Here is a 71,742-nt window from a genome sequence, read left to right as displayed (position 1 = left end):
CAACTATTCTTTGGACCATTATAAACACGTAAAATGTGTGTTGAGATAACCCCTAAAAATCAAATGTTCATGTATGTATCGTCACTGCATTATTTGAACTATTGCTCACTTGTTGCAAGTGTCATTCTTGCCTAATAAACCGATCGGCAGTGGCATGAATTTTCTCCAAACAAGTATTGTTTGAGCAGGTGCTACTAAAATATAAGACTGTGCCTTGGAAAGTTAAGTCTCATGAAATTAAGGAAAAACAAATGTGGGTCACGACTCACAAGCAAGCAGACCTCTGATCATCACAAGATAACATTACGCCAAAAATATGCAACAGGCATATGGTCATCACAAGAAAACATTATGCCAAACAAAAATATGCGATGCATGTCGGCTGGTGTCAAGTGTTTCAAAGGATCATTACATCATTAAAGTGCCAAAAAATGGGGATAACTATTACCTTTCTCAAATATTCCACCAGCGAGCATCTCTATCAGCATGCAAACTGTCAAATTCATGCAAACAATAATGTAGAGATATCAAAACAGATGCAATTTTATAACATAAAAGGGGATTGCAAATAGTGTGGATTGGGGGCGAGACTCACCGGATGGTTTGTGAAGATCGGAGGATCTCAAGACACTGCGAGTGCGGATGGCAAGCGCGGGATGCGGAGCGCATTTGGAGCGGGCGGTGTGATGGAGGCAGAACACAATACCTTCTTAAACAATGTAATAAAAATGGATGAAACAATAGATTCAACTGCTAGAAACAGACCAGCTATCTACACAGGTGTTGTGTCATAAGTGTGGCAGGGGAAACAAGAATCTCACATTCATGATGATTTCATAAACATCTTCCACGACCAGAGGGGCCATTAGCCCAGATCTCTCGTTGAAAACTTGTTGAAGTGCATGTACATGTCCTTAATCATGCGTCCACACCAGCCACACCCCAACTCACAACCCAATTCGATGAATCCATGCCTCTATGAATGAATATAATAAAACCAAAGCTAGACATTACTTACGTCTTCGAGAATGGCCTCTTTGTGTTCTTATGCAGGTTCAACACAACAATCCTGCTTGATATATATATATATATATATATATATATATATATATATATCAGTTGAAGCTTCTCTAAAACAAAAAACTTCTCTACCGAAGCAATTCTTAAACACTGCATGGTAACACTTGACATGAGACCCTCTCCACCAGCTTTCTGAATGGCACAAACATCCCCATTTGAGTTAACTATAGCAGTCATCCTCTCTCCCATTACTGCTTCTTCCTTGTATGTGGGATCAAGAACCTACACAAAAGGCCAGTTACTCAGATGAGGATGATAATGCTTTGATGATAATCAAAAGCACTTCAATCTCAAATATTTGGACATACCACGATGTTACCTTCACCAAAATATGCAAATGTTACAGCTATGGGCATATGGTGTATCGTAAGAGGAAGTGGATCCCTAACCTGTAAAATACATCAAATCAAAACACAAGATAGTTGCAGTGGTTAACAAAGCAGGACAAAAGGCGAGCATTAGGCCCATACTGCAGTTTCACACTAAGAAAATTATGGGAGTCAGACGAATGTGCTCTTAAGGACATACTACCTTCATCCCAAGAAGGATGCAATTCTAGGTCTGATCAAAATCAAGCTACCTTAAGTTTGACTAAATTTATAGAAAATAGTATCAACATGTATGACTTCAAATAAGTATACTGTAAATATATGTTTCATGGGCTCATGACAAATCTAATGGTACCTATTTAGTACAATAAACATTAATTATTAACATATTTATATAAACTCGATCAAGCTTGACATACTTTAGTGTATCACTATTCTATAATTGCATCCTTTTCAGGATGCAGGGAGTATAATTAATGAATCTAATGCTATAAGGGAGCATGACCTTTGAGGGATATATTGGCAAAACCATAAACAATAGAGCACATTGGGAGTGTACGTCTACCTCAGGATCATGCACTGTAACTTGCTGACCATTGTCCCCACCAACCGTGCATTCAGGCCTCCAGAAAGTAGATAAAGCTGCCAATGCAGTGATATTAGCTGCATCAATGGGATTCCTATAAAGGCAATGGAGAAGCTTAGAACTTTAACATGCAAATGTTCACAAATTAATTACATCTGCAAACAATTTATAACTATTTAACCCATACCCTCCGTTATCCAATATGTGAAGGTCCACACGCACAGACCAGACATGCTTCCCGGCAAAAACACACAAGAACTCCATGTCAACAGCTCGACTCTCCCTGACAAAAAAAATATATACAAACACACAGAAAATCCACATCATCAGCCTCCATGCTTAAACCCTTTCTGGTAAATTACAGAAAGAATAATTAGGAGACCTGAGGCCACGGTCAATAACTCGGCATTTCCACAAGCACTTGCGCGCATGTCACTGAGCATATGTACCTTGGATGTCGGCAAGCATCATGGGGCGGGCGGGCGTCATGGGGCACTTGCGCGCATGTCACTTACCCGGGGTGGTTGAGGAGGGGAGCACTGGGAGCTCGAGGCCTCCTGCACGAGCAGCGGCAGCGGGATTCGAGGCAAGAGTGTGGGCGAGGACCGAGATCTTCGGGGCTGCTTGGAAGCCGACCTACCCAAGCGTCCTCGCTGCGCTCCGGAAAGCCTGTAGAAGACCGATATCCGGGGCGAGGACCGAGATCCGGGGCTCGCGGAGCAGAGGGAGAGGAGGGTGGGGGATCCGCGGCAATGGTAGGAATGGGAACCACTTACCCGGGGTGGTTGAGGAGGGGAGCACTGGGAGCTCGAGGCCTCCTGCACGAGCAGCGGCGGCGAGATTCGGAGTCAACCGCAAAAACCCCAAACAGCAGCGGCGGCGTCGCGGGTAGGACGGGGGGCCATGCGACGGATCTGGCTTGGAGGAGGGGGCAGCGGGGAGGACGGGGGCCATGCGGCGGATCTTGGGTGTCGGACAAAGCAAATGTGGTCATCTATGTGACCAGCCTGCATCGCGCCATGGAGCGGAGGTGGAGGGGGAGCGGTGCATGGAGCAGAAGGTTCGCGACGCACCAGCCTGCATCGCGCCATGGATCGTGTCGGATCTGGTGGGGGCGAGAGGATTGAGCAGTGGGGGACGACGCATTGCTGGCGCGGCGGATTCGGGGACTGCGGGCGCGGTGGCTTCGCGGCCGTTGCAGCTTTGCGGGCGCGGCGGGGACTGCGGGGGCGCGGCGGATTCAGGGACAGCGGGCGCGAGGACGGCGGCGGGGACTGCGGGCGCAGGGAATCGCGGGCGCGGCAGAACATCGCGAGCTTGCGGCAGAACATAGCAAATGTGGACGCCTACACTAAGGGCATAAGGAGTAGTAGAGATTATGTCATATATTTTAACATGTCTTTAACCGTTCTGTGGGTCTGTGGCTAGACGTGTGCTAGCTGTTTGAAACATGCATGGTCTCGTGTTTGATTTAGATTGTGCAATACTGGTTTTAGACTAGGAATACAGTACCATGTTGAATTTAGATCAAAAATGCGTGGATGAGAAGGGTGAAATGTGAGGCTATCTCCAGTACCAGATCCACTATCACATCCACTATGTCAAACTTCAGTCTGCAAATAGTGTTAAATAGTGTCATTTACATCTATGCATCCCTTATTTTACACTACCCGCTAGAGACCGATGGGTGTGACGGTCAAAAAAGTTGGAGAGAAATTTTCTTCTCTTAATGTTACTATTACCTCCGTTCTCAAATAATTGCCGTCCGTTAGTTTGTTTTTGATCTAAAACGTGATAAATAAAAAAACGGAGCGAGCAGTGTATATAGACATAGATTATGAAGATATGGCTGATGGGGTTCTGAGTATTATGGCAATAAAACACCACCCTATGCCCACGAAAAAACATCTGGATAAATAATGTGGCATGCACACGTCACTTATGAGTGAAGCTGACGACTCATCCGAAAATAGTAGCAAGATCGTTTCCTGGAACCTGGAAAGGTCATATACATCATTGCTATCACTCGCTCGATCGGACTGGTAGGCTCAACGGTCAGTAGTTGGAGTGGATGTAGCAAAGCACTGCTCTCTTATGATCAGATCAGGTGGTGCAGGGATGACGTACTTCCACTGAGCTGACGGACGAAACAAGGGAAACAACAGAACGTACAGGTGCAAACGTATGGTGCCTGCAGCAGTGGCGAAATTTTCAGTGAAACTTTGGGGCGTAGCATGCAACTCATCGCAAACGTCCAAGTCAGTGCCAGAAGTATCATACAGTGCTATCTGGGTGCCCAAGATGCTCCTCCTGTCCCTTATGGAGCCATGCATTAACGTGCTCCATGACAGTTCGAACCAACTCGATTGGAATGGGACACCTAGCTCATGTCTTAGGCCTTGTTCGTTTGTGTCGGATTGGTGGGTCGGAACGATTCCGAGCCGGATTGCTTCTCTAATTTATATAAACTTTGATTAACCGGAACGATTCCGGGTGCAATCCGATGTAACCGAACAAGGCCTTAATTTCTTCGCGCCCAGATTTGGATCCATCGGTTCAGAATTGGTTACTCAAGTTTATTAGCGCTTTTAAATAACTATAATTAAGTACAGTACCACACATGAGAAGCAAACACACTGTTTTGTTGTCTGGCCAGCGGAGGTGATCGATTGTATCTCCTGCCTATCAGAGACGAAACTCGACGTCCTATACTATGGTGTTATTATTCCGCAAAGATTCAAACGGTTTCCTATTAGTGCTGATTTGGTGATCAGAGAAATGTAGGGGTCCATGTGGGAAATCTACTTCCTATTCAAATTTTGAATAGGAAGGGAATCTCCTACATTTCCATGTTTACCAAATCAGCACTTAATCAAAAAAAGTCCCCTTACCCCTTAATCTTACTCAGGGCTGTTCCTGCCTTTTTAGGGACCCAGGGCGAAATCCAATATATAGCCGATAATAAGTCTGCTGGAGAAATTCTCAGATTGTTTCGCTTGGGATTACATAGAAATGCCTGGGCTCAATAGAAGCATTGTCGAACATCGGCTCCCGCTCAAGAAAGGATTTTGCCCTTTCCAACAACGAGCACGATTGATGAAAGACGAAGTCCTACAAGAGGTCAAGAAAGAGGTAGAGAAGATGTTGGAAGCAGGGTTCATCGGGCCATGCAGGTACGCTGGATGGATTTCTAGTGTAATACATGTTCAAAAGAAGGATGGTCGGTGGCGGGTCTGCGTGGATTTAAGAGACCTCAATAGAGCCACACAAAAGGATGAGTACCCCATGCCCGTCGCAGAAGTATTTGTCAATGCAGATGCTGGCCACAAGATCTTTTGCTTCATGGACAGAAATGCTAGGTGCAACCAGATTTTCATGGCCCCAGAAGACGTGCACAAGACCGCATTCAAGGTACCTGGCTCAATGGGTTTGTTCAAGTATTTGGTCATGACCTTTGGACTGAAGAACGCCGGATCTACGTACCAACGTGCCATGAATTACATCTTCAACGACCTGATTAGAAACTTGGTGGAGATCTACATTAACGATGTCATAGTCAAATCGCCATCCACTAGGGGCACATATGAGATTTGCGTCAGATCCTAGAACGAACGAGGAAGTTTGTGCTCAAAATGAACCCAAAGAAGTGCACCTTCAGGGTGACAGTAGATCGACCTGAAGAGCCAAGAGGCAGTCAAGACAATGACACGCCTACCACGAAGAAGGAGCTCCGACAACTGATCGGCAAGATCAATTTTGTCAAAAGGTTTATTTCCAACCTATTCAGGCAGATTGAGTCGTTCATGGGTTTAGTAAAAATCAAAAGTGTTAGCGAGTTCCGTTGGGGACCAGATCAATAGAGGGCGTTCGAAGAAATTATGGAATACCTGTTGAAACCTCCGGTATTGGCTCCACCATGGCTGAACGAACGATTCTGCGTGTACGTAGGCGACACCACCATCACCTCCATGTTGGTGCAAGTATTAACTAACTATGAGAAATGAGGTGGTGATAGATCAACTCATTCCATTCCACAGACCAAACAAAAAAGTGAGGAGTGAGAAGATGATGGACTAGCTCAATCCTCAAACCAAACACCCTATAAGGTAGTGTGTATGTAGTATAGGCTTTTGAGGTACTCTTGCATTCCTACTGATATATATATATATATATATATATATATATGTATATATATGTATGTATGTCAAGATATAATTTATGGCACTTTCTCTGAGAACCAAATATTTGTCCTGTTAATCTATTAGGGCATGTACAATGAGTGTCTTGAGCTGTGTCTTCGAGTGTGTCTAAGGGGTACATGTAAAAAACTCAAGACACGTATCTTGACGAAGATACTGTGTCTTGGCTCTATGCTCAAGACATGGGACTAGCTAATTGGTTAATTTAATTTATTGAATGCTCTGATTGGTGCAATGAATATAGTAAGACACTGGTTTTAGACACATTCACTGTATTATATTGTGAGTTGTGTCTTATACTTAGAGTACCGTACAATAGTGTCAGGGTTGTACATGCCCTTATTGATTTCTCTAGTTTTAGTTGAGGAGTAACTTGGTATCATTTATGATGTCAATCCAAGCAACAAGCATGGAATCTTATTGGAGGGTGTGACATAAGTTTATAGGGTGTTTGGTTCGAGGAATAAGTCAGTACATCATCTTGTCAATCCTCATTTTTTTTGTTTGGTTTGTGGAATGGATTGAATTGATCCATCACCACCCAATTCCTCATAGTCAGTTAATTAGTACTAATATGAGGAATGTACCAAATTTTAGGAATAAATCCATGATGCATCATCTCATCTTGATGGAATGATTTTTCAAACCAAACACCCTATTAATGATTGGGAGAAGGAAATTTGGAAAAAGAAGATGATGAATGAACTAAAGGAGGTCGAAATGAGATGCTGGAGAGATGGTGGATGAACTAAAGGAGATCGAAATGAGATGTTGGGGTAGATAGTGATCCGACGTAAATGAAAGGAAAAGAAAGCCTTTTGCCCTGTAAGGAAACCTAATAGGACCTCACATCACAAGGCATTGGCGTGGCTTCCCTCAAGGCACCAACTATGAGCAGCAGCCGTTCAAAGCAGACGCCATTAACAGACAAAGTTTAAAGCAAACAGCAGTGGAGCAGTGCAGACCCTCTCAGGTTATCTAGCTCCTATTGGATAGGGTCTATGACTCAAACAGTGAAACAAACAAACCGAGGAACAGAAGATTCTTATCTCCTCTCTTCGACCTCTCCAATGTGAACCCATTGACTCACTCTCACCCAAAAGAGTTTATCTTAATACATAAGTTGTTTCTGTGGAAGAGACAAGAATGCATAGAAGGTAGAACAAATTTATATAACGTCCAAATAATAGTGAAAATGGGCATCAAAATCAGACCGCAAGAGTACCTCGTTCGCAAAAAGAAAAAAAAACATAGCATTATTTGACACAAATGTGACCGGTGTGAGTTGAACTCGGCAGCTTTTGTCTCATCTTTGACCCACATCTTTTGTCACTTGTTATGTGGCTGTGCAGCAAGCCACCAACTTATATATCCTCTTGCTAGATGCTCCTGTAATATATAGATGCCGTATTGGTTGTATCAATTAAACATGTCCTTAAATTGTTGTCCTTTAAAATTACGATTAAATATGAAAAATATGTTTATAGGTTGCATCAGAACATATAATTTATTGCATAGTTATATAAATGACTTGTAACTAGAAGATTTATGTAATGACCATGACCATATTATCTATTTTCAGAGGTGGTGGATCAAGCACCAAATTGGCTGGGGCTTGAGCCCGCTACATGTTTATAATTACTAAACTTTACAAGAAAAAGCTAAATATATAAAATAAGGAAGAGAAATCACTTCTAATATATGTTTCAAGATCTGTCACCGTCTATTTCAATATGTTTTGAAAGCGGACTACGAACTATGGCTAGATATAAGAGTATCTGTGACATATACAAATGCTATATAATTTAAAAATATGTATATTTTATAGAATATAGGGCACCAACAAAACATCTCTCTCCAACAATAGTCTCACATCTAGATTATAGGGCAGCCCAATATGAGATGTAGTATATTTGAGTCACATGTGATGTTGTCCTATAATTTTTAACCAAATTTTATAAGATAAACATTGTTGGGTAGGTTTTCCTGTATAGAGTCTCATAATTTAATTTAAAGCACCAGTGTGAGACATTATTGAGATGCTCTAAGTATAGATCATTAGTAGAATATGATACGATGAACAATAGAATCGACTTTAGTTTTAGAGGATGTTTGGTGTCTTCATCTTTCTAAACTTTAGGAATTAAATTTTAGTACCTACAATTTCAATTTCTATTTGAGGTCTTATTTAGTCGTACCGTTTGAAAATTTAGAGACTAAAAGTGACTAAATTTTAGTCACTAAAGTTTAGAAGGTAGAAATCAAACACCTCTTTAATAATACTATCTCTATTGTTCGTTCGCTAGTCTATTTTTAAACTAAAACATGATAAATAAAAAAACGGACGGGTATCAGATAGTAGGTATTAAATGGTAGATTGCACGCTTACGTGGCGAGACGGTGCATGCATCATATCATCCCTAGGGATGAAAACGGTTTCGGATTTTTCGGTATTTCGGAAACCGATTTCGAAATTTTCGATCGGATTAACTAGTAACGGTATTTTTCGAAAACGGAATCGGTTATCGGAATTTTCTATCGGAATCGGCGTGGTGTTTTACCGACCGTTTCCTTCGGTTACTGGTTTTGTCGGAAATTACCGGATTTGTGTCTTGGATTTTTCTGAAATTGTGTCTCGGAATTTTTCGTAATTGCGTCTTATATTTTTCGGAATTTTCCGGCATGTGATTTTTCGCATCGCCTGTACGTCTCTAGATAAGGATTACTTATTTTTGTGTTTTTTGGACGCCTTAAGATTTTTTTGATAGATGGTGTTGGAAGGCAGTTGGGATTAACGATTTGGTCTCTCGAACGAATCCAACCTTTTCTATGCACATGTTATGTATTAGTAATACATAATGATAAAGAGCCGACAGTCTGTCTTTTCCACACACTAGGTTTTAAGGTTTTTCTGTGAGGCCGTGAAAAAACTCTTTATGTGAAAGAAAAAATATATCATAAGTAAGCATGTTATGTCAGCTAGATTGAGTGGATATTGTGAATTATGAACTTTGAATCCGTGAATTTGTGATCTTTATGAACTTGTTATACTGTGAATTTGTTATATTATGAACTTGTGATCTTTGTAAACTTTTTATATTATAAATTTGTGATCCTTGTGAAGTTGTTATATCATGAATTGTGAACTTGTTGCATTTGTGATCTTTTGTCAACTTTGTTGTATTGTGAAGTTTGATATGTTTACCGATCGTATTTTAGATTTCGATCGTTACCGGTGTATTTTCCGCACCAAACTTTTGTTTCCGATGTTTTCGAAATACCGATATCGTTTCCGTTTCTATAGTTACCCTTTTCAATTTTATTTCCGATTAAAAATATGAAAACGGTAATGGTTTTAGTGTTTATCGACCGTTTTCATCTCTAATCATCCCTGCCGGTGAAGTTTAATTTTTCCCTTGGCTAAAGAGATGCAAGCTGCTGTAAAATACGTTAAAACAGGCAAGGCAGCCCCAGCAGCCAGCATCGCGTGCCCGTCTATGTACATCAGTGGATACGTAGCATCTCTAGTGAGTAATATAACGATTGCATTTGGCTGGAGGACGTATGTTATATAAGTATGTCATTTACCAGTTGCATTAGTATCTTCCCTAACTCCTATAATAACTCTCTTCGTGGAATGGACGTAGACGTATGCTATATAAGTATTAAAAAATAGTTTTTTAAGCTGGTGTCCTCAATTTTGCTATTGTTCTCGTTTTTATCTTTAGTTGTGTCACAAATTTAATCCGTACAACAAATCAAAAATACCATACCCTTCTTATATTAATTTTCTAACATAACATTTGTTTAGATATTTTCAGTCGTGAAAATACAATTCTAATTCTAACGTCGTAGTATCAAATCAAACCATCCAGAATTTGACCAAGCTTAATTATAAAAAATATAAAATTTATGATACTGAATAGATAGCATTAGATTTGTTATATAATATATTTTTATAAAATACCATTTTTATGGTATAAATATTGGTACTCCTTTACTTTAAACTATAGATAGTTTTGACTAAGGATGCAACTAGAATTGCATCCTCTTTTCACTGCACCTTCATTAGTTTTAATATTTATTTAGATGGGCCCTTGCAAACTGTAGATATCATCTCTTGCAACATTCTTTCTATAGCACCACGAAAATGTATTGCGGCTTTGAAATTATAATTGAATTAGTTGTATCATTTCTTTCACCGATGCGTTAAATTCAAAATTAAGTGTTATATTTCTTCATAATTTGTTAAATATATAGACCCTATAATCCACCATTATTTACTATAATAGCATACATTAACATTGGTTTTAGCCTACACTACGACACTCGAGGCATTGAATTTTCCTCTATCAAAGAATTATATGTGTAGTAGTATTGTTCTTGACAAAAAGGGGGATTAAAATTAAACTACCAATATTGATACTTATCTTATCACATCCATGAATACAATCAACACTCTTACAAAAGATAAGATACAAGATTAAAAAGTACCATGATAATACATTAAGATTATTAGCAATGCATTAAATTAAATAAATGTGCAAGTGAATCATGATTTTAGTTTTATCTATTTTACTTTTAAAATATGATATTCTCTGACTACTTCTAAGCATAAATGTGATTCTAAGTCATGACCGATCGTGCTTATTCAGAAAAATGAAGGAGACACAGATTTCTATAAAAAAAGGTTGTCATGGGACTATTGGGTCAACCATCTTATTCATTTGGGAAAATAAGTTTAGAACACATCAACCCATTTTAGATGTTGAGTTTGGCCCTAATGGTCCATTGACCTTACTTTTGTGGGTTGACATAGACCATCTATCCCAAGTTATTGTTGTGTCACATTCCCTGATATCATGAATCTATATTTTAGCTTTCCGTTTTCATATTTTTAGTCGTTACATATTTTTTATCCGCGTACTAGATTAAAACTCTAGTTGTTGCAATACATTTTGTTCATTTTTTTCTATTTCTTCTTTACTAACAACATATTCTAGTTCCTAGCTACATTCTTAAGTACCATAGTGCTATAAACATTTTTTATCCTACATTATTCCACTTAAGAAATTGAATTTTCTGCATAAAAAAATTATATGTCCAGTAGTGTTGTCTTATAAAAGCATAAAGTGATTAAAATTAAAACCATTATTGATATCTTATTTTTCAAAAAAAAATATAAGCTTATAGAAAGTGAATTAATTTCATGGTAAATTAATATAGTTTAAATTGAATTATTAGTGTTATTACTATGTTTATTATCAATGAAACATTTTTCATGGTTGATATAACTTAGTGTTACTTATTTTAGTATTTTTTATATAATTCTAGTTAACTTTTAGTTTTTGATTTAAAAAAACGAGAATTGTGTCCTTTTGTGGAGTGAGTATAAAGAAAGTAATATCTGTTCATCATAATTTGGTTTTTTAAGGTACGTGAAACTTGCTTTATATTTGGACTCAAGCTATGTCTAAATACATAGTAAAAAAGCAATATTTCTAGAAAAGACAAAACATCTTATAATTTAGAATCAAGGAAATATATAGATTTTATGTGCAGTGAGAAGCCATTTACAATGGAACGTTCAACGTTGGGCCAATAGATATTTTGCGATATGATGATGGGCATATTTTTGCATGGTTGTCCCTCCACTAGCTATAGTTTGATGATACGATACGCTGCACACACCATTGGGTTGTACCATGTTAGTGTAGCAACAGTAGAAACCCAATTGTGGCCGTGAACCATGATAATACTAGGTAGAGTGCTAGCTAGAGGTTTCAGGCTATTGATGCGTGAATTAAACTTTCTGTTGTGTTGCGAGGAAACGAGTATTGTGAAATATTTGAAACGGTTTTTTTTGTGAAAGATTTGAAACGGTATTTTTGTTGTGAAATAAAGATCAAGGCTAAATAAATTCAAACTAATAAAACATATTAATTGACGGCCTGAAGCCCCCGCCCCCATGGCCCCATGCCATAGCATCAGGTCCCACATGACATGAGGCCGCGCCTCCCTCTATGTTGGCTCCCTGCCTTCGCCGTTGTCGTCGCTCCCGAACTCCCTCTCCTCCCCTGTTACAAATACCCCCACCCGCCCGGACAGCTTCCCTGCACACTCGCAGCTCGCACATCTCATGGTGTCCTAAGAACGGCAAGAGCCAGCTCTGCCTAGCAGCAGCGCACAGCCACATCCATGGACGCCAGCCCGACCCCACCGCTCCCCCTCCGCGCCCCAACTCCCAGCATTGACCTCCCCGCTGGCAAGGACAGGGCCGACGCGGCGGCTAACAAGGCCGCGGCTGTGTTCGACCTGCGCCGGGAGCCCAAGATCCCGGAGCCATTCCTGTGGCCGCACGAAGAGGCGCGGCCGACCTCGGCCGCGGAGCTGGAGGTGCCGGTGGTGGACGTGGGCGTGCTGCGCAATGGCGACGGCGCGGGGCTCCGCCGCGCCGCGGCGCAAGTGGCGGCGGCGTGCGCGACGCACGGGTTCTTCCAGGTGTGCGGGCACGGCGTGGACGCGGCGCTGGGGCGCGCCGCGCTGGACGGCGCCAGCGACTTCTTCCGGCTGCCGCTGGCTGAGAAGCAGCGGGCCCGGCGCGTCCCCGGCACCGTGTCCGGGTACACGAGCGCGCACGCCGACCGGTTCGCGTCCAAGCTCCCCTGGAAGGAGACCCTGTCCTTCGGCTTCCACGACGGCGCCGCGGCGCCCGTCGTCGTGGACTACTTCACCGGCACCCTCGGCCAAGATTTCGAGCCAGTGGGGTGAGTAAAGAAGAAGATGGCGCCGAATTTACATTTATAAGTAGGACCAGCAGAAGCCCCTGCCCCTGGGGGCCTTAGCATTGCATTCGACTGATGAATACGCATGGCAGGCGGGTGTACCAGAGGTACTGCGAGGAGATGAAGGAGCTGTCGCTGACGATCATGGAGCTGCTGGAGCTGAGCCTGGGCGTGGAGCGCGGCTACTACCGGGAGTTCTTCGAGGACAGCCGCTCCATCATGCGGTGCAACTACTACCCGCCGTGCCCGGTGCCGGAGCGCACGCTGGGCACGGGCCCGCACTGCGACCCCACGGCGCTGACCATCCTCCTGCAGGACGACGTCGGCGGGCTGGAGGTCCTGGTGGACGGCGAGTGGCGCCCCGTCCGGCCCGTCCCAGGCGCCATGGTCATCAACATCGGCGACACCTTCATGGTAACGAACGAAAGCGCCGGCTCCTCTGCTTTTCTTGGCCTCTTTGTCCCTGCCCTGTGCTGCTGTGCATATTCATTCATTCAGTTCTCTGTGGGGTTTTTTTTTTGTTTAATTTTTTTTTGGGATCGTATCCAGTGCACAAGGGCCACGCCGTGCACAAATGCACAAAACGAAATCTGGCCGTCCATTTTCCATCCAACGACATGACGGCGCGGGGGGTTTTTCACAAAACAGACTCGGCAAGCTACGGAGGTTGCGGGAGGGTTCATCTGCATATTTACGACGGCCGTTGGATGGAAAATGGACGGCCAGATTTCGTTTTGTGTATTTGTGCACGGCGTGGCCCTTGTGCACTGGATACGATCCCATTTTTTTTTTTGCCCCGAATCCTAGTGGACCTAACTGGACAGATTACAGCACGCACACGTAGGCATGTCATGTAGCAGCACTGCAGTCGGGTGCAGTCCAGTCCAGTCCTGTCCAGCCGCGACACTGTAGTACATAGCGATGCAACGGAGACACGCGTTGGAGTTGGTTCCATCTCTTCTCGGCGGCCGTGCCGAGGCTTCCGCGGGGAAGCTGCGACAACAGAACGGACCGCCGGGGGTGGGCAGGCAGCAAGCTCCCTGTTGGCTTGTGCCGTTGCGCAGCGGCGGGTACCGGACAACGCTTTCGGCGGCGCGCGGCCTCGTCGGCTTCCCCTGTTTTTGATGCCGCCTCTCGGTGTCCGGGGACCGGGAGGATCGATGGGGCCCGTGCCGTCTGATCCGCCACGCGAGCGGTCCTATGCGATGCGCCGCACGAGCGCGGGGGGGCCGTGGAACAGTACACAGCTGGGTCACTCACTCACTCATCCCGCTGGTTGTGGCTGCTTGGTTGCAACTTGGCTCGGCTGTCTGTCTGTTGCCCCCGCCGCGTTTTCTAGCCGTTTCCGCTTTGCTCGCGGTTTCGCTGGCGATCCGGCACGCGGCGCCCACACCCGGGGCTGGCCCCTTGGCCGAGTGGGTGGCAGGCACTTGCATGCATCCGGCCGGTTTCCCGCGACCAAGCTGGCCCGCCGCAACAATGAGAGTGAGACGAGACTTTGTGTCAGTGTGTGTATGTACATGTATGTCTGCGCGACAGCCCTACCGTCCGACACGATGATTCTTGTGCACTGTACTGTACTGTACTAACTCCCCCCACCCCCTCCGGTATGTAACGCATGCCATATGCAGGCGCTGTCCAACGGGCGGTACAAGAGCTGCCTGCACCGCGCGGTGGTGAACCGGCGGCAGGAGCGGCAATCGCTGGCCTTCTTCCTGTGCCCGCGCGAGGACCGGGTGGTGCGCCCGCCGGCCAGCGCCGCGCCGCGGCAGTACCCGGACTTCACCTGGGCCGACCTCATGCGCTTCACGCAGCGCCACTACCGCGCCGACACCCGCACGCTGGACGCCTTCACCCGCTGGCTCTCCCACGGCCCGGCGGCGGCGGCTCCCTGCACCTAACGAGCCGGCCGTCTCTTTCGCCGGGGCCCGCGCGGGGTTCGCCCACGTGGTGATCAGGTGGCAGACATGTGGCCCACGGGCCCCGCGCCGCCTTCCCCATTTTTGGACGACCCTACTGCTACTACTACTAGTGTACATATGCAAAAAAATACATATATATATAGGTACTTTCTCTAATATTTTTATATATAAGCAAGGCGGCCTGGTGTTCTTTTCTTTGTTTTGTCGACAACTGTTTGATCCCATCCTATGGACGATGGATAGTTCAATGTTTGTACGTACGTAACTACTCTCTATAGACTAGAATGGGCTCATGAAACTGGACCGATCGACACGGACGTCACGTGCGTCTGGTACCGGTAGTGCAACGGGTGCCGAATGTTTGCTGGGCCCGGACGAGAATCGCTTCTCCTCGTCCTCGGTCCTCACCCTGAACGAACGAATAAGGAAAATGCTGCACCGAAAGCTCCAGACGTTTCCGAATTCCAAATTCCAAAACCCCAAATCTTCTTGCTTCACATCAGTCTTACCCGGTTCATCTGTGACAAAAAAAAAATAGTGCTAGTTTAGGAACTCAGGTCGAGATTGAAGGCAATTGTGGAGGAATTTACCCTATAATCCTTATGAGAATTTGAGTTCCCAAACTAACTGAGTTGGAGCATTCAACATTTCCCTAAATTTTGTGCACATGTTTCTTTGCTATTTATCTTTGGACATGGGACGATGGGAGACGCAGATTTAGGGGACCCTTCAATTCAGAACTTCAGGTGCACAAACCGAGGTTGGCTTGCCTGCATTCTTGTTTCGGACATGCCCAACTAGGCCACTACTCACTACCTTCATCTGAGATACCAATTGCTGACCTAAATGACAAGTATACACTTACATTTCAGTGATAGCTGCAACAAAAAAAAAAATCTTACCGCATTTTATCTCTGCATTCTGCATGCCGCATCCTGAACATTACGTATCTTTCCCGGTGCTCTGTTGCGTTCTCACGCAGTTGATGGCATGCAGTCTTGCGCCACCGAATCCAGTGTACTGGTCGTGGTGACTTGTCGCACAGACAGCAGCCCGGCAGCACCAAGCGTGTCACTGTAAACTGTTGGGCGTTAAACAACAACTTGCACAACAGCTCAAATATGGCATATGCTATCCGACAAACTGAACAAGGTGCCCAATTGATCTGAATGTACCTGTGATTTCCAGCACTATCGTACAGCAACGTTGTCAAAACAAGTGGGGTGGGGTTGGGGACAGATTTTTTCGATAAAGAAGCTTTTATAAAAAATAACAATGATACAAATCCTGGGTTATAGATGTACAGAAAGCACGAAGCACGAAAGTCCAGTCCAAAGCACGTTTTTTTGCCTGGTACTAGCCCGATCCGGCCGGCACGAATAAGCGGGTCGAGCTCGGACGGGAAGCTAAGCACGACGGACTAGCCCGACACGACCCGTTTACCTCTAATCCCGTTAAACCCGCTTTTTTGCACTAAACCGTGCTTACCGAACCGTTTAGCCCGTTTTTTGGCCTGATTTTTCGTGCTTAACGGGCCAGGCTCGGACAAGGAAACAAGCCCGCGGGCTTAGACGATCCGGCCTGGTTTTTTAACCGTGCCTAGCGGGTCGAGCCCAAAATAGGTCGGGCTTCACTGGGCCCGAGCCGGGCGACCCGTTTGGCCATCTCTAACCTGAGTACAACTTCCGACTTCTGCAAAATACATACAGCCAAATAAAAGAAAAGTAAAAAGATCTAAAAAATCTCAGCTAGAAACAATCAATCCGAAGACTAGATCGCCTCCCATAAGTCTGGAAAAAAGAGACCATGGCCACTTGCACCAAGATGTGTGCATTATTCTACGGTTACACCAAAGATTTTTGTTCTTTAAGGGCTAGTTTGGGAACCATAATTTTCAAAGGGATTTCTATTTTCCTAAGGAAAATTAGTTCATTTTTCCATAAGAAATTAGAAATCCATTGGAAAATTGTGGTTCTCAAACTAGCCCTAAGCGTCGAAAAGAACCATATGCATATCTAGAGACAAAATTCCTCTAATTTCTATTCAGGCTTCAGCACATATACTTCACGTGCTTGCGTCAAGTTCCTTGGGCCGCCACATGGACTTATGGACTTCTCGACGCAGCGAAAGCCGTCGTTGCCCTTGGTGTAGCTAGGTCATCCGCACCTCCCACTGGCCAGTGGCCACTGCAGGGACTTGGCCATGGGCTTGTTTGGTTCAGCTTTTTTCTGACCAGCTTTTCTGAAAATCTGGCTGTGTGAAGAATCTGGCTGTGAGAGAATCTGAGTATCATTACGATTACGTGTGGATGAAGATAAAGTTGTTCATAGGGCTCAGGATCTAGAAAGTGACGGATTCCTACTATTACAATGACTCAACCGATTATGTGTTTATGTTGATTTTGGATGATTTTTGCCCCAACAAATTTTATAGAAGCTGGCTGAAAAGCTGAGCGTTTGGCAGTCCACAACAGTTTTTGGTGGCCAGAAGCTGCCAGAAGCCGATACAAACAGGGTCCATGCTTTCCATTTCGTTTACCGTGTACGCGGTGTCCCTCACAATCAATCAGTTTACCTTGTGGCTCCAACACACATCAACCTCGGCACAACAACACTGTGAATCATTTTCGGCGGTCCATATTATTTTCGACGGTTCATCCCTGGCCGCCGAAAATTGTCTGTTATTTTCGGCGGCTTGACCTAGCCGTCGAAAATAGGCTGCTATTTTCGGCGGCCAAATCCGAGCCGCCGAAAATAAGGCTTTTAAAAACCGTCGGCTCCTTCTTCTTCTCTGTTCTTTCTCTCCTCTCCCAAAGCCCGCCGCCGCTCACCCGCCGCTCGCTCGCCGGGCTGCCCGCCACTCCGCCGTCGTCGTCGAGCCACCGCATCGAGAGGTAAATTTTTTTTGCGTGTTTTATTCCTTATTTTCGGCGGTTGATATTTAGGCGCCGCCAAAATTAGTGTATATTTGTAATTGTGTTTGTTTAATTACTATTTGTAATTAGTATTATTGTTTAATTCGATTTCATTAATGTATTAGTGGTATATGTGATTTAGGGATTAGGGGCATATTGTATTTAGGCATTAATTTCATATTAATATGTGGTATTATTATATTATTGGTTTTAATAGTACATTATATTGGTACGTAGAATAGTTGCATTATTAGTGTTTGTGGTACTTAGTTTGACTTGATTAATATTATATCATTCTTTGTTTTATATATAAGTAATGTTGTTTAGTGGCAGCGAGGTTATGCTGCCGAATTCTTTTGGGTCCTGCTAGCTTGCTGTGGGTTTAGAACCTATCCTTGCCTATATATATAGGACCGAAACCCTTGACTAAGTTGAATAATGTTTTCACGGTATGGTTCGGTTTAACAGTCTCAGACATGACTGAAGATCGTGCATGGATGTATAATGGCTGGAGTAGAAATGAACGTCATTCTGATGATTGGGTAGTCAAGACCAAAGATTTTGTGGACCACATATTCTCCTTGTCATTAACCGGCACTGTCAGATGTCCTTGTTGGCGGCACGAAAATAGTATATTTCTTAATAAGGAAAGAGTTAGCCTAGATCTTTGTCAGTTTGGATTTATGCCCGGATATGAGGTGTGGGAACATCATGGTGAGGTAGTACCCAACCGAAATGTAGAAGAGGAGGAGAACAATGATTGGGCTGGCGACGATGCGATGCATGAGATGCTAGATTCGCTACGTCCAGAATTAAACCTAAGCTTCGAGGATCCTGCCACACCAGAGGTTTCCAGATTTTTTAAACTACTAAAAGACTTTGAAGAGCTGTTGCATGAACACACAGATGTGAGTATACTCGCTTTTGTGACTCGGCTCATGGGTATTATGTCCAAGTACTTTTTCTCAAACAATTGTTACAATGAGATTTTAAAGTTATTAGGAGATGTTCTCCCAAAGCCCAATAAGTTGCCTAAAGACATGTACCATTCAAAGACAATTATCAAAAGATTGATGTATGCAAAAATAATTGTATGCTTTTCATGAAGGAGAATGCGGAAGAGAAAAAATGTCTGAAATGTGGACAATCTAGATTTGTGGAAGTTGTTAATGATGAGGGTGATAAGGTGATGACAGATGTTGCACATAAGCAGCTCCACTACTTGCCACTAACTCCTCGAGTGAAACAGTTGTTTCTATCTAAAAAACTGTTATGCACATGCGATGGCACAAATAAGGTGTCCGTGATAATGATGACCTAATCGTGCACCATTCAGATGGGGATGTTTGGAAGGCTCTCGACATGTTCAAATCGGCCTCATGACCGATGGCTTCACACTGTTTGGTCAAATGGCATCATCATACTCATGTTGGCCCATCTTTGTTATTCCATACAACCTTCCACCTTCTCTTTGTATGAATTTATATTTCTTTGCTTAATCATTCCTGGCCCAGACTATCCTAGAAAGAACCTCAATGTCATGTTAAAACCCTTGATTGAAGAGTTGAAGGAGCTTTGGAAAGGAGTTGAAGCATACGATGTTTTTAAAAAACAGATATTCAAACTTCGAGTTGCGTATTTGTGGTCAGTGCATGACTTCATGGTGTATGCTATTTTTACCGGTTGGAGTACACATGGTAGATTGACATGTCCATATTGCGGTTCAGATACAGATTGCTTCCGTCTTGCTCATGGTGGAAAGATCACTTACTTCGATTGTCATCGACGCTGGTTGCCCAGGAAACACCCCTTTAGGAGCGATAAGAAAAACTTTATAAAGAACATCGTGGTCACCAAAGGACCGCCTAAACGTCTTAACGCAGCAGAAATATATGCTCAGCTGAACAGCCTTGTCCTAAATGAAAAGGGGACAAGTACGAAGGATTCAGAGTGGACCACAACTGGACACATATATGTGGTCTCTGGGAGCTCCCTTATATGTCGTCATTGATTCGTGTGCACAACATTGATGTCATGCACCAAGAAAGTAATGTTGCTGAAGCCCTCATACACACCTGCATGCATTTTGAAAAAACAAAGGACAATCTGAAAGCTCGAAGAGATCTAGCAATGCTTTGTGACCGACCAACCCAAGTGCTCAATGACAACGGCAAGTCGCCACGTGCCTTGTTCTGTCTTACCTCTAAAGACAAGATCGAGGTAATGAGATGGATGAAAAAAATTAAATTTCCCGATGGGTATGTTGCGGGCTTGAAAAGAGCTGTGAATTTGAAAACGGGAAAACTAACTAGGTTAAACAGCCATGACTTCCATATATTAATGGAGAGGATTATCCCTGTCATGTTTCATGGTTACATGCCCGACGGCATGTGGCAAACAATAGTTGAGCTAAGTTATTTCTACAGACAGATCTGTGCCAAAGAAATAAGTAAGAATATGATGGAGAAGTTGGAGAAAGAAATACCAGTGTTGTTATGCAAGCTACAAAAAGTATTCCCACCTGGATTCTTCAATCCGATGGAGCATCTACTTATTCACATTCCATATGAGGCAAAGGTTGGTGGACCTGTACAATATAGGTGGATGTATCACATTGAACGTGCACACAAAAACCTGCGAGGCATGGTTCGAAATAAGGCTAGAGTAGAAGGATGCATCGCTGAAGTTTTTTTGCTAAAGGAGGTTTCATACTTCACGAGTGTGTATTTCGCAGAGGAACATAATGTCTATGCTGCTACCATGCGATACAATGTCGATGAGGAACCTCCTGTCAGTGATCTCAACATTTTCCAATGGAGAGGCACAAGTACTAGTAAGGGCACGTTCTACCACCTTAGCATGGATGAAAGAATGTCCGCATTGCTATACATGTACTCTAATATGGAAGAGATGGAGCCATATTTCATGTAAGTCTTTATTTTACCCCTTAATTTCTTTGCCAAGGAGCCATATTTAATTACTTATTTATCGTACAGTAAGTTTGACAAGGAAAATTGGACTTATTCCCATCAGCCTACAAGCAAACAACTAGATACGATGCGACGACATGGGAGGCAAGGAAGACCTAATTTTGTTGACTGGTTTCGGGAGCATGTAAACTCTTTATATTCCTTACTTTGGTGTCATTTAGCCTTTTACGCAAGGTAGTCATTTTAACTGTATATTATTTGCAGTGCACAAAGACTCCTAACATACACGAGGACTTGAGACAACTATCTTATGGGACGGTGACTTGCAGAACCTTTGTTCGATACGATGTGAATGGCTTCCGTTTTCGTTCAGACCAATTTGAAAAGTCTCGTCCTTGTGCAGCCACACGTAACACTGGAGTTCTGACTAGGGCACTCGATGCACTCGTAAGAGAAACTAATTATTATGACATCATTCAAAACATCCTAGAGTTTAATTTTGCAGGGAACAAAACTTTGAAATTAGTATTATTTCTATGTGATTGGTTTGACAACAATAATGAGATTAGACAAAGTCAATATGGCATAACTGAAGTAAAGCACAAGGAACGACTTCGAGGCCATGATAATTTTATCCTTGCACACCAGTGCGAGTAGGTCTACTATATGTCGTACCCAAATCCGAAGTTTAAAGCATGGTGGGTAGTCCACAAGTTGAACCCTAGGGAACGTTTACATACTCCTTGCACTGCTAGTTATCAATTCAAAGACGGACATGCCGATGATGTTTATCAAGAAGAAGAATTGCCAACCACTTTTACTATCGATGAGGGTGTTGCACTGAACTCACTAGTCGGAGACCGTAACGATGTCACTGCCGATGAGTGTGTTGCACCGAAACGAAAACGAAATCCAAGGAACAAAAAAGCCACATTGCGAGCTTTGGATCGAAGAAGACTCCTTGATCGTGATTCCGATGAATTTTGATGTGTAATGCATAAGTTAATTTTATGTGATGTATTATTTGATTTTTTTATTAATTCACTTAATTTTATGGAGCTAATACCTTTAATGTTTTTCTATTGAATAGGATGAGTGGTAGGAAAACAAAGCGCATTGCTAGGGGGTTTCTCAATGCGGCTAGCAGGATACTCCCTGGTGCACGTTCCCTTTTCCAAGGGAGTTCTTCTAGCCAGAGCAGACAGGAGGCGTTGCTGAGACACGCCCGGCCAGAACTACGTGATACACCTATCGCTCTACAACGGAGTACCGATGTAAATGTTTATGTAATTGGTCTTATTTGTCAGTCACTTATATATAAATGTGTCTTACATGTCTCTATTTCATGTCCATAGGAAGAGGAGGACGAGAAGGAGGAGGTGCAACACCATGAGGAGCAGGAGGTGCAGGCCCATGAAGAGGAGGAGGTGCAGGCCCATGAGGAGGAGGAGGAGGTCGCGGGCATAGATGCTAAGGCGGATGACGATACCACCGAGGCTCTTGTCGTTCGACGAAGGGGCACTCGGAAGGGCCACTTTGTCCTACCTCCGTCAGCGCTTGCACAATCTGAAGCTCGGGTATTGATCATCCCGGTTGGTGATAGGTACTCACGTTTGACCACTTTGTTCTTACTTATTTGTTTATTGTACACTATATATATGACATGACTTCCTTGTTTTTTTGTCATGCAGCCAATGGGATGACACGTCTTTCGACAGTCGAGGTCACCATAGACAGGTTAATAAAGTCTTCGGTAACCTCTGTCATCTACTTAATCTAGGAGTTGTCACCGACCCGAAAGGTGTGGTGGTTCCTTGCACTAGCTGGTCGCACGTCGCACTAGCTCCACATGCTACATATGGAACAGCTCAAGGCGTCGTCAAGCACGACTTTTGGATAAGAGTAATGTTTCAAACTAACATTTATTAGCTGTTTTCAAACTAAATTTATTTTCGATGTTGGACAGAGACGCTATTGTGTGGAACCTGAGGCTCAAGAGCATGCAGACCGAGTATTAGAGAAAAATGCGAAGAAGGTGTGCAGGGATGCGTGTTCCAATGCTCGTCTACAGGTTGTGAACGCGTACATGAAGCGCCGAGGGCATTCTATCAACAACTTTCGACAATATTCGGATGTCTACTTGACTGTAGACCAGTACATGGAGGTAAAAATCTAATTTAGCAGCTCATTCAGATGTGAGTGTAATTTTGAGCTAACGTTTTAGATGCAGGTAACTCTTCCATGGATGGAACACCGGTCGCAGGCTTACAAGGCTTTGTGTGAGATATGGGCTTCGCCCGAGTGGATTGAGAAGTCTAATAGGAATCGACATAGGCAGCGCCATCAGCAGGACGAGGACGATGATGAGGTCGTAGTGAACCATACCTATGGGGCTGATGGACACATTTGGTTGGCGAAGCGAATTGTGAGTATGTAGTATTCTGTTTTACTCAGAAATGAAACCGGTTTAAACTCATATATTTGCAGGAGGCTCAAACTAGAGTTGTCTCGAGCCCAATCGATGTTTATAGGAGAGGGCATAGAGCGAAAAATAGTAAAATCTCCGATGAGCTGTGTAGTCATGCGGTCGTTGAGCGTATGGTTAGTTGTTGTTAGGATTAATGTTTTCTTGCCATATAGCTATAAATTACATGTGTGTTGAACCTCATATTGTATTGCAGAAGACATACGGGCAGGAGATGTTTAAAAGTATGGAGAAGACTACGATTGGCGAGGAGTGCCTACCATCGACGCTGAAGTTGTGCATTCTATTGGAGGAAAGGCGCATGCACGATATTAATTTGTGAATTTTTTTCAATAATATTGGAACTATGACCGAATAACTAATTTTCTTGTTTTTCAAAATATTCTATGTTTATCGGTGTGATCGATTCGACGGAGTTGCGTTCTCGTGGCGGCTCTTCGTCGCAGGTGGGTTGTGGTAGTAGCAGTCGTAGTCGGTGCTCTGTATCTAACATGGAGGAACTATGAGGGAGCAGTAAGAAAAGTTTCATGAAGAGCTGCGGCAACAACAAATGGCATTCCTCCAACAACAATCGGAGTACATGGCTACTTACAACGCACAGGCTCAACAAGCAATGAACGTGAGTGTCTTATTTATTCTCAACACGATCGATATTGGTTCTATAACTAATATATTATCTTTGCAACAGTCTTGATTTCCAGAGCAGGCACAACAGCAACCATTTGTTTTCCCTCAATTTCAGTCGTCGATGTCTCAGTGAGGATTACATGCTCCGCCACCTCCACCTCAGGTGCTTCGATTTAGTTAAGACTTGTCGTTTGTATCAACCTTTCAAATCTTGACTAAACTTGATTTTGTAGGGATCCGGGGTCATGGGCCATAACACGCCACCACCGGTTATACCAGCACCAGTAGGAGCTTATGCAATGGAGGGAGCTACTTCAGGAGAGGTTAATTTGACAAATAATTTGTTTGAATAGTGGTCATGCATGTAAACACTGTCGTTATTAATGTATTCTTTTTTCTTTAGAATCCAGACCCGTTACACGACTTCGTCAACGAGTTTTTCGCTTCTGGAGGTAGTGTTCACAACTCCAACGACCCCAATATGTGATGGTTTGAGTTTTGTGCCGAATTGTGCGTTGTAATAGACTATTTGTGAACTTTATGTTGTATGGACTATTTGTGAACTCTGATGTTGTAATGGACTCCAACTTTATATTGTGGACTATTTGTGAATTGTGCAATTGTGGATTTAATGTTTCTGTCATTTTATTGTGATTATATTGTTGATGAATTTGCTGTTATTTTTGAATTTTTTCACTTTTTCTCTGAAATTATTAATTTTCGGTGGCCTCAGTGAGCCAACGAAAATAAGCAGTAACTATTTTCGGCAGTTCTTGGTTTTCGGCGGCTGTTCGGTTGACCGTCGAAAATAGCCTATTTTCGGCGGCCAGGTATCAGCCGCCGAAAGTCAACGGTTATTTTCGGCGGCCGTTCTGTTGGCCACCGAAATTAGCTTATTTTTTGCGGCTGGTCACTGGCCGCCGAAAATAAAGGCTTATTTTCGGCTGATTTTTTCTGGCGGCCACAAACCGCCGAAAATAAGCCTAAGACCACCGAAAATAACTTATTTTCGGCGGTAAAGGCCTTATTTTCGACGGTTCATGGTCGCGCGAAAATGACTGTAGCTGTTGTAGTGCGGCAAAGGCTGCTGTCAATTTGCACATGTACACAAGCAACACAGGTTCAGTATCTGAAACACTGCAAGTAAACAACACAGATTTAGTTGCAAGAAGCATAAAATCATGCAGACATTATACATGTACATTGTCGGAGAGGAAATTCTCCGGCCGGGTGGCGGAACGCACCCGCCCTAAATCGTAAGATGAGGAGGGGCCTAAGCGTTTTGCCTGCTAGCTGGATTCGGGATGAACACAACAACACGCAAGGGTTTAGAGTGTTTTAGGTCACCGGAGCGTAATACCCTACTCCATTGTGTGTTGTATTGAGCTTGAGAGCTTGTATGAACTTGTGAGTCCGAGAGTCTAAGTGAAGCTGCGAGCTTGTGTCTAAGTCAGCCTGCCTTGTACGTAGTGTGCCTTCCCTTTTATAGCTCAAGGGAGGCACATACAAGGATACTGAGCCCCGACATGTGGGCCCAGGGGCAAAATGGAGGGAAGTAACGAACGCCTGTAACGCCTGGGCGATCTCCGAGCGCCATAATGTCCGTAGTGCATATAGTATTAATATGTCGCAGCTGCTTCCTCGGTAACGCGCGAGTGATGATGAGCATAGTGTACACCGCAGCACGGGCGTACTGCCTGCCAATGGAATGGACAGGCACGCCGCCTGCGGGATGGCCTGGTCGCCGCCTGTCAGCGGAGTGGACATGGCACATTAAATGCTGAGGCGCCACATCGCCTGTCAGTGGAGTGGACAAGGCTCATTAAATGCCGAGGTGGCACATCACCTGCCAGTGGAATGGACAGGCGGCGCGCCTTATCCACAATAAATGCAGAGGTCGCGCGGCCCAGAGGCCTTACGTCAGGCTCCGCCTGTTGTCTTACGTCACGGGCAGTAGGCCACGTGGCATCATCGGGTCTCTGCCTGAGCGGGGAGCAGAAGCGTACACGGCATGGTCCGAACACGTGTCGGCTCCGGACCCTCGCCTGGCCTTGATTAAGGCCTGGGTATCCTTTGTCCCAGAATCCGAGGACCCTGCTATGAGTGCCCTGGACCCCACACAGAGGGGTCCGGAAACCGTCCCAGGGGTCCGGTCTGCACCCGTGGAGGTCCTGGACCTTACCCAGAGGTCAGGCCTGTATATACAGGGGTCCGAACTCACTGATGATGCCTTGGAGTATATTACCTCTCCGGTCATATGGCGGCCCCGGAGCGGCCCACGTGGTGGGGTCAGGTGATGTTTACCACGCGACTAGAGATAGCCGCATGGGCATCGCGCCTTCATACTGTAGTAAGGGGTACCCCTGTTTCAGGGTACCGACAGTGGCCCCCGGGCCCACCTCAGGGGAGGATACGAGCCTGCAGGTGGGGCCAAAGCTTGATTAGCGATTGGTGTGCTGCTTCCGTGCGTTTGCTGACGTAATCACCGCCAATCCGCCTTCGGTCACGCCAACTGCCATATTTGTCCCCGTGGCTGACTGACTCATGGCCCCCGGCCCACGCCTGATGGTTTCGCTGGGACACGCGCGAGGCGCCTCGATACCGCTGCATTGGTTTAAAAAATCACCTTTGATAGTCGCCTAGAGGGGGGGGTGAATAGGGCGAAACTGAAATTCACAAATATAAACACAACTACAAGCCGGGTTAGCGTTAGAAATATAAACGAGTCCGCGAGAGAGGGGGCAAAACAAATCGCAAGTAAATAAAGAGTGTGACACGCGGATTTGTTTTACCGAGGTTCGGTTCTCGCAAACCTACTCCCCATTGAGGAGGCCACAAAGGCCGGGTCTCTTTCAACCCTTCCCTCTCTCAAACGATCCCACGGATCGAGTGAGCTTTCTCTTCTCAATCACTTGGAACACAAAGTTCCCACAAGGACCACCACAAGTTTGGTGTCTCTTGCCTCAATTTACAAGTGAGTTTGATCGCAATGAAAGAATCAAGAAGGAAGAAAGCAATCCAAGCACAAGAGCTCGAAAGAACACAAGCAAATCACTCTCTCTAATCACTTTGGTGTTGTGTGGAATTTGGAGAGGATTTGATCTCTTTGGTGTGTCTAGAATTGAATGCTAGAGCTCTTGTAGTAGTTGGGAAGTGGAAAACTTGGATGCAATGAATGGTGGGGTGGTTGGGGTATTTATAGCCCCAACCACCAAAAGTGGTCGTTGGGAGGCTGTCTGCTCGATGGCGCACCGGACAGTCCGGTGCCCCCGCCACGTCACCAGTTCCGTTGGATTCCGACCGTTGAAGCTTCTGACTTGTGGGCCCGCCAGGATGTCCGGTGCACACCGGACAGGTACTGTTTACTGTCCGGTGTGCCAGTATGGGCGCGCCTGCCTTCTGCGCGCGCTGCGCGCGCATTAAATGCTCTGCAGGTAGCCGTTGGCGCGAGTTAGCCGTTGCTCCGGAGTTGCACCGGACAGTCCGGTGCACACCGGACATGTCCGGTGAATTATAGAGGACTAGCCGTTGGCTTTTCCCGAAGCTGGCGAGTTCCTGAGGCCGCTCCTCCTTGGCGCACCGGACATTGTCCGGTGTATACCGGACAGTCCGGTGAATTATAGCGCGAGTGCCTCTGGAAATTCCCGAAGGTGGCGAGTTTGAGTTGGAGTCCTCTGGTGCACCGGACACTGTCCGGTGGTGCACCGGACACTGTCCGGTGTACACAGGACAGTCCGGTGCTCCCAGACCAGAGGGCCTTCGGTTCCCACTTTGCTCCTTTGTTGAATCCAAAACTTTGATCTTTTTATTGGCTGAGTGTGAACCTTTTACACCTGTACAATCTATACACTTGGGCAAACTAGTTAGTCCAATTGTTTGTGTTTGGCAATTCAACCACCAAAATTAATTAGGGACTAGGTGAAAGCCTAATTCCCTTTCAATCTCCCCCTTTTTGGTGATTGATGCCAACACAAACCAAAGCAAATATAGAAATGCATAATTGAACTAGTTTGCATAATGTAAGTGCAAAGGTTGCTTGGAATTGAGCCAATTATAAATACTTACAAGATATGCATGGATTGTTTCTTTCTTATATAACATTTTGGACCACGCTTGCACCACGAGTTTTGTTTTTGCAAATTCTTTTGTAAATCCTTTTCAAGGTTCTTTTGCAAATAGTCAAAGGTAAATGAATAAGATTTTGCAAAGCATTTTCAAGATTTGAAATTTTCTCCCCCTGTTTCAAATGCTTCTCCTTTGACTAAACAAAACTCCCCCTAACTGAGATACTCCTCTTGGTGTTCAGGAGGGTTTTGATATGTCCTTTTTGAAATACTACTTTCTCCTCCTTTTGAACATAATAGGAAAACCAATTGATAGATATTCAACACTAAGTTTTTGAAATTGGTGGTGGTGCGGTCCTTTTGCTTTGGGCTCATTTCTCCCCCTTTTTGGCATGAATCGCCAAAAACGGAATCATTAGAGCCCTCGAAGTGCTATCTTCCCCTTTGGTCATAAATAAATGAGTTAAGATAATACCAAAGACGAAGTCCGGTCCTTTTGCCTTGGGCTTTTACTTTCTCCCCCAAAGACAAAGTCCTTGTCTTTGATGCTCATGCTTTTCTCCCCCAAGAATGGAGAGTTTCGACGGCGAAGGATGAGTTACAGAGTGGAAGCCTTTGTCTTCGCCGAAGACTCCAATTCCCTTTCAATATACCTATGACTTGGTTTGAAATCGACTTGAAAACACATTAGTCATAGCATATAAAAGAGATATGATCAAAGGTATATAGATGAGCTATGTGTGCAATCTAGCAAAAGAAATTGCGTGAATCAAGAATATTGAGCTCATGCCTAAGTTTGTTAAAAGATTGTTCATCAAGAGGCTTGGTAAAGATATCGGCTAATTGATCTTTAGTATTAATGTAAGAAATCTCGATATCTCCCTTTTGTTGGTGATCCCTAAGAAAATGATACCGGATGCCTATGTGCTTAGTGCGGCTATGCTCGACGGGATTGTCGGCCATTTTGATTGCACTCTCATTATCACATAGCAAAGGGACTTTGGTTAATTTGTAACCGTAGTCCCGCAGGGTTTGCCTCATCCAAAGCAATTGCGCGCAACAATGTCCTGCGGCAATGTACTCGGCTTCGGCGGTGGACAGAGCGACCGAATTTTGCTTCTTTGAAGCCCAAGACACCAAGGATCTTCCCAAGAACTGGCAAGTCCCCGATGGGCTCTTCCTATTGATTTTACACCCCGCCCAATCGGCATCCGAATAACCAATCAAATCAAATGTGGATCCCCTGGGATACCAAAGCCCAAACTTAGGAGTATAAGCCAAATATCTCAAGATTCGTTTCACGGCCGTAAGGTGAGCTTCCTTAGGGTCGGCTTGGAATCTTGCACACATGCATACGGAAAGCATAATATCCGGTCGAGATGCACATAAGTAGAGTAAAGAACCTATCATCGACCGGTGTTGGGGACCTTCGGCATCCGAAGGTCCTCAAAAACAGGATTTAACAGTATTTCTGTAGTACAATATGTGAACAGGTACCCTCAGACTAAAATCGGCATTGCAGCAGACCGGGATAATACGAAGCTTGATACAGAGCCGAAGGTGTTGAGCAGGAAAGCTTCGGTGTAACAGCAGAGAGTGGAACCGACTTAAAGATGAAAAGGCTATTCAGACCTCAATAGATTACTATAGAGTTATTGTCAGATGTAAAGGGCATGAATGTAATTTTGTAAGGGCTGTGTCCCGTGTCTATAAATAGGTGAACAGTATCCCCGTACTGTTCACGCTGACTTGGCATTCGCTTTTTGCGTTACGCTTGTATTATCATTTCCTTCCGGTTGAAGGTACACTTATAGTTCAATAATATTTTTGTTTATGTTCAATAATAATAATAAATGATTGTTCATGTGTTCTTTTACATTCTTTATATTTTATCCCTCGTCATTGTTTAATGAATTTACGAAGGTATGTCCTTCATAACCTTCGTCCGCAAGTCATTATATCCTAAGGGAAATAATGCTTCGGGGGACGAAGGGCCTTAACGATTAACATTTTCTATGTTGCCTTGTTCTTAACTCATAGCATTTGAGAACAAGTCCCCAACATTGGCGCCCACCTCCGGTGAACTCACTTCCATTTCTTGAGCTTTTTCAACACCTTCGGAAGGCATCACCTTCGTCATGCCACCGAAGAAGACTTCAGCACCAGGGGCTGGCACGCTACAGCCGTTGGACCCCAATCAAGACGTCCTTTCTCTTAGAGAGGCACGAAGCCAGAAGAGGAAGGCTACCAGTCCAACACCTCCGGAGGATGATCTAGATCAGGAGATTCAAAATCTGGAAATCCTTCAGCAACAGGTTCAACGCAAGAAGGAGAAGATGGCCAGGCTAGTCGAACTGCAGAGGCAGATAGACGAAGCCTCTGAAGAAGTTCGCCATCTTGCTCAGGATGAGCAACACCGAAGGCCTCAGCATCAAGATCTTCATCAGGAGGGTTTTCCCAACGAAGATGACTGGTATGACAATTTCCATCATGGGAATTTTGTTTTTGATGATGCTTCTCCCCTGTCCGCTGAGCTGCAGGCTACACCTTGGCCCCCGTCCTACAAGCCGCCTCAGCTCCCCGTGTTTGATGGCCACTCAGACCCGAAGCAGTTTTTGATGAGCTACGAAGCAACAGTGTCTTCGTATGGTGGCAATGCTTCAGTCATGGCCAAATCTTTCGTTATGGCTGTCAGAAGCGTTGCTCAAACCTGGTATTCCTCCCTTCGACCAGGAACAATCACCTCATGGCAGAAGCTGAAGGACTTGCTGTTAACTAGCTTTCAAGGGTTTCAGACGAAGCCGGTCACTGCTCAGGCTCTTTTCCAATGCACTCAGGACCATGAAGAGTACCTTCAGGCATATGTCCGAAGGTTTCTACGATTGAGAGCACAGGCGCCAACAGTGCCCAATGAGATTGTCATTGAGGCTATGATCAAGGGGCTTCGGCCAGGGCCGTCAGCACAGTATTTTGCCAGGAAGCCACCACAAACGCTGGAAAAGCTGCTCCAGAAGATGGATGAATACATTCGAGCTGACAATGATTTTCGTCAAAGAAGGGAGGAGGCTTTTAGGTTTTCTGAAATGACCAGGGGCTTCGGAGGAAGGTTTTACCCGAGGCATGTCAGGTCAATTCACAATTCCACTCAGAATGATGATAAAGGGAGTCAGCAACAAAGGCCACAATACTCCTCACAGGCTTCAGGGCAACAACAAAGTTCCTTCCGACCTCCAGCTCCAAGAGGCAGAGGAGCCAGGGGCTTCGGAGGAAGATTTGGCGATCAACCGAGAAGAATCTTTTGCTTATTCTGCGGTGAAAACAAAGGCCATACTACCAGGATGTGCCATGTCACTATTCAGAAGCAAAAGGAAATAGCTGAAGCAGCAGCACAACAAGCTCAGCCGAAGCAGGTCATGCATACAGCTTCGTATCATTCACCCTACATCCCAAAGTATGTGGGCAACCATCCTGCAGTCTCTGTTGCTTCGGCAAGTCAGCCTCAAGCTTCCTGGCAACAGCCTCCGCCTCCACCCCCGTTGCAGCAAGGCCAGCAGCCAGAAGGGAGCCAATATGCTCCGCATCAAAGGGACTTCAGAGAACAGTCCGAAGCTCGTACGGTCAACAGCACTGTGCCAGAATCAAAGCACATATATTGACAAATATCCTACCCTAATAGCAGTCTTTTTCATTCAGTTTTATTTTCTGTAATAAAGAACATTGTTTAGATTTCATGTAATTAGTTTCGGTGATTCCTACAAAAAATATGTTTTCTTCACAGGCTTATGATAATAAAAAGGATCTTCGGACTATCGAAAATTTTTCGAAGCAACAAAAAGACGTTCTAAGGAACGCAGAGTAAGTTTAATGAAGTCACAAAAAGTCGTTCCGAAGGGAGCGCAGTGTAAGTTTTCTGCTCCAAAGTCGTTCCAAAAGGAATGCAGAGCATACAGCGAAAAGTCAACGCTGATACCGCCTAAGTAAAAGGCGAAGAAGCTCCAAAGACGTTCCTAAGGGAATGCAGAGCTTACAGCGAAAAGTCAACGCTGATTCCGCTGAAGTAAAAGGCGAAGAAGCTCCTAAGGGAGGCTTATAGCAAAAAGTTAACGTTGGTTCGCAAAAAGAGTATGTGTTTCATCGCGCAGATATGCGTGTACCTTCGGAATATCACCTTACATAGCATAACATCATCACATCATCTTTGCATAACATAAGCATCATACATCATACTGCATGTGGCATAAGAAAGAAATATGATACCAATCTTCGGGAAAACGCTTTGAAAGAGGGGCAAATCATGCCAAGTCACAAGGAGAAACAATATTGATTTCTGAAGTATAGCCTTGAGGAATGTTTCTACGAAGCTTCAAAACTTTCCAGGATACCTCGGATATTGTTGTGATAAGTGGTAATTTCTCTTCACGAAGCATGAAAAGAAGGGAAGGTGTTTTTTCGTCAAAGACTCAAAAAAGGTACGTATGTAAGGTTTCATGCATCGTAAAGAATTGAACCATAAAGAAAAATAAAACAAATATATTACATACAGGATTACAAGATATTACACATGTTACATTTAAAATGTTTTTACAAATAGCATCTAGTTTTCCCTAAGTACCACTTCTGCAGCTTCGTTCAACAGTCGATCGACAACTTCATCCATAATATCTTCGGCCATCTTTTTAATTTCGTCGTCCTCCTTCGGCTGAGGGCCCGAAGGCGCTTTAGTCGGATCTGAAGCAGGACACGGCTACATTACTATTACAAATCACAAACAGATCTTAAAAGCCTAAACATTACAACACGGTAAAAACTATTATTTAGTACCTAATTGACCTTCGGCTTCTGCGCTCTTGACAGCAGCCTCAGCTACTTCTCTTGCATCGTGAATGCCCTTTTCACTTCTTCGAATAATTTCTCCGGCCATTTCTCGGCCACCATTATCCCAGATATCGGTAAAAAACTTTCCACCAATTATGCTAGCTTCGGCCGAAGGATCTTTTGTATCTTCAAAGGACAAAGCAGCTTCGGACTGTGCTAAAGTTTTTACATGTTCGCAGCCCTTCTTCTCTAAAATGGTGGCAATTCCTCTGGCGCCAGAGAAGGCACATATATCTCCTCGGCTGTTTAAAATTTCTTCGAAGGCTTCAGCTTCGTGGTCAATCCATTCAATGACACCTTCGGGATTGCTCCTCGAAAAGTTTTCCTCACTCGAGAATGCGCCAACCTTGGCGAAGCTAGCCTTTAATTTTTTAACACAATCTATAGATTTATTGTAGCATCTCTTTTTGGATGAACGAAGCTCTTCAACAGTCACTTCTAGGTGATCTGCCCATTGATCGCTGAGTTCACGCTTTGTTTCTTCAAGTATACGTTCTTCTTTGGCTCTGGCCAGTTGTTTCCGAAGGTCTTCAATTTCGCGTTTCTGAGCTTCAGCTTGACTTTTAAAAGCAGCTTCGTCCTCCTTTATTTTATCTATCAATGAGTATAATATTTTGTCTTTCTCGAGACCTTCGTTCCTCAGTTCAATTACTTCGGAACGAAGGTTGCTCAGGGCTATAGTACAACCTTCGTCTTCAGCATCTTTCTGTGCTCTGAGGGCGTTGCTGAGTATCAGGCCCTGCAAACAGGAACATGTCTGTGTCAATAGTTTTAAACAAACGAAAAATTTTGAACTCGACAAAAAATACAAGAATTCCATTTGTCGCACCTTTAAACTGTTGTAAGCTAGGCTGTCAGCCGGATCATTCTTTGACAGCACCGAAAGTCCGTCTTCTAAAGTTGGGAATCCGAAGCTTCTGCTCATCTCCCGACAGACAGAAATTTCCTTGTTGTCGGGGAGACAATACAAGAAATCTTCTTCTCCACTACCATTAAATATCAACGCCCCCTTCGGATATTTCAACTTTTGGGCATAGTGCTGGGCCTCTTGTTCTTCTTTTTCTGATAATTTTTTCCCCGAAGCATGACGAAAAATATAATCACGAATTTTGGGGGATGCTTCGGGGGTAACAACACCAGTTTCTTCAACAAAGGTTGGCTTTGTTATTTTTTCTGCCTCACTTTCCAAGGCTTTTGCCTCTGTGGGCTTTGAGGGCCCAGCTTCGGTTTCAATTTCCTGTTCTGGAGCTGTAGAACCAGAAATTTCAGCTGTTGTTTCAGAAGCAACAGCAGCCTTCTTCGGAGGTGTGCTTGAAGATTTGATTGTTTCCAGCACATCTAGCACATTGGCCATCCTTTTTCTTTTCGGAGTCATGGCTGGCACTTTTTGATTCTTTACTGTCTCGATGTTTGCTGCAGGACTCAAAACTCCGGATGTTTTGGAGCCCTCAGTAGCTTCTTTTATCTCTTCAATTTTTTCTGTGGATGGCGCTTCGGCTTTCTCTTTTGTTGCTGACAACAAAATGTTTGATTGTTCCGATTCTATCTTTGATGGCACTTCGGCCGTTTCTGCGATCTCTGGCAACAAGGCTGACTCGGTTGGTTTCTCAGCTTCGGTGGCCGAAGAAGTTTTTCCGGTAAACTCAGGCACCGAAGCTGGTTCAATGTAACGCGGCCGATGCGTAAGAACCTTTATCTTTTTCCTTTTCGGTTCTGGCTCGCTAGGAGCAGCTGCAGCTTCTTCTTTTGCAGAGGTTGTGTTTTTTCTCTTCTGCCTTCGAATGGGATAGCAGTAGTCAGGGTAGACAAACCCGATGGCATCAAATACCCGATTCAGCCTTTTCTTTTTTTGGCCTCCGAAGGCTGCCGACATTGCAGTATCTTCGGCCTTCGAGTAGGCCCCAAGCAGCTCATCACTTAAATTGTCAATGCTTTTCAACCACTCATCATCTGGCTCAATAAATTTATTTCCAAATTTAAAAGTGTACTTAAACCTGATAAGTCCACCTTCGTCGGCCTCTTTAATTGTTTCTTGTGGCATTTCCCATTTCTCTGCAAGCGGCCACACCCTGAAGGCAATATGCTCTTGTACTAAGTCCCTTGTTCCTATAAAAGAGCAGACAACGCCGAAGGCTCTTTGGCACTCTTCGGCGGCTTCATTCATCTCAACCTTCGGCCTCCGAAGGCCGAAGCTTTGCCAAATAGGACGCATGATTATACCTTTGATGTCTTCCCGTGCTTTCAGATCATTTTTTATATAAAACCATTCTGTCATCCAGCCGCTAGGCCACCTCTTCCGAAAAGTTGGCACGGGGCAGCTTGATCCAGACCGAGAAACAAAGCTGTAGCAGCCAAAGTTATTGTGATACTGTTCCTTACCCCAAGGTATTGTCTCGTATGATAATTCGTGAATATTGCAGAAGCTTTTTGCATCAGGCTTCAGACCTTGGCTTCGCACGGCCCACACGAAGATATTCAGCCTTATGATTGCCTCGGGGGTAAGTTGGTGAAGATAGACTTCAAAAATCTTCAGCACTTCCACGACGAAGCTGCTCAAGGGCAATCGCAGCCCAGCCTTCAAAAAGCTTCGGAACACCACGACTTCATTTTCTTCGGGGTCTGGGCAAGTCTTCTCCCCTTCGTCGGCCCTCACAACGGACAGATCCCAGAAATACCTTCCTCTCATATTAACAAGATGATTCTCTTTGATAGTTGATTTACCATAAACTGAATGGCTTGGTCGCCAGGGGCGATCTTCGGAGTCTTCGCCACCGCTGTCCACATCATAACTTTCACTGTCACCAGTATCTTCAGACAGCCCTTCCAGAATTTCCCTGGTGATCTTTTCCGTGTTGGTCTTCGACATTGCTATAAGAAACCCTAAGTTCTTCTCTTCATCAAGACTCAGCTTCATCTCAGCAGCAGCCTTCTTAGCAGCTTCAGACATCTTCGGAAACACTAAAAAACTGTTTTCAAAGCCGAAGCTTCAAAGCTAAAAGCTTAGCAGATCACAGTGCACAAGAGCTAAAAAATGAGTGAGCAGGAGTGGTTGGCCAGAAAGCGTGCAAAATAAGCTTGCGGTATGGCCGTATTTATACGCTTGATGCGTTGAAAGTTGAAAGACCCCACTTGTCATTGAGTGTTGCTATTCTAGCAAAGGGAAGGTGTTTTTTCGGACCTTCGGCATAAAGCCTTCGTTCATATCGCAATCTGAATTTATTATTTCAAACAAATTAATATTGCGAGGGGCTACTGTTGGGGACCTTCGGCATCCGAAGGTCCTCAAAAACAGGATTTAACAGTATTTCTGTAGTACAATATGTGAACAGGTACCCTCAGACTAAAATCGGCATTGCAGCAGACCGGGATAATACGAAGCTTGATACAGAGCCGAAGGTGTTGAGCAGGAAAGCTTCGGTGTAACAGCAGAGAGTGGAACCGACTTAAAGATGAAAAGGCTATTCAGACCTCAATAGATTACTATAGAGTTATTGTCAGATGTAAAGGGCATGAATGTAATTTTGTAAGGGCTGTGTCCCGTGTCTATAAATAGGTGAACAGTATCCCCGTACTGTTCACGCTGACTTGGCATTCGCTTTTTGCGTTACGCTTGTACTATCATTTCCTTCCGGTTGAAGGTACACTTATAGTTCAATAATATTTTTGTTTATGTTCAATAATAATAATAAATGATTGTTCATGTGTTCTTTTACATTCTTTATATTTTATCCCTCGTCATTGTTTAATGAATTTACGAAGGTATGTCCTTCATAACCTTCGTCCGCAAGTCATTATATCCTAAGGGAAATAATGCTTCGGGGGACGAAGGGCCTTAACGATTAACATTTTCTATGTTGCCTTGTTCTTAACTCATAGCATTTGAGAACAAGTCCCCAACAACCGGTATACCTTTTGATCCACGGACTTACCTCCCGTGTCGAGGTCGAGATGCCCATTGGTTCCCATGGGTGTCTTGATGGGCTTGGCATCCTTCATCCCAAACTTGTTTAGAATGTCTTGAGTGTATTTCGTTTGGGTAATGAAGGTGCCCTCTTGGAGTTGCTTTACTTGGAATCCTAAGAAATACTTCAACTCCCCCATCATAGACATCTCGAATTTCTGAGTCATGATCCTACTAAACTCTTCACAAGTAGACTCGTTAGTAGACCCAAATATAATATCATCAACATAAATTTGGCATACAAACAAGTCATTTTCAAGAGTTTTAGTAAAGAGTGTAGGATCGGCCTTTCCGACTTTGAAACCATTTGCAATAAGAAAATCTCTAAGGCATTCATACCACGCTCTTGGGGCTTGCTTGAGCCCATAAAGCGCCTTAGAGAGCTTATAGACATAGTTAGGATACTCACTGTCTTCAAAGCCGGGAGGTTGCTCAACATAGACCTCTTCCTTGATTGGTCCATTGAGGAAGACACTTTTCACGTCCATTTGATAAAGCTTAAAGCCATGGTAAGTAGCATAGGCTAATAATATGCGAATTGACTCAAGCCTAGCTACGGGTGCATAGGTTTCACCAAAATCCAAACCTTCGACTTGGGAGTATCCCTTGGCCACAAGTCGAGCTTTGTTCCTTGTCACCACACCATGCTCATCTTGCTTGTTGCGGAAGACCCATTTGGTTCCTACAACATTTTGGTTAGGACGTGGAACTAAATGCCATACCTCATTCCTAGTGAAGTTGTTGAGCTCCTCTTGCATTGCCACCACCCAATCCGAATCTTGAAGCGCTTCCTCTACCCTGTGTGGCTCAATAGAGGAAACAAAAGAGTAATGTTCACAAAAATGAGCAACACGAGATCTAGTGGTTACCCCCTTATGAATATCGCCGAGGATGGTGTCGACGGGGTGATCTCGTTGGATTGCTTGGTGGACTCTTGGGTGTGGCGGCCTTTGTTCCTCTTCCTCCTTGTCTTCCTCATTTGCATCTCCCCCTTGATTATTGCCATCATCTTGAGGTGGCTCATTTGATTGATCTTCTTCTTCATCAACTTGAGCCTCATCCTCATTTTGAGTCGGTGGAGATGCTTGTGTGGAGGAGGACGGTTGATCTTGTGCATTTGGAGGCTCTTCGGATTCCTTAGGACACACATCCCCAATGGACATGTTCCTTAGCGCGATGCATGGACCCTCTTCTTCACCTATCTCATCAAGATCAACTTGCTCTACTTGAGAGCCGTTAGTCTCATCAAACACAACGTCACATGAGACTTCAACTAGTCCAGTGGACTTGTTAAAGACCCTATATGCCCTTGTGTTTGAGTCATAACCAAGTAAAAAACCTTCTACAGTCTTAGGAGCAAATTTGGATTTTCTACCTCTTTTAACAAGAATAAAACATTTGCTACCAAAGACTCTAAAGTATGAAATGTTGGGCTTTTTACCGGTTAGGAGTTCATATGATGTCTTCTTGAGGATTCGGTGTAGATATAACCGGTTGATGGCGTAGCAGGCGGTGTTGACCGCCTCGGCCCAAAACCGATCCGAAGTCTTGTACTCATCAAGCATGGTCCTTGCCATGTCCAATAGAGTTTGATTCTTCCTCTCCACTACACCATTTTGTTGTGGCGTGTAGGGAGAAGAAAACTCATGCTTGATGCCCTCCTTCTCAAGGAAACCTTCGATTTGAGAGTTCTTGAACTCCGTCCCGTTATCGCTTCTTATTTTCTTGATCCTTAAGCCGAACTCATTTTGAGCCCGTCTCAAGAATCCCTTTAAGGTCTCTTGGGTTTGAGATTTTTCCTGTAAAAAGAATACCCAAGTGAAGCGAGAATAATCATCCACAATAACTAGACAGTACTTACTCCCGCCGACGCTTATGTAAGCGATCGGGCCGAATAGATCCATGTGCAGGAGCTCCAGTGGTCTGTCGGTCGTCATTATGTTCTTATGCGGATGATGAGTGCCAACTTGCTTTCCTGCTTGGCATGCGCTACAAATCCTGTCTTTCTCAAAATGAACATTTGTTAGTCCTAAAATGTGTTCTCCCTTTAGAAGCTTATGAAGATTCTTCATCCCAACATGGGCTAGTCGGCGGTGCCAGAGCCAACCCATGTTAGTCTTAGCAATTAAGCATGTGTCGAGTTCAGCTCTTTCAAAATCTACTAAGTATAGCTGACCCTCTAACACACCCTTAAATGCTATTGAATCATCACTTCTTCTAAAGACAGTGACACCGATATCAGTGAAAAGACAGTTGTAGCCCATTTGACATAATTGTGAAACTGAAAGCAAATTGTAATCTAAAGAATCTACAAGAAAAACATTGGAAATAGAATGGTCAGGAGATATAGCTATTTTACCAAGACCTTTGACCAAACCTTGATTTCCATCCTCGAATGTGATAGCTCGTTGGGGATCTTGGTTTTTCTCGTAGGAGGAGAACATCTTTTTCTCCCCTGTCATGTGGTTTGTGCACCCGCTGTCGATGATCCAACTTGAGCCCCCGGATGCATAAACCTACAAAACAAGTTTAGTTCTTGACTTTAGGTACCCAAATGGTTTTGGGTCCTTTGGCATTAGACACAAGAACTTTGGGTATCCAAACACAAGTCTTTGACCCCTTGTGCTTGCCCCCAACATACTTGGCAACTACTTTGCCGGATTTGTTAGTCAACACATAAGATGCATCAAAAGTTTTAAATGAAAGACTGTGTTCATTTGATGCACTAGGAGTTTTCTTAGGCAACTTAGCACGAGTTGGTTGCCTAGAACTAGATGTCTCACCCTTATACATAAAAGCATGATTTGGGCCAGAGTGAGACTTCCTAGAATGAATTCTCCTAATTTTGCTCTCAGGATAACCGGCAGGGTACAAAATGTAACCCTCGTTATCCTGAGGCATGGGAGCCTTGCCCTTTACAAAATTAGACAATCTTTTAGGAGGGGCACTAAGTTTGACATTGTCTCCCCTTTGGAAACCAATGCCATCCTTGATGCCCGGGCGTCTCCCATTATAAAGCATGCTACGAGCAAATTTAAATTTCTCATTTTCTAAGTTGTGCTCGGCAATTTTAGCATCTAGTTCTGCTATATGATCATTTTGTTGTTTAATTAAAGCCATATGATCATGAATAGCATCAATGTTAACATCTCTACATCTAGTACAAATGGAAACATGCTCAATGGTAGATGTAGAGGGTTTGCAAGATTTTAATTCTACAACCTTAGCATGCAAGATATCATTCTTAGTTCTAAGATCGGAAATGGTAGCATTGCAAACATCAAAATCTTTAGCCTTAGCAAGCAATTTTTCATTCTCAATTCTAAGGCTAGCAAGAGAAATGTTCAATTCTTCAATCCTAGCAAGCAAATCATCATTATTATCTCTAGGGTTGGGAATTGAAACATTGCAAATATGAGAATCAACCTTAGCTGATAAATTAGCATTTTCATTTCTAAGGTTGTCTATTGTTTCATGGCAAGTGCTTAGCTCACTAGATAGTTTTTGACATTTCTCAATTTCTAGAGCATAAGCATTTTTAACCTTAACATGCTTCTTGTTTTCTTTAATAAGGAAGTCCTCTTGGGTGTCCAAGAGATCATCCTTTTCATGGATGGCACTAATCAATTCATTAAGTTTTTCTTTCTGTTGCATGTTGAGGTTGGCAAAAAGGGTACGCAAATTATCTTCCTCATCACTAGCATTATCATCACTAGAGGATTCATATTTAGTGGAGGATTTAGATTTAACCTTCTTTTTGCCATCCTTTGCCATGAGGCACTTGTGGCCGACGTTTGGGAAGAGGAGACCCTTGGTGACGGCGATGTTGGCGGCGTCCTCGTCGTCGGAGGAGTCGCTTGAGCTTTCGTCGGAGTCCCACTCCCGACAAACATGGGCATCGCCGCCCTTCTTCTTGTAGTACCTCTTCTTCTCTCTTCTTCTCCCCTTCTTGTCGTCGCCCCTGTCACTATCACTTGATAATGGGCATTTAGCAATAAAGTGACCGGGCTTACCACATTTGTAGCAAACCTTCTTGGAGCGGGACTTGTAGTCTTTCCCTCTCCTTTGCTCGAGGATTTGGCGGAAGCTCTTGATGACGAGCGCCATTTCCTCATTGTCGAGCTTGGAGGCGTCTATTGGTTGTCGACTTGGTGTAGCCTCCTCCTTCTTTTCCTCCGTCGCCTTGAATGCGACGGGTTGAGCTTCGGATGTGGTGGGTTCGTCAAGCTCGTTGATCTTTCTCGAGCCTTCGATCATGCACTCAAAACTTACAAAATGCCCGATTACTTCCTCGGGGGTCATTTTAGTATATCTAGGATTACCACGAATTAATTGAACTTGAGTAGGGTTAAGGAAAATAAGAGATCTCAGAATAACCTTAACCACCTCATGGTCATCCCACTTTACGCCCCCGAGGTTGCGCACTTGGTTCACCAAGGTCTTGAGCCGGTTGTACATATGTTGTGGCTCCTCTCCTTTGCGAAGCCGGAACCGACCGAGCTCCCCCTCGATTGTTTCCCGCTTGGTGATTTTGGTGAGCTCATCTCCCTCGTGCGCGGTTTTGAGCACATCCCAAACCTCCTTGGCGCTCTTCAATCCTTGCACTTTGTTATACTCCTCTCTACTTAAGGAAGCGAGGAGTATCGTTGTCGCTTGAGAGTTGAAGTGCTCGATTTGGGCCACCTCATCCTCATCATAGTCTTTATCCCCTATGGATGGTACCTGTGCACCAAACTCAACGACATCCCATATACTTTTGTGGAGTGAGGTTAGATGAAATCGCATTAAATCACTCCACCTAGCATAATCTTCACCATCAAAAGTTGGTGGTTTGCCTAATGGGACGGAGAGTAGAGGTGCATGTTTAGAAATGCGAGGATAGTGTAGGGGGATCTTACTAAACTTCTTACGCTCTTGGCGTTTAGAAGTTACGGAGGGCGCGTCGGAGCCGGAGGTCGATGTTGATGAAGTGTCGGTCTCGTAGTAGACCACTTTCCTCATCCTTTTTTGCTTGTCCCCATTCCGATGCGGCTTGTGAGAAGAAGATTTTTCCTTCTTCTCTTTGTGGTGAGAAGAAGATTTCTTCTCCTTCCCTTTGTTGGAGGAGCTCTTCTTCTTCTCCCTCCTCTTGGTGCGGGACTCTTCCGATGAAGTGCTCTCGTGGCTTGTAGTGGGCTTTTCGCCGGTCTCCATCTCCTTCTTGGCGTGATCTCCCGACATCACTTCGAGCGGTTAGGCTCTAATGAAGCACCGGGCTCTGATACCAATTGATAGTCGCCTAGAGGGGGGTGAATAGGGCGAAACTGAAATTCACAAATATAAACACAACTACAAGCCGGGTTAGCGTTAGAAATATAAACGAGTCCGCGAGAGAGGGGGCAAAACAAATCGCAAGTAAATAAAGAGTGTGACACGCGGATTTGTTTTACCGAGGTTCGGTTCTCGCAAACCTACTCCCCGTTGAGGAGGCCACAAAGGCTGGGTCTCTTTCAACCCTTCCCTCTCTCAAACGATCCCACGGATCGAGTGAGCTTTCTCTTCTCAATCACTTGGAACACAAAGTTCCCACAAGGACCACCACAAGTTTGGTGTCTCTTGCCTCAATTTACAAGTGAGTTTGATCACAATGAAAGAATCAAGAAGGAAGAAAGCAATCCAAGCGCAAGAGCTCGAAAGAACACAAGCAAATCACTCTCTCTAATCACTTTGGCGTTGTGTGGAATTTGGAGAGGATTTGATCTCTTTGGTGTGTCTAGAATTGAATGCTAGAGCTCTTGTAGTAGTTGGGAAGTGGAAAACTTGGATGCAATGAATGGTGGGGTGGTTGGGGTATTTATAGCCCCAACCACCAAAAGTGGCCGTTGGGAGGCTGTCTGCTCGATGGCGCACCGGACAGTCCGGTGCACACCGGACATGTCCGGTGCCCCCGCCACGTCACCAGTTCCGTTGGATTCCGACCGTTGAAGCTTCTGACTTGTGGGCCCGCCAGGATGTCCGGTGCACACCGGACAGGTACTGTTTACTGTCCGGTGTGCCAGTATGGGCGCGCCTGCCTTCTGCGCGCGCTGCGCGCGCATTAAATGCTCTGCAGGTAGCCGTTGGCGCGAGTTAGCCGTTGCTCCGGAGTTGCACCGGACAGTCCGGTGCACACCGGACATGTCCGGTGAATTATAGCGGACTAGTCGTTGGCTTTTCCCGAAGCTGGCGAGTTCCTGAGGCCGCTCCTCCTTGGCGCACCGGACACTGTCCGGTGTACACCGGACAGTCCGGTGAATTATAGCGCGAGTGCCTCTGGAAATTCCCGAAGGTGGCGAGTTTGAGTTGGAGTCCTCTGGTGCACCGGACACTGTCCGGTGTACACCGGACAGTCCGGTGCTCCCAGACCAGAGGGCCTTCGGTTCCCACTTTGCTCCTTTGTTGAATCCAAAACTTTGATCTTTTTATTGGCTGAGTGTGAACCTTTTACACCTGTACAATCTATACACTTGGGCAAACTAGTTAGTCCAATTGTTTGTGTTTGGCAATTCAACCACCAAAATTAATTAGGGACTAGGTGAAAGCCTAATTCCCTTTCAACCTTCTCTATCTTCTACGGCGGCCCTAAGGAGGCGCAGTACTGGCGCGAGCGGTGGTTCGTCTTTTCTGCACCCGGGGACCAACACCCAAGGAGTATGACTCGTGGGCCCGGGCCCCCGTGTTAGAGACTGGGCTGTTGTTTCTTGTGGCAGAGATGAAGAGGCACGCTACAGCGGGAGGCAGTTTGCTCCTTGCGTGGAAGTTCGCCTTCTCCACACTCGGAGACCAGCACACCAGCTGTATGACACTATGACTTGTGGACCCGGGCCCCATGTCATAGGCTGGGTTGCTTTGGTGCGCGTCGGGCGAGATTTTTGGCGGCGTCTCGGGGCGCGAGCGGGAGAGTCTGCCTTGAAAAGGGATTCACCCTATGTGCAGCAGTTACGCTTTCGCATTCTCTCCCAACTACTGCGCCCTTTCGCCTTCAAGTTCTCCGCGCCCCTTTGCATTCGTGTTGTTCTGCTTTCCGCCACCATAGTCGCCATGGCCTCGCTAGTTCATCCCGAGCGTTTCCAGTCTGAGGGGGCACTCAACCTGGTGCGCAACCTGCTCGGATGGAGCGCGCCGGCGTTCACCGGAAGGATCCGCGCCGGCGCCACTTCCCTCGGTGATCTCGCCGCCAGGGAGTTCGTGCTCTTCGTCTCCTACCTCTCCTGCGGGCTGGCGCTGCCGATCTCGCCCTTCTTCTTGCTGTCGTTGGAGGAGCTCGGCCTCTAGCTTCAGCACCTAACGCCCCACTCCATCCTCCAGGCGGCCATATTTGCCCACCTGTGCGAGATGTTCGTGGGGGTGGCGCTCTTCCGCCAGTGCATAGATGAAAGGATGTTGCGCAGCGACCTTTCGGAGGTGGAAAACGAGTTGAGCTGCGATTGCACCCTTCGCATGAACTCCATCGCCTCCTGCAGCGGCCTTGTCAGCTCCTCCCTGAACTTCACCAGCATCTCGTTGTGCGCCTCCATGAACTGGTCCAGCTCCGGCTCCGGCTCCGTCGCAGCGGCCAGGCCGCCGAGCGCCGTGTGCTGCCGCGTCTCCACCTCCTGCGCTATCTCCGTCAGCCTCGCCGACACCTCCGATGGTGCCCCCACCTTGTTGCACTTGAGGTAGACAGTGAGGAGCGAGTAGTAGTGTGGGTGCGAGATGATCTTGGCCTTGATGGCCTCGACATCGCCTCCATAGGGAGATGACGACGAGGGCTCTAGGCGGCATAGGCGGCACCGGGGCCATAGGCGGTGGAGGTGGCGGAGAAAGCACTTGAAGATCTCCTTGGAGCCGGTGATCGCTGGTCTGGTGGTCGACACTGAAGACGCCGCCTGGGAGGCCGCACAAGATGTCGTGGAGACGGTGTCCGCGCGCTTCCAGCGTGACCCTACTGGTGTCGAGTAGTTCATACCTATAGAAATGAGGCTAGGGCTCCGCTTGAAGGCGGATGTAATAACTTTTGTTTTTGTAAGATACTTATGGGTACTATTTATCGAGCAGTATTAGTACTTATCTGTATACTATTTGTCCTTGTTGTGTGTGGCATTACCAACTCCTCCCTGGTACTTGGCCCCCCTGGGATGTAGGCTCGACGTGTCGAGGCTGGATACCAGTATACCTAAGAAAGAGTTGGCAACGCCCCCCAAGAGGTAGCCTCGACTAGGACCTGGACCTGTACGCAGCTTCGGCTAGGGAGCGTTAGTAGCACACCCGTAGGACCCATCGTCTGGTATCTGCCATCTTTTGATTCATGCAACAGGACCTGTAAGATTTAGTCTGGGAAGCCAAGCCGTATGCCCGGATCCCTTGGATCACAGTTCCAAATACTAGGACGCCCGTCGCAGAGTGGTGGAGCGTGCAGGCTTAGGGTACGGGACCATGCTAAGTGGCTACACAGCTCCGGACCACCCCAGGAGACGTGTGTCCATTCTCTAGAACCGGACCCTAGGTTGCCGGACCCACAGGACTATAGTTCCAAATACTAGGGTACCTGTCCCAGAGCGGTAGAGCGTGCAGGCTTAGGGTACGGAACCAAGCTAAGCGGCTGCACAGCTCCGGACCACCCTAGGGAGCGAGCGCCCATTCTCTAGAACTGGCCCTGAGGCTGCCGGACCCCCCTATCTTTGTAGAGGGGTCCTAAACTGCAAACCTAGCTACTCAATTCGGATGTCATCATACCAGCAAGGGTGGGAACTGTATAGGTGGGTTAGATAAAAAATAATATCTGAAAACTGCAGCAGAATAAAATTATCACAGAAGCACATCTGAAGGGGGTATATTTTTTCTTTATAACTTGACATGCATGGGTGCAGAACAATAGGCCGGGCTTATCAGGGTGGACCTCACCGGGCTGGCGTACACATATGCACAACCTAGTTAAAAAAGAAGAAACCTTAACCCCTCAGACTTGCTCTTATGGGTAGAACTTACGGAGATGCTCTATGCTCCAGAGATTGGGAAGAGGCACTCCTTCATTTGTGGCGAGGCGGACACACCCGGGTCGGCATACTTCCGTCACCTTGAAGGGTCCTTCCCAACTGGAGGGGAGTTTGTGGAGCCCTTCTCGGTTTAGAATTTGCCTTAGGACCAGGTCCCCGACCGTGAGCTCCCTACTATGCACGAACCGCTGGTGGTAGTGCCCGAACGCTTGGTTGTAACGTGTGTTTCGGATCACCGCTTGCCATCTGCGTTCGTCGATGAAGTCCACGTCCTCACACCGTAGCTGTTCCTGCATAGACTCATCAAAAGACTGGACCCGTGGGGAGCCCATAAGGATTTCCGGGGGAAGGCAGGCTTCGGCCCCGTAGACCAGGAAGAACAGAGTCTCCTCGATAGCTCAGCTGGGTGTGGTCCGGTTCCCCCACAGCACCGACAGAAGTTCAATGACCCAATTTGCACCATGCTTTTTCAAGCAGTCATAGGTGCGTGTCGTTGTCATCACCGGAGTCGGAGTCTCCAGTGAAAACATCCTTCAGGACCCCCTCAGGTGACTGATACCCGAGGTCCCGTTCTCCCGCGGCCACATCACCGTCGTCGACCCTCTCCTTGCCAGCCCGGCGACGAGGTGGGGAGCCATCCATGGACGTCTGCTCGCGCCGCTCACTGACGCGCTTCGCGAGCTCGATGATCTCGCGACACTCTGCGACGCTGTGGCGACTGTTGGGGTGCATAGGGCATGAGTTGCTGTTACCCCCCTACGGCCGAGGGCGCTTGTTGCGCTCGCTCCGGCCCCCAGTCGCGGCTGCGACGATCGGAGCAGCAGACGACGGCCTTTCGTGGCCGCGATTCTTCTTCTTCTTCTTTTTGCCGTCCTGGATGACGGCCCCCGAGCCACCCATCTGGGCGACCCCGGTCTGTGGTGTCGAGTGCCATGCATGGCCCTCGGCAGCTCTAGCACACTTGTCGGCCAGAGCAAAGAGTGTGGTGACAGTCTCCACGTCATGCATGGCTAACTTCTCCAACATCTTTTCATCACGTACTCCCTGGCGGAAAGCGGTGATGATGGAAGCATCGGAAATACGAGGTATAGTGCCTCGTACCTTGGTGAAGCGGGAGATAAACGCCCGGAGAGTTTCCCCGGGCTCCTGCCTCACTGCGTGGAGGTGGGCCTCCACGCCATGCTGCTTATAAGCGCTGGCGAAGTTCGCTGTGAACCGTGCGCAGAGTTCTTCCCAGGAGTAGACCGATCCTAGGGTAAGGTCCATGAGCCAAGTCCGGGCTGGCCCAGACAAGGCTACATGGAAATATGTTGCCATTACGGCGGTGTCTCCACCTGCTGCCGTAATGACGGTGACGTACACCTACAAGAATTCCGACGGGTTTGACGTACCGTCATACTTTTCCGACAGGTGTGGCCGGAACTTGGATGGCCAAGTTGTCGTGCGGAGATGGTCCGCTAGTGCGGCGCAGCCCACGCCGGCCAATGGGACACCCGCCTGGATCCGGGCACCCGTTGGGATTCGCGCTGGAACCACAACGAAGTCGTAGTCGAGGTTGCGACCCTCGACGTTCTGTCGGCGCTCACGCGGCCTCTCCAGAGAGACGCGTGCATCCTCACCCGCACGCCTGCGGTTGAGTTCTGCCCGTAGGTCATTAGACCTCTCTAGAGAGACTGGAGCGTCCTCTCCCGCACGCCTGCGGTTGAGCTCCGCCAGCAGGTCCTCAGTCGGTGTGGCCCTCACCGAGGGTGAGCGCACTGACACCGACGCCTCATGTTGACGCCGAGATGACCGAGGCCTGGGCCTGGCTGAGCCAGAATGCGCCATACCGAGCAGTCGGTCGACGTCGTCACGCCACTGGTTCATGGCCCCTGGCGAGGCCGTGGAGCTAGGAGGGTGGCACAGCAATTTCCTGGCCGCAGGCAGCGCCCCGGGCGCAGCCCTTGACGCTCTGGATGTTTGCGCAGGAGTGTGCTGCCGCGCAGAGTGCACAACAGCAACACCAGGCGCAGGGCGATTGGTGGCCCGAGGTGTGGAAGATGCAACCTCTTCCTCCACCGGGAAGTCCTCGGGCATGAAATCATGGTGCTCGACGATGTGAACCATGGTGTCGAGCAGGAAAACAAGCAAAAACCTAAAGCCTAACCCCCTACCTGGCGCGCCAAATGTCAGAGAGGAAATTCTCCGGCCGGGTGGCGGAACGCAGCCGCCCTAAATCCTAAGATGAGGAGGGGCCTAAGCGTTTTGTCTGCTAGATGGATTCGGGATGAACACAAGAACACTCAAGAGTTTAGAGTGGTCTTGGCCGCCGGAGCGTAATACCCTACTCCATTGTGTGTTGTATTGAGCTTGAGAGCTTGTATGAATTTGTGAGTCCGAGAGTCTAAGTGAAGCTGCGAGCTTGTGTCTAAGTCAGCCTGCCTTATAACGTAGTGTGCCTTCCCTTTTATAGCTCAAGGGAGGCACATACAAGGATACTGAGCCCCGACATGTGGGCCTAAGGGCAAAATGGAGGGAAGTAACGAACGCCTGTAACGTCTGGGCGATCTCCGAGCGCCATAATGTCCGTAGTGTATAGTATTGATATGTCGCGGCTGCTTCCTCGGTAACGCGCGAGTGATGATGAGCATAGTGTACACCGCAGCACAGGCGTACTGCCTACCAATGGAATGGACAGGCACGCCGCCTGCAGGATGGCCTGGTCGCCGCCTGCCAGCGGAGTGAACAGGGCACATTAAATGCTGAGGCGGCACATTGCCTGTCAGTGGAGTGGAGAGGGCTCATTAAACACCGAGGCGGCACATCACCTGCCAGTGGAATGGACAGGCGACGCGCCTTATCCGCAATAAATGCAGAGGCCACGCGGACCAGAGGCCTTACGTCAGGCTCCGCCTGCTGGCTTACGTCACGGGCAGTAGGCCACGTGGCAGCATCGGGTCTCCGCCTGAGCGGGGAGCAGAAACGTACACGGCATGGTCCGGACACGTGTCGGCTCCGGACCCCGCCTGGCCTTGATTAAGGCCTGGGTATCCTTTGTCCCAGAATCCTAGGACCCTGCTGTGAGTGGCCCGGACCCCACACAGAGGGGTCCGGAAACCGTCCCAGGGGTCCAGTCTGCACCCGTGGAGGTCCTAGACCTTACCCGGAGGTCCGGCCTGTATATACAGGGCTCCGGCGCCCTCCCATGGGGTCCGGACTCACTGATGATGCCTTGGAGTATATTACCTCTCCGGTCACGTGGCGGCCTCGGAGCTGCCCACGTGGTGGTGTCGGGTGTTGTTTACCACGCGACTAAAGATAGCCGCGTGGGCACCGCGACTTTATACTGTAGTAAGGGGTACCCCTGTTTCAGAGAACCGACACATGTATCACATAAACACGTCAAACTCAAGGCATGAGAATCATTGTTGTTTTCTTGCTGAACTAATCACATCAGTCGGCTTGAACTTCCCATAGCATGTGTATATACCAGAAGGATAGAATAATGTCTAGAGCATTAGTCCTTACTGGTTTCTATGGTTAATAAATTAAGCTCAGAAATAAACTTCGATCACCCGGAACACGAAGCAGAAGGTCATACGTTCTTGGGTAAGTGCTGAAAGACTCGCACCAATCATGGTACATAACCGAACAAACCACGCTCGTAAATGATGGCCAGTGTATCTGCTGAATCAATCGGCACAATATGCATGACCCATACCTTTTTGTCCCACAGAGCTGCAGCAAAACTGTCATGCAACGATGTAAAGCATTAGTCAAGAAGTAGGTGCTAAAATACACTTATCATTGTCAACTATCCTCAGTAAAAAAAATAGTGGTTTTTTTTTAAAACCAAAATCAAGAAAGATAATTTCTCCAGCTTAACTGAAGAAAGATGGAAAATTGATTAATGACTTATGGTGGACAAGTTGCCCATTATGTTTTATGCTAGCTATGTGCCAGCTTGGGTAACTCGTAGTTATATAGTGTGATCTGAATTACCAAAAAAGAAGAAGGAAAAACATGCCCAAGAAACTGAGAAAGACAACCATTTACTTACCCTCCATAAACAGCTCGCATGTCCATGACATTTCTCACTTTGGACCAGTCGATTCCCATGCCATTCACATATGATTTACTTATAACTCGTTTGCAGTGAGCATCATCTGCCTCAAAATCTTCAATTGCAGGTTTTCCATAGACCCCAACCTTGGAACCGTCAATCCAGAAAGGGGTCATCTCAAGCCTTTGTGGCCATAACTCTGGCCATTTTGATCCTCGAACTTTGAGCCATCAGGCAGTTTATGCATGCATGCTTCCAAAGGTACATTCATGCAAATCAAAAGGTTGTGTAAGCAAAGCAGAGAAGCACTTCACCACGTTGAAAATATGTTCTTCTCAAAGAAGTGAAACATAAAGACTCTGATGCTGAGGTTTTTCTATGACTGGGGTTAACTAGCCCCACAGAGCATTGGGGATACGCCCGAGATCGTGCGTAGGGACGTTCAATCATATCGATAGTGACCTCCTGACGCTCCTTCGATATGCTGCACATATGTCCGGGCGTGGGTTGATGATGACGCGTCTTGTCGTAACCATCGCGGGTCATTAGCATCAGGCAGGGACCTTCGCCTCGCAGGGTTGCCTGGTTTAGAGTTTGTTGGCTGCTCCGCCTCGCAGGGTTGCTCAGCTGGGAGTTGATCAGTCGCTCCGCCTCGTAAGGCTGCTTAGTGGGGAGTTGGTTGGCCGCTCTGCCTCGCAAGGCTGCTCGGCGGGAGTTGGTCGGCCGCTCCATCTCGCAAGTTGCTCGGCGGTGCTCCATCTTGCAAGCTACTCGGCGGGGGTAATGGGCACTAAACTAGTACTAATAATGGACAAAAATAGCATCTAACAATAAATCATATTCACATATAGCATATAACAGTAAACGAGACTAATATATTACCAGTAACATATTATTGAGATCTAGACCCTAAATCTGAAACATACTATTGAGACTAAATCTGAAACCCTAAACACCACGAAACTAAATCTGAGCACTAAATATGTAATGCAGAACTTAATATGGGCACTAAATTCGGTTTACCGGGACCAAATTGCGGTTTACCTTGGTCTCGGGCCAGTTAACCACCGGCGGCAGGCTGTAAACCGATGGCTAAGGGGGGCACTCCACTCCAACGCATCGACGGGTTTTGCCTAGGCGACGACGGCTTCGAAGTGGGGACGTGGAGCGACTGAGCATGGGTGAAGAAAGTGAGGGAAGGAGAAGAGGCATTCGTTATTTTAGATATTTTATTAACGAGCTTGTTAACATGTCCATACATTTTTTCTATTTTTAATGGGGCTAAACGGGATTGAATTTATATATCTTATATATCAGATTACTCATTATTGGATTACTCATTAGAACATGTAGTTTTTATCATATTTTTTCATTTTTAATAAAAATTTTAAAAATTTAAAGTGAAATTTGGAAAAACAAAACAATGGTTAGCCAATACCGCAAGACGACGGTTTCGACAAACTGCTCGATGTACCGACAATTTTTAGGGTTTATTAGCCTTGCTGGCTTGCTGCAACGAGCGAGGTAGCTAGGCTGTGTATCCAAAGCGAGCGTCTTGTACCGGTTCATTACGTGGCTCGTCCTGCACGCATGGAGCTAGTTTGGTAGATATGAAAATGGAGTGGATTCATAGGAAAGGGATATAGATGGCTAATTGGCATTAACACGATGGGTCGGTTCAGACACAACACGAAAAAACATGATTTAGACATGATCTGGTCTGGCTAGCACAGTGTAAGTGACAGATATGGCACGACTATACTGTCGTGTCTAGGTCGTCATCTCGACCCATAGTGTCAGCACAGACACGATATAGTTATATTTTTATTTTAAAATTAATAGTGAATTCATTATGTAACATAATTAAATTGTAACCGCACGGGATAGGTGGGCGAGTTTAAGTCTCTTATGCGCGATTCAATAGTAAGGGTATCTCTCCCACCAAACCTGCCCTGAGAGAGTGTGGGTGGGTGGCGCAAACCCTGCTGCAAAAGATCATACAGGAGAAAGCCAGAAAGGTGCAAGGTTTCAGTTGCTTGGAAGTTGGAACGCGCCTGACCTGGCCTCCTGGCCGAGCGACCGTCCACAACCCACTGCAGCACCTTCCTATCGAAACCATTCAGCACCTTCACGGCGGGTGACGTCATCTGGCAGTTGGGTTGCCTCTTGGTTTACCTTTCCTTTTCCTTCCTCGCAGCGACATGGCAACGAAGCCAGTGCGAGCACATCCGAATCTGGCCGTCCACCGCTAGCTTCAGAGCTGCCATGCCATCCAAGTTCAGCGTCAGCAGCGCACACAACGCCGGCACAGGCCTCCACTGAATTTGTCTGCCCTTAGAGAAAAGAAAAAGAAGAAGAAAAAAACAGGTGATCTTTCGAAACAGACTTCACAGGTAATCAAGTATGGTGCGATGTCCATGGGAGAGCTCCTTGTCACACTCCATGACAGCGAGCCATCAGATTTTAGGAAGCTATACATATGGTGGGTAAGCCTGAGAAAAGGTCTGGATGCTTCATTGTAAAAGGCAACGGTTTGTGGCAGGCAGTGTAGAAAAAAAAAACTGAATTTTGGGGGAGGAGGACAAAGAAGATCAGACGAACCTGCTGCTGTGCGGGGGCCTGTGTCTCGGCCTCCCAATCTGCAACGAACAGAGGTCCAGTCCGGGTTCGGCTGAAGCCTAATCGACCAGATGGGCCTAAGTAGGCCGGGAACGTTTGCAAAGGGCCTGCTGATTTATCTGCTTCTGCTTAGCAGACCGTGCATGCGCGGAAATATTAGCAATTTTACCTCTTTTTTTGTTTTACTTTTTACGAAACGGTGACAATTTACTCTAACTTGTACTTCCTCTTGCTCCAACAGACAAGCTCCTTTGGTTGGATGAGAAGACGAATAGACGATCACCACTCATGCCATATCCCAGATACTGAAGCGACAGCGGACTAGCGGTGGCGGCTCCTAGACGCACCGTGTTGCCGCCGCCGGCGATGCAGTGGCGGTTTGCAGAAGCCAAGTGAACTTCAGTGTTTGAGTATTGTTTCTCTTGTGCCTATGTTCCTTCGCGTCCTAATCCTATTGAACTTCTGATTTCAGTTACTGACTGTTCTTACCGTGGTGCTGATTCAGAGGGACGACCAAGTCATCATCATCTGCTAACCTACGACCCTGAATTATTTCTGATTCAATAATCACTGGTTTCCCTACACGTGTATGCTCGATGTGGGTTTCTTCGTCTATGGGATGACGTTCTGAACTTCTGCATTACCGGCACGTTTTCCCAAAGTCACTGGCCTGCAGAACCATGTTTAAGAAAGTAATCACAGTAGGGAGTTCCTAGAAAGGTCGTCTGTGTACGTAGTTTTGCAAGAACATATGCTGTTTTATTTTGCATTCCACCTTTAGTAGGTCATGCTTTGAGTTCGCACATTTTTTTTCTCTCTCTCTCTTTTGCTAACAACCGAACGATTTCACCATGCACAGTATTCAGGGCTATTCCTTTTTTTTTAGGATAACACTATCTGTTCTCATGGTTAATATATGGCATGAACTACTACGATTTAATTTATACTGTTATGATAGCATCCTTGCAAGGTAGAACCCTGCTTCTTTATGTACCGAACTTACCTATATTTTTATTGGTTCTGAAGCTTGGCATATATAATAATTGATTAATCGTTTGAAATTACAGGAAATTATTTAAGTTTCAGTGCTTTCGTTCTTTCGTCAAACATTTTGTAGCTGGATGGTTACAAGTATAGTTTCGGGAGCCTCCGTGAGTACCTCTAGGTCTACTACTCCTCACTTTTAGACTACATATGTTTCCTATTTTCGATGATGGATTAGCAATCTGTCATGGGTCAATCTAACTTTTTGCTCTGTTTTTCACTCTTTGGCTTGGAGGTACACATGCACACAACGGTTCTTTAAAAAACATATAAATGACTTCTTTATTCTAATCATGGCTTCTGCCACGACATTTGATCAGTTCATCAGAAGTATATGGTGTATCCAGAGAAAGTTTTGAGCTTTCCGCCTTTCCCATATCTTAATTCAGTTTTGGGCATTCAGGTGTTGCCATATCCAGCACGCAAACAATAATGAGATCGGTAATTGAAGAGAGTGGGGATGTCCAAGCACAGATTGCTCATGCTTACTCCAAAAAGTCTGCGTATTCCAAGAGCATTTTCTCGCTGAGCGGACAACGTCTCTAGATCGCTGAGCAGTGAGCGCGCTAACTCACGACAAGATTTTAGTTTGTTTACGTGCGGTGTAGATCGATCATAATTTCACATATTTATGCACGCTTCGCTAACCCTGATATACCGATGAATAATCTTTCTGAACGAAATGCTACGGAAGTAGTAGTAGTAGTACTCCTGCTATTGATTCATTTTCTTTAGAGCTGTCATGTGTTGCTTGGAGTGCTGTAAACAAAGACTCGGCTAGCTCCAAAGCAAAGGAAAAGGAATTCGTGGCTGGACCGGCCGGACAAAAACCATGTCGCTGGAGAGAGCTCGGCGATGATGGCGCCGCCGCCGTTTGTTGGTATCCAAATCCATATCCGGTGAGTCATTTACAATCTAGATTGAGAGCGGTGTTCTCTTATCTTCGCAGGAGACGCGATCAGCTCGTCATCTGTTTTGTCCCTTGCTAATTTTAACTTTTCTCTCTCGTCAGCTCATCAACTTTTTTTTTGTTGCTTGCTATTGGTAACTAGATGGGCTTGTCGTTGGCGAGCGGTGGCCGGTGGCTTGGTGCGACAGCGAAAGCTTGCTGTGTGTCGTGTGCGGAGCGGTAAACAATTCAACAAAAAAATATTCTAGACAGCCGTACAGTAGGAACCAAACGGTCTCTAAACGGTTTGATTTATCAGTATAAATTGAATAAACATATTTCCTCCCTTTCCAAAACTAATACTTCCTCCCTCCTAAAAATAGTGTTACTATGGCGTACTTTGAATTTGATATAAAAAAAAAATCTTAGCAGCATTTATATCTTAAAATGAGTTTTTTTGAGATAAACTTATTAGCAACACTTATATGTCAAAATAAGTTAAGCCGATAAATCCTTGGGGCAGAGGCCATATCTTTATTCTTCGTCTCATCGCTAAACCAGTGTTTTGGATGACCATATAAGTGAACTGTTGGACACAGTCTAAAACCAAAAGGATGTCTCGAAGAGATTCATGATCCAAGACTAGACAGGGTCGATCAAGGAACAAGGATGCATGAAAATAGTTTGCCATCACATCTTATATCCATCTATAGAAAAGGATAGTGATAATATATATTCAGAGGAACACAGTGAGATTGATGGTTTCACCATACTTCTTTTGGAAGGTAGTGGTAGAACGTTTGCAGCCATATGCCGTCTAGTAGAGTGTAGGGATAAATGTTATGCACTTAGCCCCACCAGGGTGGACCAGCTCGGTAGCCTGGTCTGCAAGGGGAGGCTATTCACGACGGAGTTGTAGGATAACGCCCCATCGTGTCAATGTTCGTTTGAGGGCTTGATAGTTACATGCACGTCATACTGATGGCCATGTTTCTAGTGTCAATGGTGTCGCAAATCTTGATGCTTTGGCTGAGGAAGTAGAGAGCACGCATCATGTGTCTAGAATATAGGGCGTGACCCTAGAATCCTAGCCCTATCGGGCCACAGATTATACATGAGAGAATGTAGATAGCACATTTATGACTGGTTGCAGGCCTCACGAAATAAAATTGCATGACTTAAGGCAACCCATGGTCCAACTTTTTTTTTCTTTTTAGCCCTTTTTCGAAAGATTTTCACAACTGGGTCCTTCCTGGTTTGAATTCAGAAAATAGACCCTTACCTCGGCACCAATATAAATGGCGCCGAAGTACCTGCTCACCGTGCAGATGTGGCGCTTACGTGGTCAGAGCTCGGCGCCATGAGCATTGGCGCCGACCTCGTTTTTAGTTGCCAACACAGCGACCGACATGCATGCAAACAATAAAAAGGATCAAGCAAGCCTCCGCATTTTTTGGTGTGCCGAGACCTGCTAGTGTACATACCCTTCTTTATGGTGCAGCTACAGTACTCGCTAAAAGTTCAGTAGATTGTGTAAAATAGATAATTTGTGTTGTTAATAATAATATTTGTAAAGTGGAGTTTGAAATAGGGAATAAGATAAGATAGATGCGGGAGACATTTAAAAAATATAATTCTAATTGAAGTCACTAAGTCAAATAAACTAAGGTTTGGCTATAATTATGTAAACAATATTAATGTTTAATGGTTAGCTACACGTACATTGTTATGGTTTCTATATATCATATAGATAGATCTTACTTCAATGTAATATATTTATTCAAACATTATTATATTTTTATTTTGTCAATTATTTTTGTATACATATTTTAGAGTAACGCTACATATGTCAGATCGAGCTCCATCCTTGCATTGGGAGGTGCAGTAGATCTTGCCAGCTGCTTTCGTGCATGGAGCGAGACGTTTGCCATCCTCATTGAAAGCATCTAGGCCCCTGGTTGGTTTTAGTGATTAATGACAACGTAATGTTATATGTGACTAACGTGTGTTTTGCAGAGACAAATGGTAAGTTAGGTCGCATTACAGGTAGATGTACTACAACGGTGAAAACAATCCCGGAGATAAAAACTTGAAGCGACGGCTAAAGCGACAAAACAAAAAGTAAAGGTCTTCGTATTTCGAGTGTCAAGGAGTTGCGGACACTCGTGATATAGTTAGGTCTTTTATTTTGTTTTAGCCGTACTATAAAGAGGGGTTGTCGATGAGTAGTTTGACCAAGAGAGTTCTAGTGTAGTGTTGGTGCATATTCACACTCACATATAGTGCTAGGTGTCACTCTAGAACATACTCACGAGTTAGAACGAAAACCGATTTGAAAAACAGCGGAAAATAGAAATTACGGTTTCTGTATGTGGGGCACCGGACTGTTCGGTGCGCCCTCTATCAGGTGGGGCCAGGTTGGCCTAGGGAAGGTCTTTCCCCCTCGCAGAAACCCGAGAGCGCAGGGTTTGAGAGTTGAATTTTAGTGGCACACCGGACAGCGCATCAGACTGTCCGGTGCGCACCGGACAGTGACTGTTCACTGTTCGGTGTACCATTTGCCCAACGACTAACTATCAGAACTAGCCGTTGGAGTCGACCGGTGGCGCACCATTGGCGCACCGGTGGCACACCGGACTGTCCGGTGCGCCCATGCGCAGGAAAATTCTGTTAACGGCTAGTTGGTGGGTGAGGGCTATTTATACCCCCTCCACCCACCATATTGATTGTCTTGCTGCCCACATTTACTCCTACACATTGGTAGACCATTGCAAGCACCAAAAAGCCTAGCGAGGTGATTAGAGAATCTTAATCCCGCATTTGGACCTCATTAGCGCTAGCGAGAGCCACCTAGAGCACACACCACTTGCATTAGGCTTCTCTTGGTCAAGCGAAAGTCTACGGCTTGTTACTCTTGGTGATCGGCATCACCTAGATGGCTTGGTGGCGTTGGGAGCTCGGTGATCACCGTAGAGATCTTGTTGGTGACCTGACTCAAGTTTGTAAGCGATCGTGAGGGATCCACCGCGACGGAGTGGCAAAGGATCATCTCGTAGTGAGCACTTGGTTCTTGCGAGGACCAAGGGGGAGCGATACCCTTGCGTGGGTGCTCGAACGAGGACTAGTGGAGAGTGTCGACTTTTCGATACCTCGGAAAAAATTGGAGGAGTTTTCTAAACCTTGCTTTACATTCCGCACTTAATTCAAGCATTTTACATTGTGTATTTGTTTAGCAAGTATTTGAAGTATTGACTTAGCATTATTGTATTTCTAGTATTATTCTCTTAGTGCTAGTTGTTGGGGTGAAGTTGGGCTCTTGCTTAGGTTTTAAACAGTGTTGATTTTTAGAAAAGCCCAATTCACCCCTCTCTTGGGCATCATGATCCTTTCAATTGGTATCAGAGCCTTGTTGCTCTTAGATTAGCTTAACCGCTAGAGTAACGATGTCCGGTGGGGATGGACCTCCTCCCGTTTTTGATGGTGACGATTTTCCATATTGGAAAATTCGTATGGAAGCATATTTAGAGGCTATAGACATTGGTGTCTACAAAGCCGCCACACAAGGATTCCCCGAACCTAGAGATCCCACAAATCTTGTAGGTGAAGAGTTTAACTATGAGAAATGGAATGCTAAGGTCAAAAACACTCTTTTTAGAGGCCTTTGCAAAGATGTGTTTAATAGAGTTAGAAACCATAAAAATGCTCATGATTTGTGGATGTACATATGTGCTCTACATGAAGGAACTAGAAGTGAGCGTGAGGAGAGATATCACATTGCTATGAGAAAATTAAATTCTTTTGAAATGCTTGCTAATGAAAGTAAATGGCTTGGGGCTTACACAAATTTCACAACCGGATGTTGTGAGGAAGATTCTCAGTGTCCTCCCAATTGACAAATATGGACACATTGTCACTGTGCTGCATAAGATGGATCTTTCAGTTACCACTCCTACACAGATATTGGGAAAGATCAATGCTCATGAGATGTACATGCACATCAATGACAAGGATGAGTCATCTTCCAAGAGAAAGGATTTGACTCTCAAAGCAAATCAAGAAAGAAAAGGAAAAGCTAAAGTACAAATTGAGGAAGAATCCTCAAGTGATGATGACCTTGTTGCTAACATTGCCTTGATGGTGATGAAGACCACCAAGATGTTAAAGAAGCTCAATAGAGAAGGCATCAAATTTGACTCAAGAAAGAAGAAATTCTTTTCCAGCAAAAGAAAGCCCATTTCTAAACTGGATTGCTACAACTGTGGAGAGCTTTGTCATCTTGCTCATCAATGTAACAAGCCCAAGAAGAACAAGTTCAAGGGCAAGAAAGAAGATGACAACGATGATGAGAAAAAAGGAAAAGAGATTCTTCAAGAGGAAGGATGGGAAGCACAAGAGGTTCTACAAAAAGAAAAATGGAAAGGCATATATTGTTGGTGACTGGCTCACTGACATTGAGTCATCAAGTGGATCTTCTTCAAGTGAAGAAGAAAATGATGAAAAAGTTGCCGCCATCGCTGGGGACTTCTCTTCACCACCACCATCACCATCATCGACTTCTCACCTATGCCTCATGGCTAGAGGTGAACGGAAGGTACAAAATGATAATGATATTACTGATGATAGTGATAGTGATAGTGATGATGAATTTGCTTCACCTTCCTATGATGAACTAGCTGACTTGCTGTAGGATATAGGACACCGGCTAGAGGGGTGAATAGACGGTTTTGACTAAAATCAAAAACACTAGAGAAATTTAATCAATATGACAAGAGGTATAAATTCTCTAGTGACAACAAGTAAGCAATCTATGAGAAACAACTATGGTAATTGTATACAAGAAAGACAATATGCGAAATACTAATTACTTGCATGGTAATAAGTAATGCAAGAAAAGAGAGACACCGGATTTTATCCCATGGTATCGGTGATTTGCCGATCACCCCTAATCCACGTTGAGGTGGACTTCAAGCTCTCACTTGCTCCTCTATCAAGACGCGTCTTGATCCTTAAGCCAAGTGGACAAGAAATCACTTAATACCTTGTTTCCACTAGTGTCACCTTTGCCGCTCTGGCGAGGTAGGCGCGAACCCCTCACAATCTACACCGCGGCTCCTCCACAGTCTTCTAGGAGAGCTCGACGGAGACAACACCCGAGCCATCTAGGAGGAGGCAACCTCCAAGAGTAACAAGCCGATGACGCTTGCCTGGTGTACCACCTAGTGCCTCAAGAATCACCAATGGATGCAAATGCACTAGGAACTCTCAATCTCTCACTAGAATGTAATCTCAAGCAAGGTGTGTGAGAGAATGAGTGGGAGGATCACAAATGAGCTCAATGTGTGCAAGGAATGGCCAAGAGATCCCTCACACATGAGCTCCCCTTCTATTTATAGACCACCTCAAAATTCCAACTGTTATGTGCAACTAGCACAGATTATGCGCACACGCGGACGGTCCGCGCCCTTAGGCCAAACGGTCTGCCGTACAGGTAACGACTAGTTTTCCCGTTTGAAATCTATCACAGCTGTCAGAAAAGCAAGGTCCGGACAGTCCGCCAACCTTGGCCGGATCGTCCGAGACCTGGCAACTTGGAGCATCAGAGCTCTGACCATGAAGAGTTAACACACGCGGACTGTCCGCCATACAAGGCCGGACGGTCCGCGACCTGGGAGTCAGTACTGTCCGGGCTTAGACCCCGGACAGTCCGTAATACAAACACCCAAAAACACAGTCCCTGCCCAAACCAATTTGGCACCTACGGATGGTCCGCCGACCCTGGCCGGACAGTCCGCACAATAATACATGGACTATGCAGAGAGCAACCCTCTCTGGTCAGGACTGCGGACGGTCCGGCCCCAAGGACCGGACGGTCCATAGTACAAATGTACAGGACTAGTCTGAAGTGACCATACTTCGGACCCCACTAGATGGATCGCGGACGGTCCACCCACTTGGCCTGGACGGTCCGCCAACCCCATGACTTAGCAACTTTTCAAACACGCTTTCGAAAAGATTTTTAACTCTCGAAACTTAGAGCGTTGTTAGTCCTCATTCAAATGCAACCACTAGATGCTCTATAAGGCACTAAGTTTTACACAGACCAAAGTCATTGACCCCTCTTAATAGTACGGCCATCTAGCCTACTAATCTTGTCAAATATCTTCTCTAAACTCCTAAAGACCGGCAAAAACAAAAACATATGTTATACCTTTGCCTTCACTTGATCCACAACCAATGCTTATAAGTATCCAAGATTTTCTGTTCTATGTGGTCCAACCTACATTCTTATTTCTCCAAGAACTGTTAGTCCACAAATAGTTGTCATTAATTACCAAAACATCACTAAGGGGCCTAGATGATTCACAATCTCCCCCTTTTTGGTAATTGATGACAACACTACACATTTTAACCAAGAGAAGTTTTGATTTTCAAATCTTCCTCATACCTTAGGTATAAGAAGGATTTTAGAGATGAGTTTATAAGACTTATCTTGATTTGAAGTTCCGTCCGAGAGATAGATAAGTCTCAACAAAACTCAGAGTGTAGGAATAGCTCCCCCTATATGTGTGCATGATATTTTCTAGTTGAAGATATGACACACATAATCGATCGGAGTTTTGATGGAGATCTTCCTACAGTCATGGTTATCGAGGCATACAAGAAGTAATATGTGAAGTAATATGTAAAAAAATAAGCACAAAAAATTTAATCACTCCTCGATCAACCATTCACTAAATAATTTGAACTAATAGTGTCGGGGACCATAATTAGGGGTACCCTCAAGACGATTAATTCTCAGCTGGTAACCCCCATCAGCATAAAGCTGCAGAGGCCTGATGGGTGCGATTAAGTCAGGGATCAGTCCATACGAGCGACTCGATCACGCCTCGCCCGAGCCTAGCCTCGGGCAAGGGCAGCCGACCCCGAAGGGGTTTCCGTCTCGCCCGAGGCCCCCCTTCAACGGCGGACACATCTCTGGCTTGCCCGAGGCCTTGCCTTCGCTAAGAAGCAACCCTGACTGAATCGCCGCACCGACCGGCCAAGTCGCAGGAGCATTTAACGCAAAGGAAGCCAGGCCCTGCCAAAGGCACCATAGGAAGCTCCGCCCGACCCAGGGCTCGGACTCGGGCTAAGCCCCGGAAGACGGCGAACTCCGCTCCGCCCGACCCAGGGCTCGGACTCGGGCTAAGCCCCGGAAGACGGCGAACTCCGCTCCGCCCGACCCAGGGCTCGGACTCGAGCTAAGCCCCGGAAGACGGCGAACTCCGCTCCGCCCGACCCAGGGCTCGGACTCGGGCTAAGCCCCAGAAGACGGCGAACTCCGCTTCGCCCGACCCAGGGCTCGGACTCGGGCTAAGGCCCCGGAAGACGACGAACTTCGCTTCGCCCGACCCAGGGGCTCGGACTCAGCCTCTGCTGACGACCTCCGCCTCGCCCGACCCAGGGGCTCGGACTCGGCCTCTGCTGACGACCTCCGCCTCGCCCGACCCAGGGGCTCGGACTCGGCCTCTGCTGACGACCTCCGCCTCGCCCGACCCAGGGGCTCGGACTCGGCCTCTGCTGACGACCTCCGCCTCGCCCGACCCAGGGGCTCGGACTCGGCCTCTGCTGACGACCTCTGCCTCGCCCGACCCAGGGGCTCGGACTCGGCCTCTGCTGACGACCTCCACCTCGCCCGACCCAGGGGCTCGGACTCGGCCTCTGCTGACGACCTCCGCCTCGCCCGACCCAGGGGCTCGGACTCGGCCTCTGCTGACGACCTCCGCCTCGCCCGACCCAGGGGCTCGGACTCGGCCTCGGCCATGGAAGACAGACTCGACCCCGGCTTCGGAGGAGCCTCCACGTCGCCCAACCTAGGGCACAGGCCAGCCACGTCGATAGGAAGCGCCATCATCACCCTACCCCGAGCCGACTCGGGCCGCAGAGAACAAGACCGGTGTCCCATCTGGCTAGCTCCGCCAGATAGGCAATTATGGCGCCCCGCTAGCCCCGTGACGACGGTGGCTCTCAGCTCTCTTACGGAAGCAGGGCGACTTCAGCAAGGACACAACCGTTCCAACAGCTGTCCCTGCGCTAGGCTCCGTCGCTCCTCCGACAGCCACGACATCACGCCAGCAGGGTGCCAAGATCTCTCCGGCTGCCACATTGGCATGTACTTAGGGCACTAGCTCTCCCCCCGCTAGACACGTAGCACTCTGCTACACCCCCATTGTACACCTGGATCCTCTCCTTACGCCTATAAAAGGAAGGACCAGGGCCTTCTTAGAAAAGGTTGGCCGCGCGGGGACGAGGACGGGGACAGGCGCTCTCTTGGGGCCGCTCGCTTCCCTCACCCGCGTGGACGCTTGTAACCCCCTACTGCAAGCGCACCCGACCTGGGCGCGGGACGAACACGAAGGCCACAGGATTCCCACCTCTCTCTCGCCGGACTCCGGCCTCCTCGCTCCTTTCCCCCCTTCGCGCTCGCCCAAGCGCTCGACCCATCTGGGCTGGGGCACGCGGCACACTCACTCGTCGGCTTAGGGACCCCCCGGTCTCGAAACGCCTACAGTTGGCGCGCCAGGTAGGGGCCTGCTGCGTGTTGACGAGCAGCTTCCCGTCAAGCTCCAGATGGGCAGTCTCCAACAACCTCTCCAACCCGGGACGGTGCTCCGTTTCGGGAGTCTTGAGTTCATGTCCCTCGACGGCAGCTACGACATGATACTCCTTCCACCGCCGCGCGACAACGACAATGGCGGCCGACAACCCGCCCTCCGGTGGCGGAATCGACGACGTCTTCCCCGCGCGGTGGAAGAACGACATTCGAGCTCGCCCCATCCTCTCCCCCACCAACGGAGGAGGAGGCGGGGCAACCAAGGCCGGGCGGGAGGCCGCGCTTCGTCGGCTGTCGAGCGAATTGACGTCCCCAGCGCCCCAACGGAGGGCGCGTCGGGCGTCGACCTCGCGTTCGAGACGAAGGCGAGCGCCGTCCCCCCGCGACACGCCAATCCCGAGCAAGTGGACGACGCCAGCGAGCTCGCGGAGGGCCTGCAGGATGTCGCCCTCGTACCTAGGACGACGGCGCGATCAGCCCCCGACGTGACTACATCGCCCCTCGTCGACCGAAAGGTACTGACTGATTCCCATCCTACATTATTTCGACTCGGCCTCAACCCGCCTAGCGACCTCGCTTTGGCGGGCGCTCTCGTTGAGGCGAGTGCAACCCCTCTGAGGTTTCGTATGCGGTCGCCTTGGGACCGGTTGACGGACGTCTCGACCTACGGGCCCTCTGGGTCTGAGGAAGATGACGATCCCAGCATCTGTTGGGATTTCTCTAGATTTGGCAACCCCAGTGCCATGCGGGACTTTATGACCGCATGTGACTACTGCCTCTCCGACTGTTTCGACGGTAGCCGCAGCCTTGACGACAAGGACTGTGGCCCAAGCCACGAATGTTTCCACGTCGAGCTAGGGGATCCCGCCGAAGGCAACCACCTCGGCATGCCGGAGGACGGTGATCTCCCTAGGCCGGCGCCTCGCGCCGACATCCCGCGGGAGCTAGCTGTGGTCCCCGTTCCGGCGGGGGGTCACGACCCACAGCTCGAGCAAGTCCGCGGGGCGCAGGCCAGGCTCGACGAGGGAGCAGGAGCACTTGAGTCGATCCGCCGGGACGTCTGGCAGGTATGGGCGGGCCAGCCCCGGCCGGAGAAATACGTCACCTGCCCCAGGGTTTCCAGCACCGCGTCGCCAACGACGTCAGGGTCAGGCCGCTACCCGCGTCCAGCGGGGTCGGTCAGAACCTGGCAGCCGCAGCAATGCTCATCCGCGCGATGCCGGAGCCATCGACTACCGAGGGTCGGCGAATCCAGGGAGAGCTCAAAAATCTCCTGGAAGGCGCTGCGGCCCGACGGGCCGAGAGCTCTGCCTCCCGGAGGCAGGGATACCCCTCGGAACCTCATGCCGCGACTTCCCGATTCATGCGGGAAGCCTCGTTCTACACCGGGCGCACGCGCAACACTGCGCCTGCGGCCCCGGGCCACCTCGGCAACGAGCACTATCGTCGCGACCGTCGAGCCCACCTCAACGAAAGGGTGCGCCGAGGCTACCACCCCAGGCGTGGGGGACGCTACGACAGTGGGGAGGATCGGAGTCCCTCGCCCGAACCACCCGGTCCGCAGGCCTTCAGCCGGGCCATCCGGCGGGCACCGTTCCCGACCCGTTTCCGACCCCGGCTACTATCACAAAGTACTCGGGGGAAACGAGGCCGAAACTGTGGCTTGCGGACTACCGCCTGGCCTGCCAACTGGGTGGAACGGACGACGACAACCTCATCATCCGCAACCTCCCCCTGTTCCTCTCCGACACTGCTCGCGCCTGGTTGAAGCACCTGCCTCTGGGGCAGATCTCCAACTGGGACGATTTGGTCCAAGCCTTCGCTGGCAATTTCCAGGGCACGTACGTGTGCCCCGGGAATTCCTGGGACCTCCGAAGCTGCCGGCAACAGCCGGGAGAGTCTCTTCGGGACTACATCCGGTGATTCTCGAAGCAGCGCACCGAGCTGCCCAACATCACCGACTCAGATGTCATCGGCGCGTTCCTTGCTGGCACCACCTGCCGCGACCTGGTGAGCAAGTTGGGTCGCAAGACTCCCACCAGGGCGAGCGAGCTGATGGACATCGCCACCAAGTTCGCCTCTGGCCAGGAGGCGGTCGAGGCCATCTTCCGAAAGGACAAGCAGCCCCCAGGGCCGCCCGTCGGAAGAGGCTCCCGAGATGTCTACTCCGCGCGACGCTAAGAAGAAAGGCAAGAAGAAGTCGCAAGCGAAACGCGACGCCGCCGACGCGGACCTTGTCGCCGCCGCCGAGTACAAGAACCCTCGGAAGCCCCCCGGAGGTGCCAACCTCTTCGACAAGATGCTCAAGGAGCCGTGCCCCTATCATCAGGGGCCCGTCAAGCACACCCTCGAGGAGTGCGTCATGCTTCGGCGCCACTTCCACAAGGCCGGGCCACCCGTGGAGGGTGGCAGGGCCCGCGACGACGACAAAAAGGAAGATCACCAAGAAGGAGAGTTCCCCGAGGTTCGCGACTGCTTCATGATCTACGGAGGGCATGCGGCGAATGCCTCGGCTCGGCATCGCAAGCAAGAGCGCCGGGAGGTCTGCACGGTGAAGGTGGCGGCGCCAGTCTACCTAGACTGGTCCGACAAGCCCATCACCTTCGACCAAGCTGACCACCCCGACCACGTGCCGAGCCCGGGGAAATACCCGCTCGTCGTCGACCCCATCGTCAGCGACGTCAGGCTCGCCAAGGTCCTGATGGATGGGGGGGCAGCTGCCTTAACATCATCTACGCCGAGACCCTCAGGCTCCTGCGCGTCGATCTGTCCTCCGTCCGAGCAGGCGCTGCGCCTTTCCACGATATCATTCCTGGGAAGCGCGTCCAGCCCCTCGGACGGCTCGACCTTCCCGTCTGCTTCGGAACGCCCTCCAATTTCCGAAGAGAGACTCTGACGTTCGAGGTGGTCGGGTTCCGAGGAACCTACCACGCGATATTGGGGAGGCCATGCTACGCGAAGTTCATGGCCGTCCCCAACTACACCTACCTGAAGCTCAAGATGCCGGGCCCCAACGGGGTCATCACCGTCGGCCCCACATACAAACACGCGTTCGAATGCGACGTGGAGTGCGTGGAGTACGCCGAGGCCCTCGCCAAGTCCGATGCCCTCATCGCCGACATGGAGAACCTCTCCAAAGAGGTGCCAGACGTAAAGCGACATGCTGGCAACTTCGAGCCAGCGGAGACGGTTAAGGCCGTCCCTCTCGACCCTAGTGGCGACGCCTCCAAGCAGATCCGGATCGGTTCCGGGCTCGACCCCAAATAGGAAGCAGTGCTCGTCGACTTTCTCCGCGCAAACGCCGACGTTTTTGCGTGGAGTCCCTCGGACATGCCCGGCATACCGAGGGAAGTCGCCGAGCACTCGCTGGATATTCGGCATATCGTCAGGCAGCCTCTGCGCCGATTCGACGAGGAGAAGCGCAGGGTGATAGGCGAGGAGATTCACAAGCTAATGGCAGCAGGGTTTATCAAAGAGGTATTCCATCCCGAATGGCTTGCCAACCCTGTGCTTGTGAGAAAGAAAGGGGGGAAATGGCGGATGTGTGTAGACTACACTGGTCTCAACAAAGCATGTCCGAAGGTTCCCTACCCTCTGCCTCGCATCGATCAAATCATGGATTCCACTGCTGGGTGCGAAACCCTGTCGTTCCTCGATGCCTACTCAGGGTATCACCAAATCCGGATGAAAGAGTCCGACCGGCTCGCGACTTCTTTCATCACACCCTTCGGCATGTACTGCTATGTCACCATGCCGTTCGGTTTGAGGAATGCGGGCGCGACGTACCAGCGGTGCATGAACCATGTGTTCGGCGAACACATTGGTCGCACAGTCGAGGCCTACGTCGATGACATCGTAGTCAAGACGAGGAAGGCTTCCAACCTCCTCTCCGACCTTGAAGTGACATTCCGGTGTCTCAAGGCAAAAGGCGTCAAGCTCAATCCCGAGAAGTGTGTCTTCGGGGTGCCCCGAGGCATGCTCTTGGGGTTCATCGTCTCCGAGCGGGGCATCGAAGCCAACCCGGAGAAGATCGCAGCCATCACTAACATGGGGCCCATCAAGGACTTAAAAGGCGTACAGAGGGTCATGGGATGTCTCGCGGCCCTGAGCCGGTTCATCTCATGCCTCGGCGAAAGGGGCCTGCCTCTGTATCACCTCTTAAGGAAGGCCGAGTGCTTCACTTGGACACCCGAGGCCGAGGAAGCTCTCGGGAACCTGAAGGCGCTTCTTACAAAGGCGCCTATCTTGGTACCGCCAGCTGATGGAGAAGCCCTCTTGGTCTACGTCGCCGCGACCACTCAGGTGGTTAGCGCCGCGATTGTGGTCGAGAGGCAAGAAGAGGGGCATGCATTGCCCGTTCAGAGGCCAGTTTACTTCGTCAGCGACGTACTGTCCGAAACCAAGATCCGCTACCCACAAGTTCAGAAGCTACTGTATGCAGTGATCCTGATGAGGCGGAAGTTGCGACACTACTTCGAGTCTCACCCGGTAACTGTGGTGTCATCCTTCCCCCTGGGGGAGATCATCCAGTGCCGAGAAGCCTCGGGCAGGATTGCGAAGTGGGCGGTGGAAATCATGGGCGAGACCATCTCGTTCGCGCCTCGGAAGGCCATCAAGTCCCAGGTCTTGGCGGACTTCGTAGCCGAATGGGTCGACACACAGCTACCGACGGCTCCGATCCAACCGGAGCTCTGGACCATGTTTTTCGACGGGTCGCTGATGAAGACGGGAGCCGGCGCGGGCCTGCTCTTCATCTCACCCCTCGGGAAACACCTACGCTACGTGCTACGCCTCCATTTCCCGGCGTCCAACAATGTGGCTGAGTACGAAGCTCTGATCAACGGATTGCGAATCGCCATCGAGCTAGGGGTCCGACGCCTCGACGCTCGTGGAGACTCACAGCTCGTCATCGACCAAGTCATGAAGAACTCCCACTGCCGCGACCCGAAGATGGAGGCCTACTGCGATGAGGTTTGGCGCCTGGAAGACAAGTTCTACGGGCTCGAACTTAACCACATCGCTCGGCGCTACAACGAGACTGCGGACGAGCTGGCAAAAATAGCCTCGGGGCGAACGACGGTTCCCCCGGACGTCTTCTCCCGGGATCTGCACCAACCCTCAGTCAAGATCAACGACGTGCCCGAGCCCGAGGTACCCTCGGCCCAGCCTGAGGTACCCTCGGCCCATCCCGAGGCGTCCTCGGTTCAGCCCGAGGTACCCTCGGCCCCCGAGGGCGAGGCGCTGCGCATCGAGGAGGAGCAGAGCGGGGCCACGCCTGACAGAGACTGGCAAACCCCGTACCTGCAATATCTCCGCCAAGGAGAGCTACCCCTCGACCAAGCCGAGGCTCGGCGGGTAGCGCGACGCGCCAAGTCGTTCGTCTTGCTGGGCGATGAGAAGGAGCTCTACCACCGCAGCCCCTCGGGCATCCTCCAGCGATGCATCTCCATCGCCGAAGGTCAGGAACTTCTGCAAGAGATACACTCGGGGGCTTGCGGCCATCACGCAGCGCCTCGAGCCCTCGTCGGGAATGCTTTCCGGCAAGGCTTCTACTGGCCAACGGCGGTGGCCGACGCCACTAGAATTGTCCGCACCTGCGAAGGGTGTCAATTCTATGCGAAGCGGACCCACCTGCCCGCTCAGGCTCTGCAAACAATACCCATCACCTGGCCCTTTGCTGTATGGGGTCTGGACCTCGTCGATCCCTTGCAGAAGGCGCCCGGGGGCTACACGCACCTGCTGGTCGCCGTCGACAAATTCTCCAAGTGGATCGAGGTCCGACCCCTGAACAGCATCAGGTCCGAGCAGGCGGTGGCGTTCTTCACCAACATCATCCATCGCTTCGGGGTCCCGAACTCCATCATCACCGACAACGGCACCCAGTTCACCGGCAAAAAATTCTTGGATTTTTGCGAGGATCACCACATCCGGGTGGACTGGGCCGGCGTAGCTCATCCCATGTCGAATGGGCAAGTAGAGCGTGCCAACGGCATGATTCTACAGGGGCTCAAGCCTCGGATTTACAACGACCTCAACAAGTTCGGCAAGCGATGGATGAAGGAACTCCCCTCGGTGGTCTGGAGCCTGAGGACAACGCCGAGCCGAGCCACGGGTTTCACGCCGTTCTTCCTGGTCTACGGGGCCGAGGCCGTCTTGCCCACTGACCTGGAATACGGCTCCCCGAGGACGAGGGCCTACGACGATCAAAGCAACCAAGCTAGGCGAGAAGACTCGCTGGACCAGCTAGAAGAGGCTCGGGACAGGGCCTTACTACACTCGGCGCGATATCAGCAGTCCCTGCGACGATACCACGCCCGAGGGGTCCGACCCCGAGACCTCCAGGTGGGCGACCTGGTGCTTCGGCTGCGGCAAGACGCCCGAGGGAGGCACAAGCTCACGCCCCCCTGGGAGGGGCCATTCGTCATCGCCAAAGTTCTGAAGCCCGGAACGTACAAGCTGGCCAACAGCCAAGGCGAGGTCTACGGCAACGCTTGGAACATCCAACAGCTACGTCGCTTTTACCCTTAAGATGTTTTCAAGTTGTGCATATACCTCGCACCCACGCAAAGTTTAGTCAACAAGGAAGGGTCGGCCTCGCCTCGGCAAAGCCCGACCCTCCCTCGGGGGCTAAAAAGGGGGGAAACCCCCTCTGTGTCGAAATTTTCCTCGAAAAAAGATCTCTTTCACCAGAATATCTTCCATGCTTTTTGACTACTTCGAAAAGTGGGTCCTGGAAACGACGGAGTACACGTAAGCAGCCAAGGCTGACCGAGCCGAGGGACTCCTACGCCTCCGGGATACGGATACCTCACTCATCACCTTCTGCGATAAGTAACTCGCGTTCGGATAAAGTGGCTCCGCGGATCGAACAAGTCTTTACGTTCGGAAGCCCTTCTGCCGAAGCGATCCTTCGAGCCTTCTCGACTGAGTCGGTGACAGGGCCTCATGGACGGGTGAAAGTACGCGTAAGCGGCAAGGCCGACCGAGCCGAGGGACTCCCACGCCTCCGGGATACGGATACCTCACTCATCACCTTCCGCGAGAAGCAACTTTCGCTCGCACAAACATCCCTGTTACCGACAAAAAGTCCAGATACTCGAAACAAGAGGAAAAGAGACGCAGCTTTACAATGCAGCGAGGGTGTGTGTCCTGGCCTCGGTGGCTGCAGAAGGCACACGCTACAAGACACTCTGACGCTGCAGGCTCAGGTCTTGACGATGGAAGAGGGCAGCAACACCCTCGGCATCGACGACACCTCCGGCGAGGCCCGACTTAGCCTCGGACGGCGACGCGGTCCGAGGTTCTCCGCTCCGAAGGACGACGTCATCACCACGCTCGGGCAATCGCTGCCAGGGACTCCTCCGGGAATCCGGCCCGAGCAGGCGGCTCGGCCGGTTACCCCTGGGGCCTCGGCCAATCCATCTCCCAAGGGCGCCAGCCCGGTCCGAGGCCTCGGCCGATCAACTCCGACATCGGTCCCGCTAACGGACAACCCGACTAGGCTCCAGCCAACCAGGTTTCATTCTTGAGCCGACTCCGCCTCTGTTCATACTGATATCGCTACCCCTGGCCTCGGCTCATCGAAGAGCGGCCGAGGGGTCCCTTTAACTGAGCTAGAGGAGCCTCGGACAGCAAGGCCGACCAAGCCGAGGGACTCCTACGCCTCCGGGATACGGATACCTCACTCGTCACCTTGACACGGAGCGACTCACGCTTGGTGAAGCGGTTCAGATAATCAACAGACGAGTCTTAGCACTCAAAGATGAAGAAAAAACACGGCTCCGTGCCGACGTTACATACATGTTCAGGCTCCGAAAGCCGTAACGAACAAAAACCCTGGCATTCGAAGTGCCATTACAAAACGGAACTCCGGTTCCCTCCTCCGCGAGTACGAACAACCCCACTCCATGGGGGTAGGCCTGCGGAGCGACAGAAGACCGACGAGCGGCTCGTCGTCGCCCGCCCCGGCAGCGGCGACGATGAAGACTTCTGCCCCGGGGGGCTGAACAGCAGCAGTGATGACCTCAGGGCGGATGCTGCTGAGGCCCCCGCCCATGCCCTAAAACTCGAGAGGCAAGGACAGGCAGAAGGCTGTAGAGTTGGGGGTCGGTCCGTGGCCAACCTTGGCTATCACGCCGGCGGAAGAACCTCTTCCAGCTGCCGTGGAAGACGCCGGCGCCGCGAGGGGCTCCGAAGCCGCTCGCGTCCGAAAGCCAGGCACGCTGCAGATGCCAGCGCCGCGGACGACAACCGCTCCTCCCTCCAGTCACTGAGTGAAGGAGCGGGCTGCCGCCCACGCGGGGGCCGACCTCGACTCGGCATACTCCCCTCCCCAGCCCTGGTGATGAAAGTCCTTGAGGCTGAGGGAGGGGCAGAGGCCGCAGCCCGGTTCGTTTTCCCCCACCATCAAGCCGGAGGTCACCATCCTGGGTGACCGCCGGTGGAGGGGTGCGGCCGGGCTGGCTGATGAAAATCCTTGAAGCCGAACGATGGCTGAAAGGTACCAACTCCCACGGAGTTGCGTTCCTCCAACGATGGGGCGAAAAGACGGCGGTTTCCCCCATCCTGGGGCATGGAAGGTGGAAAGATGCGGCGCATGAGGGAGGAAGAAGACATGGTCGCCTTACGAAAGGGGTCGCCCTCCTTTTAAAGGCAACTCTCCCTGCTTGCGCTCCCAACCGTCACGGGTTGAGTCTTCTCCAACACGCTTCAAAGCCCTCCCCTGCGGCGCGGGGGCTGGGTCCCGCATGTCATGCAGACCGGCTCCGAGCAGAAGAAGCCAAACCGCCGCGCGTGGTGCACGCA

At 48.1% G+C, this 71,742-nt stretch overlaps 2 protein-coding genes and 3 long non-coding RNA genes across 6 annotated transcripts; 3 read left to right on the top strand and 2 right to left on the bottom strand.

The window, feature by feature from the left end:
• Positions 1-1,184: 1,184 nt before the first annotated feature.
• Positions 1,185-2,063, bottom strand: LOC103652364 (uncharacterized). The gene is made up of 3 exons (XR_002268447.1): positions 1,975-2,063; positions 1,389-1,469; positions 1,185-1,302 (listed from the first exon to the last, which is right to left on the bottom strand). It is a non-coding gene; the product is annotated as an uncharacterized lncRNA (long non-coding RNA).
• A 10,267-nt stretch (positions 2,064-12,330) lies between these two features.
• Positions 12,331-15,092, top strand: LOC107521947 (gibberellin 20 oxidase 4). Its single transcript, NM_001321686.1, has 3 exons — positions 12,331-12,961; positions 13,072-13,393; positions 14,611-15,092. Exons 1-3 carry the CDS (start codon positions 12,393-12,395, stop codon positions 14,878-14,880), a joined length of 1,161 nt encoding a protein of 386 aa, NP_001308615.1. The 5' UTR covers positions 12,331-12,392; the 3' UTR covers positions 14,881-15,092.
• Positions 15,093-23,436: 8,344 nt separating this feature from the next.
• On the top strand, positions 23,437-24,471 carry LOC103650915 (uncharacterized). 2 transcript variants are annotated; one of them, XR_002268446.1, is made up of 5 exons: positions 23,437-23,676; positions 23,745-23,849; positions 23,919-24,020; positions 24,091-24,180; positions 24,261-24,471. It is a non-coding gene; the product is annotated as an uncharacterized lncRNA (long non-coding RNA). The 2 variants fall into 2 exon arrangements; XR_564477.2 differs by having other exon boundaries at positions 23,437-23,849.
• Positions 24,472-44,052: 19,581 nt separating this feature from the next.
• Positions 44,053-44,721, bottom strand: LOC103652363 (homeotic protein knotted-1-like). The gene has a single exon (XM_008677966.1). The coding sequence runs from the start codon at positions 44,719-44,721 to the stop codon at positions 44,053-44,055; it is 669 nt and encodes a 222-aa protein (XP_008676188.1).
• Positions 44,722-52,026: 7,305 nt separating this feature from the next.
• LOC109944868 (uncharacterized) lies at positions 52,027-54,585 on the top strand. The gene is made up of 2 exons (XR_002268150.3): positions 52,027-54,354; positions 54,508-54,585. It is a non-coding gene; the product is annotated as an uncharacterized lncRNA (long non-coding RNA).
• Positions 54,586-71,742: the final 17,157 nt, after the last annotated feature.

The sequence above is a fragment of the Zea mays genome, chromosome 3, assembly GCF_902167145.1.
Source record: "Zea mays cultivar B73 chromosome 3, Zm-B73-REFERENCE-NAM-5.0, whole genome shotgun sequence".
In the NCBI taxonomy this organism is placed as follows: Eukaryota; Viridiplantae; Streptophyta; class Magnoliopsida; order Poales; family Poaceae; genus Zea; species Zea mays.
Note: the sequence above shows the minus strand (reverse complement) of the source record. Positions and strands in the feature narration are given on the sequence as shown.

Bases quoted from the DNA above. Each gene is read 5' to 3' on its own strand.
- LOC107521947 (NM_001321686.1), top strand. From the start codon at position 12,393: ATGGACGCCAGCCCGACCCCACCGCTCCCCCTCCGCGCCCCAACTCCC. The intron at 12,962-13,071 runs GTGAGTAAAGAA...TACGCATGGCAG, and splicing joins CAAGATTTCGAGCCAGTGGG to GCGGGTGTACCAGAGGTACT. The intron at 13,394-14,610 runs GTAACGAACGAA...TGCCATATGCAG, and splicing joins ACATCGGCGACACCTTCATG to GCGCTGTCCAACGGGCGGTA.
- LOC103652363 (XM_008677966.1), bottom strand. From the start codon at position 44,721: ATGAACTACTCGACACCAGTAGGGTCACGCTGGAAGCGCGCGGACACC.